At 37.1% G+C, this 72089-nt stretch overlaps 1 protein-coding gene across 1 annotated transcript; it reads right to left on the bottom strand.

Moving 5' to 3' along the window:
- Window positions 1-51612: 51612 nt before the first annotated feature.
- RFC3 (replication factor C subunit 3) lies at window positions 51613-70107 on the bottom strand. The gene is made up of 9 exons (XM_059378255.1): window positions 69915-70107; window positions 67210-67347; window positions 64112-64179; window positions 62128-62225; window positions 58630-58811; window positions 57367-57503; window positions 57162-57260; window positions 53376-53445; window positions 51613-51909 (listed from the first exon to the last, which is right to left on the bottom strand). The coding sequence occupies exons 1-9, from the start codon at window positions 69999-70001 to the stop codon at window positions 51718-51720; spliced, it is 1071 nt and encodes a 356-aa protein (XP_059234238.1). The 5' UTR covers window positions 70002-70107; the 3' UTR covers window positions 51613-51717.
- Between the last annotated feature and the right edge of the window lie 1982 nt (window positions 70108-72089).

Genomic DNA, 72089 nt, shown 5'->3' with positions numbered 1-72089 from the left:
AACTGGGGCAAAGAGGGGTAAAGCAAACCAGTCAGCAAGGAATTAAATAATGAGTACCAGAAAGAGTCCCTGGTCTCCTGACTCTGAGACCAATTTTTTTTTTTTCTGTTATGTCTTAAATGTTTATATTTTTCTGTTATTTTCATATATTTATTTTATGTTTATATTTTCAAGTATGATTTACAGTATAACATGATAAAGGATGATATAGTATTTCAACTGTATACTATTTGATAAAGCTTAGTACGATAATTTTTTTTTTAATTGACAGAGAGAGATCACAAGTAGGCAGAGAGACAGGCAGAGAGAGGGGGGGAGCAGAGAGCCCAATGCGGGGCTCGATCCTAGGACCCTGAGATCACGATCCAAGCCGAAGGCAGACGCCTAACCCACTGAGCCACCCAGGTGCCCCTACAGCTTAGTACTATAACATAGAGCAATAGTAAATCTCTGCCATTTCAAACTATTATACCTCAAGATAGGCTAATCAGCTTCATAGGAATTATTCACTATAGGCTTTAAGGCAGTTCTGTTCAATAGGGCACTCTGGTCCAGGAGCCCATCATTTTTCTAATACAGTCTGAGAGAAATAAAAAGTTGGCTCTCACTCCAAGAGTAGAAGAGTTTAGGAAATGACCTGGGTATGAGGTCAACCAACCATAAGAAATGTGATTTGAAAAGGAAGAACTCTTCATTCTTTGGACCTCTTTCCCTCCTTTTGTCCTCTAGTTTGCATCTGTCCATGGGGAGTAACAAAATCACCAGCAAATCAAAAGAACACATTGTATCAAGAGATAAGATGAACCTTTAAACGCCCACAAGGAGCTAAGATGTGCTTTACCCTTGGGGAAGAGACTGCATGGGCCATTTGAAAACTCTCTGAGATGGACTCTACACTCAGTATCAATAGATTTAATATCTGATAGCACCAGCCATGGTCGCCATGGTGAGCAAGGCTCTGACTATAATTATAAGGTTCAGCTGGATGTATTGCAGGGAGAAATTCTTTATGGACAAAACAGGCTTGGCACCCTTATAAAGCTCGTATCCAGCATATTTCTCCGTCACGGAGAATTCAAAAGATGGTGTCTTTGAAGATAAAGTAGAAACCAGAGTAACTGGGTCATTTCATTCTGGGGTTTTCAAAAACTATTCTAAATCAGGCGAGGTTCTAAATAGTTGCCAGTGTCTATAGCTATAATTCTGGACTGTGGCTGAGTATTTACTCGACCTCATTTTCCAATATAAAGAATTATCTGTTAGACAAGTAAAAATAGAATTTCCCCAAAGCAAGCACAGTTTGGTCAGGGCAGAACCCATTCAAGTGGAACCCCATAGCAGAGCATCTACAGAATGGGAGAGGTCAACGACAGACTTTCCCTAAGATGTTCTCATGTATTTTTCAAAAGAGTGCGCCAGAAGATTTGCTGGAATGTTATGTTTCTGAGTCACAAGTTGTTTAGAATGCTTTGATCATGCAGATTATTGTGCAGTTGCTCAAAAAAACTGTTTCAGGATAGGCAGTTGAGCTTTTTAACTGAACCATATATACTCTGAAAATTCAAAGATTATATAAAGCCTACAGATTGGTGGCAAGCCCCAGAAATAGAGCAAATGGTTGATGTGGTTTTTTAAATTAAACTTTCTATTTTTGAAATAACTGTAGCTTATTCTGCAATTGTAAGAAAAAAGAGAGAGTACTCTTGATCTAGTTCCCTCCAGTGGTAATATCTTGCCTACCTATAGTACAAATCACAACTGACATACTAACAGTCATATATGATCCTTCAACCTTGTTCATATTCTCCTAGTTTTATATGCACTCGTATGTGTGTGCATGTGAGAGTGTTTGTGTAGTCCCACAAAATTTTACATAGGTCTACAACTACAGTCAAGATACAAAACAATTCCATTACCACAAGGGTCCATCTTGTTATTCTTGATGTAAAGTTTTAATGACCTGTGAAGGAGAGGTGAGAACTACATATTATTTAAATTAAGTAGGAGGGGGTGCCTGGGTGGCTTAGTCGACGCTTGTTTTCTGCTTGGGTTATGATCTCAGCCTCCTGAGATCGAACCCTACACTGGACTCCGTGCTCAGCGCAGGAGTCTATGTGTACCTCTCCCTCCCTCCACGCCCCCAAGTGGCATGTGCTCTTTCTCTCTCAAATAAATAAATCCTTAAAAATCAATCAATCAATCAATCAAGAAAAATAGACTCACAAAAAGAATGCATTTTAACATGTACATTTATAAGTTCCTTTCAACTTCTCATATGTTCCTATTTCCCCCGGATTATTTAAAAATACAATTAATCTGAACTTGCATAGTTTTGATATTTTATATAGTCATTTTAAGATATATATTTAGTTGTTAATCAGTTATTTCCACTATAAAATATTTGACTCATCAATTATATGCCTGGGTATTCATCATAGAGAAACGAAAATTTATTTTCTCCCAAAAACCTCCAGATGCACATTCACAGCAGCTTTATTTTTAAGAGCCCAAAGCTAGAAAAACCCAAATGTCCTTCAGTGGGTGACTGGATAAACAAACTGTGGTACATCCATAAAATGGAACACTACTCAACAACAAGCGGGAACGAACACTGATATACACAACTTAAATGGATCAGCAGTATGCTGAGTGGAAAAAAAAATGATCCCATTTATAAAACAGTCCCAAAACAAGAAAAATTTTTTGATAGAAAATAGATCAGTGTTGCCAGAAGTTAGGACTGGGAAGAAGTTAATACTTAAAGAAATAACACAACAGAGGTTATAGGGACTCAACAGGTATGTATTCTGATTATGGTGGAGATGACACACATCTGCACATGTAATAAAATTTCAACTATATATCCTTCCCAAAGTGTTTATATGAATAAAATGGGTGAAATCTGAATTAGGGGTGAAGTTTAGTTCATGGTGCTTTACCCATGTCAATGATCTGATTTTAATAATGCTCTATGGTTATCTAAGATCTTGTCATTGGTGGAAGCTGCCAGCAGGATACACAGGAATTTTCTGTGCTAATTTGGCAACTTCTTGTGAGTCTAAAATTATTTAAAAATAAAAAATGCAAACAAAAAATTATCTTCCCAAATTTAAGAGTAGTAAATTAAGATTCAAACAGGCTAAATAAACTGCCATTATAAAGAAGCCCTCAAACTAGTAAAAGGCCAAACTGGAATTTAAACAGCAGGATTTCTGACTCATGTAATTGAAACTTAAATTGATTTTATATTTTTTAAAAGATTTTCTTTTTAAAAAATCTCTACATGCCATAGTGGGGCCTGAATTTAGGACCCTGAGATCAAGAGTTGTATGCTCCACTGACTGAGTCACCAAGCAACCCTAAATTGATTTTTAAATAAAATTAAAAATTCAGGGGCACCTGGGTGGCTCAGTGGGTTAAGCTGCTGATCTCAGGGTTCTGGGATCGAGTCCCGCATTGGGCTCTCTGCTCAGCAGGGAGCCTGATTCCTCCTCTCTCTCTGCCTGCCTCTTATGCCTACTTGTGATCTCTCTCTGTCAAATAAATAAATTAAAAAAAAATTCAGTTCCCCAGTTGCTCTAGCCATATTTCAGGGACTGAATATCCACCTGTAGCTAATGGCTACCATATTAGACAGAGTAGATAGAGAACCTGTCATTTCAGAAAGTTCTAATGAACAGTGTTGCCCAAAGTAATACACAGTGACTCACTAATTTGTCTTTCTTGACTTTTTCCTACCTCCCTCACACAATCAATCATATTATCTTAAAAGGTTCAGCACTCCATGTCTCAAATGGGCCCCTGACATCTGAAATGAGAAGAGCAGCACTGAGTTATTTTCAGCACAATTATGTGGAATCCAACTATAGAAGAACCCTGATGTCTTTTATATAAACATATCAAACTTTATGATTATACCATTAACACCATGTTATGTGTAATATGGTTAAGAAGTGCAGTAGGCAGGAGCACCTTGTCAGGGTGCCTCCTAAAATGTCTACATCCTAATCCTCAAAACCTGTGAATATTAAATTACATGGAAAAGGGTAAAGAATTAAAGTTGGCTGATCAGCTGACCTTGGGTGGGTAAATTACTCTGGATTATCCAGGTGAGCCCAGTGGAATTACAAGGTCCTTAGAAACAGAGGAAGGTGGGAGAAGAGTCAGTGTCAGAGTGATGGGGAGGGAGAAAGACTTGACAGGCTGTTGGTGGCTTGACAGGAAGATGGAAAGGAACCGCATACCCAAGTGCAGGCAGCCTCTAAAAGCTAGAAAAGACAAGAAAACCAGTTCTTCTATAGAGCATCCAAAGAGGAATGCAGCCCTGTAACACTTAGAATTTAAGATGCTCAGGGTGATGTTGGATTTATAACTTCCAGAACTGTAAGATGATTCACTTGTGTTTTTTTTTTTTTTAAGATTTTATTTATTTATTTGACTAGAGAGAGATCATAAGTAGGCAGAGAGGCAAGCAGAGAGAGAGGAGGAAGCAGGCTCCCTGCCTAGCAGAGAGCCAGATGCGGGGCTCGATCCCAGGACCCTGAGATCATGACCTGAGCTGAAGGCAGAGGCTTTAACCCACTGAGCCACCCAGGCACCCCTTGTGTTGTTCTTAAAGCCACTAAGTTTGTTATAATTTAGTACAACAGCAATAGGAAACTATACAGAAGTTTCCTGAAATTCAGTATATATATATATTTTTTTTTTGGTTGTGGAGAAGCAGATTTTAAAAGAATTAGTGGTACTCTGATTCTCAGAAGTTTTTGTATGAAGACACCAAGGCTTCAAATTGGCCCCTTGGCCTAGAACTGCACAAGAGGGAATGGAGGGTTTGTGGAGGAGGAGAGTAGACCTTGAGCTAAATCTCCATGCAGAGCTGTTAATGCAGCGTGGTTGTTTGCCTGAAAATGACACTGAAGTTCTCAGCCCTGAGGATAAAATTAGCTAATCTATTTTGCTTCATGAAAAGGACAAGGAAATGATATAATCTTTAAGAGCTGTGGAAGAGTATGCACACTGCTACTTAAAATAGCAATAAGACAATTGTTCTATTGTGTCAAATTACTGAGATTATACGTTAGCAGATAAGATCTTATTTTTCATTTTGGAATTTTTAAAAAATTCAATGTGCTTCTAAAGACAAAAAGGTCAATAAAATATTGAATGTTGGTATCAAAATAGAAAAGTGGATTTAATACATTTGAAATGGGAGGAAATTTGCTGGGACATGTGCTAAAATAATAAATTCTAGAATTTTCATGTGATGCACCAAAAAATTATGATTTAATAGGAGCTAAGAAACCACCTCAAAACTTTGCCCAAAACGTTCACACTTCTGTGCCTACCTGAAATTTCCACATTATTTGCTCATTTTGTTTGAGGCTTTAATGGCCAATGTTAAAGTGAAAAAAAAAAAAAAAAATATATATATATATATATATATATATATATATATACACACACACATATGTAGACAGTCATAGTCAGTGTTTTCAGGAAACCTATTCTTTGTTTTTTTAATTTTATTTTTTATTAACATATAATGTTAATAAACAGGTTAATAAATAATAGGTCTGTGAACCATCAGTCTTACACAATTCACAGTCCTCACCATAGCACATATCCTCCCCAATGTCCATCACCCCACCACCCCATCATTCCATCCCCCTCCCCTCCAGCAACCCTCAGGAAACCTATTCTTAATGTACCTTCCAAGAGCTCTGAATTTCCTGTGTCTACTCTCAGAGGCCCTAAGATCCAGTGCATGTCTCCTATTCAGAGCCAAGGATCTAGCTGCCTACCACACACCTCAAACTCAACATGTGTCAAATGCAGTTATTCAAATGCTTCTCCTCCCCAACCTGGCCTTCTCCCATTTTCCCCACCCTCCACTCAAGCTGGAGATCTCAGTTTTCCAGAGACGCTCTACCTTCCCTCCCACCTCTTCCAGCTCATCACCAAATCCTCACAGTTGCTCCTCCTCCATATATCTTTCTGGCCCACACACTCCCCTTCCATATCCAATTCTGGAGCCTCCATTCATCTCATTGGTTCACATCGAAACTCTAATCAGTATCTCCTAACCAATCCAGTCAATAAAAAGGACTTATTACCACAGGATTTATGGAAAGGATTTATAATCAATATTCCATTTTAAAATATTTTACATCCCTGTTACCTGAAAATTATTGAAAATCACAAGGGAAGGCATATCCCTTGTTATCAAGAAGTTCAAAATTAAAAGGGAAACAATAGTAATGTACAACAATCATAAAAATAACTACAGTTATCATTGACTGAGTATCTCCTATATTCTTGACATTATTCCAGATGCTTTCCATGTCTTGTCTCTAATAATCATAACAGCCCTATAAGGTAGGAATTATGCTCATTTTATAGATGAGAAAATGGAGGCTCAGCAATGTTACTAATTTGCCAGGATCTTGTAATCTTAAGTGGAGTATAAACTGGAGATTCCTTTTTTTTTTTTTTTTTTTTTACTATTTCATCTATGTATTTGAGAGAGAGAGCAAGCAAGAGAAAGAGAGAGAGAGAGAGAAAAGGGAAGAGGGAGAGGGAGAAACAGACTCTCCACCAAGCAGGGAGCCCAACACAGGGCAATCCCAGGACCCTAGGATCATGACCTGAGCCAAAGGCAAACACTTAACCAACTGAGCCACCCAGGTGCCCTAAATTTGAGATTCTTAAGGGCAGAGGCTTTAATTCAATTCTTTATTTTCTATTAATGCCAGATTAAAAGAATTTCAGAGAAAATAGCAGCTGGCTTTGTAAATAATCATAAAAGTCTAGGTCAAAGGAAAACCATATCCTTTAAAATGCTATTTATATTCCTTAAACAACTTCCATACCAAGGCCTCAGGTTTTTCCTATTTTGTTTGTGGACTTCTTTTCTCCCTGATATGCCTTTGTCCTATAATTTCTAGTTCCTCTTATAAAGAAAACATATGGAGTTAATGAGAATTACTCCATAGGAATGTTGGGAGACTTAATAAAAGAATGCTTGTAGATTGTCTACCACAATGCCTGACAAATAGTAGACACTCTGTAAGAAGTAGTCTATATAGCATAATGGCTAAGAGACTGAGCTCTGTAATCAGCCTCTTGCTACTACTTTACAAGCTGTGTGACCTTAGCTTAATTACTCAACATCTCTGAAACTTGCCTCCTCACAAGTAAAATGTGGCTAATGATATAATACTCATTCCATTGAGTTACAATGGAATCGAATTTGGATAACACATGTAAAGCACTCAGCCTAATTTAGTAAGGTCTCAATAAATACTAGCTTTCAGCTGTTATCTCACCCTCCTCCACCAGAAAAGCAGTTTCAACAAAAGTGTTACAGTGAAAAAAGAAATCAATGTCTGATTTTAATCCAATGCATTTATATACACACCAATCTGTTTTGCCAGAAGCTCATTGGCTCATCATCCACACAGAAAGATATCAAATCATGGGATTTAGGAACTCAGAGAGAATCTTATCTGAAATCCAGCTCAATCTGGCCAAGTTTAGAAACGAAATGGAGGTTCATAAAAGGAAAATTGACCTCTAAAGTTGGAAAGCTTGTTTAACGAAGATCCAACAGTATAATCTAGATCTCTAGGTTTATAATCTCATGCTCTTTCAACTACTAAGAAAAGCCACCTTTCTAAAAGTTGGTTTAGCACCACCTCATATATTAGAAATACTAAAATGAATTATATTGTTCCAAAGTGTTTGACTATATTAAGTAAAGTCTCTATAGCTAAGTTTAAAAATCAAGTAAAAGCAAATTTATATGCTCCTGAATATGTGTTCATATTGCTTAAAAAATAATATAAAATGTGGAGACTCTCACAAGTTAAAGTTTTCAATGTTAAATGAATTTTTTTAAATCACTCATTAATTCAGAAAGCAATTGACATTGATTTAGTTTCAAGAAAACCTTGGGAAAAGACAATGAGTATTTTAAAGCCTTAAATCACTCATGTTTTCTGCCCTCAGGAGGATTCCCATTTCCTGATGAGGTAGATCACAAAGGGGCTTCACTACACACAGTCTTCAACTCTATCACCTTAAAATTAATAGTTCTAAATGTAAAATAAATGTGAGTCACACAATTAATATCCTCATTCATTGGATAATCATTGACTGAGTACTTCCTTTGTTCCAGTAATGGTGGTAGGAGCTGGAGTAATAAGGGTAAGACAAGGTATAGTCCTCGTCCTCCAGAATTTTAGAAGATCATAGGAGAAGGAGACGAGAAATTAAGAAACTAAAATCCAGGATAATGGACATCAACAGCTAACATTAAGCATAACTGATATCAATAGCTAATATTTATTCAACACATATTAGGTACCAGGTATTATGCTAAGCACTTCCAACTTTTAGGCTGTTTCACAAAACCCTATGACATGGCTGCCATTATTAGCCTCATTTTCTAAGTCAGGAATCTGAAGCCAAGAACTTAGAAAACAGGAGTGGTAGGAGTCAAGTAGCAATTAGCTATATCTGAGCCCTGTCTGTTAAAATTGAGGACCACTGCCTAAATTCTAGGTGGAGAATATACTGTGCCAAAGATGAGGGGCTGAACCCACTCATGGTGGATAAGGGATCAGGATTCCTAGAAAACACATGTACAGTGAAATTTGACAGGGACTGTGCCAGTCAGGAAAGGATAAGAAAGACCTTCCAGGTGAACAAACCAATATAAGAGAAACCACTTTCCCACTAACCTAAAAAAGATCCTTAAAAACATGACATTCAAGTCCCTTCATGGCATGGCCTAGACCCATCTCTCAACACTACTCTTGGGCTCAACTACAATTTAACATTTTTTCAGTTGCTTCAAAGAACCAAGTTTACCTTCCCTGCTGGGCCCTAGGGCATGCCATTCCCCTGTGGAGATTAGAACTCTGCTCCTAGGTAATGCTTAGTCATGCTGCAGGTCTCAACATAGACACTATTTTCTCTGGGGAGTCTTCCAAGAGCTCTGTCCAGACTCTTCTCAAATTGTACTTAGGGTCCCTAGCATCCATGCCTATAGTCCCCTGCATTTCTGTCAGGACAGTATTAAGCAGACTGAGAAATCCACATTCAAACATTTACCTTCTCTATGATACTGAAAACTCCACTGGGCAAGGTCTGTTTTACTTATCACTGTAATCCCAGAACCTGGCACAATGCCAAGCACACAGTAGGCACTCAATAATTATTTGTAGAATAAGTTAAAAGATCTAAATTTGTAGAGTAACATCCCCATCTTGTGGCCTTTTGGAAGACTCTGATAAAGTCATGGTACCCTGCTGAATTTTCAATACCAAAAGCACAGGTAGGCATTGGCAATCCTTGCTCCATGCACCGAAGGAAATGAAAGTAAAAGTGTTAGACCACCTGTAAGGTCAATGTTCCCTACCTTTAGCTGACACCGGCAAAAGAAATATTTGGAAGGGAAGAAACCTGAAAGTACAGTCATATACAGCGGTGAAAGTACACTCAAATCAGACAAGCCACTTCCTTTATCTGCTTCCATTTTTGAAGTGAAAGATTTTATTCAGGTTTGCCTTTTGGAAGGACATTTTCCAAGCACATACTTCCTCATGGACTGAGTCATTCTCTGTTATTATTATTGACTCATCATAACTAGAATATAATTTTTCTACACATGGTGCAGAAGTGGGTGGTGGCACATAAATTAAAACAATGACCAAAATGGGATGTTTTGAAACTGTGTATTCATCCCCAAAATAATAATCTAAAATTCCAGAATCTTGGGTGATTTGGAGAAATAAGGCTTAAAGAAAGACTAGTTCTAATTAAAATGAATAAAAAAGTGAAAAGGACTTTGACTTCCTCCAAATAATTACCACTAGCATTTCCTGCAGGATTTCCTGCACACCGTAAACTGGATTAACATGGATTATTCTCCTTGCTTTCGTAAACATTCCAGTCTTGTAAATAGACACTGTCATTAATCCCATCTAAAAGAGGAGGAGAGCAAGCAAAGAGGGGGAAGGGACTGTAGAGTCCCTCATGAGTAGATGTGGACCTGAGATGCAGGAGAGCTCTTGCTTCTGTGGCTGTTCACAAACATGAAAGTTAAACCCCTCCTTTCTGTCAGTTTGTCACCATAAAACCTTCTTTTGAAGATGTGTTAAATTTATGACCTCACTTCCTTTCAGACACTCCATGGATTTTTTTCTCAGTCTTTTCATTTAGTAGAGATTTCTGGCATACAAGTAAGCCACCATGAAGTCAAAGTCATACTTGATTCGGTGCTGAAATACACAGGCTTCAGAATACTGAGATTTTCCAGCTTGTCAAAGGTCACTTAACCTCCTTCAAAGTTTCCTAATCTATAAAATGAGAGAAATCCCTATTTCACAAAGTTGTTTAGAGAGTTTACATTCTAAAAGGACTGGGACATGTTGGGTACTCAAACATTTTTTGGTTCTAATGTGATGGTTGTCCTTAGATTCCCCAATACCCTTGAAAATTGGCATTGGCCCCTCCCACACAAGAAGCCTGGATATAAGGAGCCGGTCACTCAGACACTGGATTCATAGAAGGAACTCTGTGACTATTTTCAAACATTCTTTAAGGCCCTAGCAAAATGCAGCAAAATATTTTCCTCAACTTGGTCTCCTAAGCATACCAAATCTGGCACATTTCTATGAGGCTACATTTGTTTAGCTCAACTTTAAAAGTTAAGTGACTCTTTAAGTCATCATCAAAGGTAGAAGAAGCAAATAAGCCCAAATGAAAACATTCTTCATGTATTTTTCATGCAGAATCAATCAACCCATGATGAGATTCATTCATTCAAAACTCAGCAAACATTTATTGAGTACCTACTATATTTGTTTTTAATAAAATATAATGCCAGGTTTTCAGAATATTTGAAGACTGGTAAAGTTCATATAAATTGCAAATATTTTTATTCTCTCTCCAATCATTCTCCAAGAAAGGAATTCAGAGAGAGACAAGCTTAATCTGTCAGTGAAAAAGCTCAGAAATGATGGAACTCTCCAAGGTGACAACCTTCCCTTGCTAATGAGGTCTCCTCCTCTCCCACAGCCTCCTCACTACATAGCTCTTGGTAACAGGCACCTCCCTGTTCTGAATCAGCAACTTACATAATATGTTTAGGATTAAGAATAAGTTTTCTTTACAACACACTCTGCCCATGGGCACAACCCAAGGACATGAAGTCAAACGAACAGATATTAGGCAAATATTCTCTTATCTCTTGCCATAGAGATAAAAGAAAACAATGTGGTTGAAAGAACAAATGAAGCCACCTGCTCTGAATTTTAACCAAAAAAATTAGGAACCTAAGGACTTTGAATACTGCTCTAAGCACTGAGAGCAGTTCAATGTCACTTGGTATAGGCAGATATGCCTTAAGAACCAATGTCTAATTCAACAAATCTCTTAACTTTCCCCTTCCTTACTAATCTATAAAATAGGCATGATGTTGGACTTTCACTGATCTGTGGGTCAGGGAAATGGACCGAGGCAAAAGTGCTGTATCAATTGAAGAAAACCACCCCAGTGTTCAATGAGTTTTACGGTATAGTTTTGACAATAAAAATCTTTTATGCCTTCTTTACTGTTTGGTGTCAGAAGACAGAAGAGGGAATAATGAGAGGTAGGAGTACAGGCAGAATAGTGCCCCAAAGATGTCCACATCCTAATCTCTGCAATCTGTAAATATGGCCCCTTATATGATAAAATGGACTTTAGAGGTATGACCAAATTAAGCATCTGGAGATGGAAGATTATTCAGGGTTATCCGGCTAGGGCCAGTGTAATAGCAAGTCTCCTTACAAGAGGGAGTAGGACAGTCAGAGTCAGGAACAGAAGATGGGATGGTAAACGCAAAAACGTGAAGTAACAAGGAAGAGACCCCAAGCCAAAGGGTGCTGGTGGCCTCTGGATGCTGGAAAAGGCACAGAAACAGATTCTTCCTTCAGCATCTCTAGCAGGACCCAGTCAGCGAAAGTGGTTTTCAACTTCAGACCTAGAACAGCAAGATAATATATGTGTGCTGTTTTAAGCCACTGTGTTCATGGTGAAAATGAGATGGATATAAGTGGAAAATGAATACAAGCAGGAAGCTATGTTCTCTAGTAAAAAGAGCAAAGGACTGCAGGTCATAAAGACTTTGGCTCTGGTTTGAAGTTTGGCACTACTAGCCATGGGACCTTAAATGAGTCACATTACCTCTCGGGACTTTATTCATACCCCACAGGGCTTACCTCTGGCTAAAGCTTTAGTCCCTTCTAGCCCTGGGAGTCTATGCTGGGCACGATGCTAAGTGTACGGAACCACTTCACATCTTTCTCATCCTCCAGACGGTATCCCAAAATTGAGTTTACATTCTCCCTGCCATGCCACCTCAAATGACTCTACAGCCAGATCACAAATCCGACATTAGCACTAAAGATACAGTGGCATACAAAATTTATGTCTAAATCCTGGAATGTATTTGCCTAGTACACAAGATTTTTTTAAACACATGGAGCTTGCCTTAGGTAGTTTTATTCTGGAGAAGGAGCTTCTTAGCTGAGCCAAACATATGGTCTGGCAGTTCCACTACGCCCACTGAGTGTTTATCTTCTCTGCTCCTGTGCAGTAATTTTAATAAAAACCCCGTACCAGCCCTCACCCCAGGTGGTGAGCCAGCCCCACCTGTCTCTTCCTGACAGACTGTTGAACATGGATGCCTTCCAGCAGCGAAAAGTTATTATTTTGCCTCCCCAACCTTTCTGCTTTTTCTCCAGGTAGCTGTTGCACAGAATCGTATATTTAGAAACATGATGTCAGCTATTTCTTATCTTGCCATCTTTGAGATGTCCTGTGTCTTGGAATTTCCAACAAAATAGGCCCCTCTTTCCAGCACTCCCCATTCTAAACACACAAAAGAAAATTAAAGAGATTAAAGGAATCCCATTATTTTATCTGTGTTTCATCTCCTTCAGAATAAAATAAGCCCACCCAGACATTTGGTGCTGGAAGTAAACTAAGGAGGATAGCCAGGTGTTGTTTTGCCCGTCACTGCCCCTGTCCAAAGGATTTTTTTTTTTTTTCTGAAACTGAACTGTTAATTGCTTTTAATCAGACATATCCTATGAGAACATTTTCACCAAAAATCAAAATAGAAATCAAAATATTCTGAGTATACGTTTAAGAATCAGATTCCAGTAACTTAGCAATTCTGAGAGTCCATGAGAGCACTTGCTGTATTTTGTCAACTTAACAAAGAATTGATCCTGCCCTTTGTGAAGCTAGCAAACATGAGGATAAGAAAGACTTAGATTTTTATATTTCTTTCTCTCAGACTTTATAAGGGGCAGGCTTTCTACACTGACTATCTTGAGGAATCTGGAGCCTCTGAAAGTTTGAATAATAATATGGGGGCCTTTTATAATGTGGCATTAAAAAGGTTATAAAAATTATTTAGGATATTAACATAGAAGACATATGCTAGGAGATTAACCATCATAGTGCAGAAAGGTCTGATTTTTGTGATACTCCTCCTAAAGGCCAGATGCTAAATCCTTTTCTCTCTCTCCGCTTTACTCTTAGAATCTAAAGCACTCACTTCACCTTCTCCTGCCCTGCAGGCCTGTTCCATCCAGGAGTGGAACTAGATGAAGATGAGAAGGACAAATAAATCCCACTGGAGACACAAAAGCAGAACTTTGCAGGCACAAGGCACAAGAGAAATTCAACAATATCCTTCTTTGTAGATAAACATTTATCTCCCTGAGAAGGGTTTAATTTTCTATTAGTGGAAACTATTCCACTTTTTCTATTTTTTACTTGTTATGTAAAAAAGTAGATGAGTAAAAAGAACAACAATAATACAAAATAAAAAATCTGCAGTGGTTTTCATGTAGCCCTTGATTTTTTTGTGGCTCACTGTCCCTAGATAGAAATCAAATGTTATCCATGAATCACTCTTGTAAAGGTCAAGGCTCTTGGTTGCAAGCAATGGAGACCATATATCACTAACATAATGAAGCAGTAAGGCATTTATTAAAAGAATATTGTGTTGCTGACTCAATCAACAGGAAGGCTAGAAAGCCTAGGCTGAGAAAATGGGCAGAGCCAGAGTACAGTGAACAGCAGGGAATCAGGAACATTCTGTCAGGATGCCACCACCAGTTACTACCACCACCAATAGCTCACTGTTGCCACCACCAGACACTTCAGTCCTTTCCTCTAGAATTTTGACACTAGCCACTGCCATTGCTGAGCTCCATGAAATCACCAAACTAGCACCAGGAAGTATTTTTCACTAGCTTTGTTTGTAATTTTTTATCACTATCCCAGGAATGCTGGAATGCTCCAGGCTAGGTTATGGAGTTAAAACCTAGCACCAGGAGGAGTGTCTGGCCCTTTTAACTTCTATAATGGGAGGTAAGACTTCCCTTCCACCAAGGTTCCCATCTGGGGGTATTTTCCATAAATACAAGCGTGTTTGGATGCTGGGTAGCCAAGCAATAGCAGATGTCCAGCATAGTCCACTACTCTTCTTACCTGATTTCTACATATAGTCCTCACTCAAAAATACTCCTGTTTCATAATGCCCCTCAAACAATCAAGACATTTTCAGCCTCTCCCAACAAAGGAAGGCAACCTTCAGCCTTGCTACTTACTGCCTCTAGATCAAAGTCTAAGATTACCGAGAAATCTTTTTTCCTCCATTTCTGTTGAATGCCTCCTTAATATTCTACAGCATATGACCTGAAATGTAAAGTTAGTCAACAAAATTTATTTAGAAACGGTATGGGAAAGAGGTAGGAAAGAAAAAGAAAATTAGTGAAAATATACAGGTCTACATATGACATGGCAAGGAAGGACACCATGGCCATGGGATGGAGTTGATAGTTAGAATTTCTCTATCGCACATTTTGCTTTCCCTTCATCTTCAGCCAGCACTGTAACTGCTATGGGGTCTTTAGCCACATGGATGACACAAATTTTTCCCAACTGGGGGATCTTAGTCCTGTGTATTAACCTAGAAGGGACTACTTTGAGTTTTCAATACTTATTTTGTTTGATAGAGTGATAATAGGATGCTGCCCAGGGAATAAATTACCTGTTAGTTACCTCATCTCCATCTCTTTTGAATAAATGAAACTATATTTCTTCTCAATAGTCAGAATCCATCACCCCAGTTACCACTATGGTCCTCCTTTTCCTCTGCTTTCCCAGAAGCTTGAGTGGTCTGAAATGGCCAATATTAATTTCCAGTTTGGTTGAAAATTACTGTGATACTCTTGGGAAGAAGTATTTCTCTTGGAGTACTAAAATGACTAAACTAACAGAACCAGAGTCACAGGACAGAAAGCAAGTTTTATAAGTGGGTCATTAGGTATGCTAGGTAGAGAATCCACCCCACTTCCAGTTCATTAATCTTGGACATGCACATTCTGGCTATGAGAGAAAGAACACCATGTTTCAGTTGTCAGTTTAGAACACATTCTGAATTCTCTAAGACAGTATCCAACTTCACTAGGCATTGGCACTAAAATGAGTATTGCATAGTTCATTGCACCATTCCATAAAGCTAACTGCTAACTGCGATAAAGATATAAATTTAGTGAATTCCATAGACATCAACCATGCCTTGTTTCCCATACTGTAGCTTAACTTCCACTTGGCCCTTCCTACCATATAGTCCTTACTTCATGAATCAGAAACTAATGAAGAATATAGGTCAGGATACCTATTCTGACTTATGTAATATGTATACTTATCTTTATGTATAATTATACACACACATATCTAATCCAAACTTAAAGGAGGAACTAGGTAAATAACCCAATGAACCCACAGTGAGGCAGATCTGAGTCAAAACTCTATTATCTGGATTTTTTAAACCCCCATTTTTCCTGGTAGGCATCAGTAGAATTTGGGGTCTCCAGAAATTAGCCTGAGTTAGAACCACTGTGACATCTTTGCTGGAATAATTGGGTATTTCCCTTTCTCCAGGATCTATTTACCATGGTAAATGGCTACAGGGCGTTTAAGGAACTACTGGTGCCTAAAGTGTATAGAGTACACATTCATGACTTTCTAGTATGTCCTTTCTGAGGGGTCCCAGACCCACCTTTGTTCAAGGGGCTCCAGGTCTGTGATGTGGCTCAGGGCTGGATATTGGGTCAGGAGCTACTACTCTATCATAAAAGCTCATTGGGCCTCTTTCACCACACCTATGGATGTTTTTGTTTTTTATTTAAATACATCAAGAAGGACGGTAGAGAGTTGTAATTAGGTAATCCAGGATCAATTAACCACCTCCAAAATCTACGTGGGTCACACTCTCCTAGTCAGCCATTATCTCAGCTGCCTTTCAAAGTAACCTCACCAGTGTCTCTCTGTCACTAAACACTATTACTTGGCCTAGGCATCTAGGTGCTTCCCATCTCCACTGAGTTTATGAGTCCATTTTCCTGCAGCACTTTCCAGTGCTATTGAGGCCTACAGAAAAGAACCCCTGAACTACTTCTCAAAGGTGCTCCCCTCATCCTTGTTGTTGAAGACCATTTCTTCTGAGACCTCTTGGAGGGCATTGCTATGGGAGTCACACTTGATTAATGCAATAAGGACTCCTGTCTTTGTAGTCACAGGCTACAATGCACTGAGTATTTCCTGACAAATCAAGTTTCTTTACTCCAGAGCTCTATGAAACCCAGTTTTCACTCAGCTAGCCAGGTCAACATCGAGAACTACTTACAGGTGCTTGGTCCAGCACATAGGATCCAGAATCTCTGGGGTCTGTGTCTGCATTGATAAATTGAGTCTGATCTGTAATTATGTTTTTCCTTGCTTGATACAGCTTCCCCAGAAGTCATTTACCTGCAGATTTTGCTGGCATGAATTAGAAAAGATATTTAATTATTTTCTTACATCACCTAGTCCTTCTACATTGCTTTTGTAATTTCCCAAGCACCCACTCCTTCATCACCCACATTCAAAACACACACTCTGGTTTCAAGTCCAGAGACATCACTAGGGTGAGTGAGTACAAGAGAATAAGTACTTCTTCCAGGTCAACTCCCTCAAGTGAAGATACTGTGAAATAAAGTGGCCTAACTCTCTGAAATTCAACAATGCTTCTAAAAATATTTTTGCATATTTTTACTGACTTTTCTGGTGTTCTGAATGGAGAGGACTACTCTGGACAGCAAAAGCACCATATTCCTGGAAAACTCTCCTACATTTGATGATGGTAATCATTCTCCTGTTTGGAAACCCTCCTCCTTCTCTGCTTCTATGTCATTACATTTTCCCATTTTTCTCTTTCTCCTTCAGTTTCTGACCATTCCTCACTACTGCAGGACTATCTTTTATCTTCTCTATCTCCTCTCTTCTTTTCTTACAGTTCTAACTACAATCAATTATTCATTTTTTTCATCCTGTGTTTTATCTCTATTCTGAACTCCACTCCCACATTTCCAGTTGCATAACAGATACCCCGAAGTTGCCTATGCAACATAATACTCCTAGGACCGAACTCCCCTTCTTCTTACAAAACAAGTTCACCATCATCTGAGTTAGGGTCTAGGAATCATTGAGCTGTTCTCCTTCATTCAAACATCCCATTTATGCCAGTTCCTTTCAAATATTTCCACAGTTTCTAGAATCCATACCATTTCCTTGGTTATATCATTTTCTGCTGAAAAATTTTCAAAGGGTTCCCAATGCCTTGAAGAAAAAAAACTATGTATATAAAAAAAGGTCAGGCTATCAGGCATCTACTCAGTCTTGTTTCAGCCCCATCACTCTCTAAGTAGATCTCCACTTTACCCCTTGACCTTCCACCATTCTTCCCAAGGTAATCTCAAGTGCCTACTATTTCTCATACTCACCCTTGGTGAATTCACTTCATTATCTCTGATCATGCTACCCCTCCATCTTGCCATTTTTAACCCTCCCCTCTCAGATGGATTAGGTGAAGAACCCAAGAACTGGAAGATAGATATAAAAAAACCAGAGGGAGAGGATGGGACAGTGATGTGATGTCTTTGAGAAGGTATCCTCTGCTGAGCCATCTCCTTTCCTGAAGAAGTTACAAGGATGAGGAGGGGTGAAAGTTACAAAAACCTCTGGAAACACATTTGAGAGATAAAGAGCAAAGGGAATCTGTGCCCTATGCCCAGGAGAACCCTGAAAATTGGCAAGATCCCAGTGCACCTAATCTCAGCATACATGCGAGAAAAGAGTAGACATAGTGGTGGGTTGGGAAATCCAGAACAAGAAACTTACATGAATCTTACATGGTCTCATAGAGGGCCTGGGTGCATACTCAGTGTCAAATAAGAGTTGAATGATTCTCACTACACAAAACAGCATTTCAGAGCAACAACTAATATGGAAGAGGTGACTCAGCACTGATAGCCCCTCAGTGGCTGAGAGCATTCATAAGTTTGGAAAGGAAGACAACGGAATTACCTACATGAAATAACCCAAGGCCAACAGGAATGAGCACATCTCAGCTGATGTCAAAGGGGTCAGGGCAAAGATCCACACCACATATGACCTTCTCAATGCCTGAATATCATAAAGCCACTCTGCCTGCTCTCTGCTCCTCTCTTTTTCCATGAACAGAGCCTTGGATTGTGGGGGGAGGGGTGCTAAATGGATAAAGATGTAATGTCTGCTACCTAGCAGAGTGAGGACTCTGAATATAAATTAGACTCACTTACAAAATGGTAAAAATGATCATTTTTGAGCCACCTGATTTTTTCTGAGATCCATACCTGTATATGTGTATTATATATATAAAATCCATACCTGTATTATATGTGTATTATATATATGTATGTATTATATATATAATATATATATTATATATGTATGTGTATATTCATTTTTTCTTTCATCCATAAATCATCAGTGTGTATCTTAGTCATTTGGGCTGCTACAGTGAAATATCACACACTAGATGGCTTATACACAATAGAAACTTATTTCCCACAGTTCTAAAGACTAGGAAGTCCAAGATCAAGGTGCCAAACAGAGGTGGTATCTAGTGAACTTACTTCCTGGTTCACAGATCACAGTTTTTTCACTGTTGTCTTCACATGCAAAAAGCAAGAGAGCTCTCTAAGGTGTCTTCTAGGGAATAAATAGATTCCTGAGGGCTCCATCCTCATGACCTAATCACCTCCCCACCTCCAAAGACTATCACACTGAAACTTAGGTTTCAACATATGAATGAGGGGGGCACAAATATTCAGTCCATAACAATGTGGTTATAAATACTATGACAAAAAACAATCTGTCAGTAAAAGGAGTTTGTGACTATAGAACATCATTCTAAATACTTCTAGATACAAAATCAAAATCAATTAACTGACAAAACAAACCAAAGTTCTCTGTAGGAAACACTATCCTGAAGGACTTCTAGGAAGTCATTTTCTAAACTTTCTTGGAAACTCAAGGAGTTTATTATAAATAATAGAATCTGACAGCATTGGAAGGCAATTTATAAATTCCATTCTATGATGAAATCATGCAGCTGGAAACTTGAGGAATGGACCAAATAAAATGACCTTAGAGGTAATTTCAAAACAGCAACCCTCATTATATTTCTGGATCCTAATTTTCCTACTTCCTATATCATTTCAGGACATTTAAACTGCTAGTTGCAAGAAGAGATCAGATCAAAATACTCAAATTTAAGACACAACTATAGAAAATGCATATCAAAATACATACACTGATATATATATATATATATATATATATATATATATATACATATATATAGAGAGAGAGAGAGAATGAATAGTAAAAATACAGGAATATACAATACATAAGTAGTTTTTTAACCTTTTATAGTTTGTCTCATTTTTTAAGTATATTGCTATGTGTGCATGTGTATATAGATATATGAATCAGTGGGAGATATACTGATTTATATAAAATCATCAGCAAAATAACTAACTGAGGTAGAAAACCAGTAGAAAATACAGGAACACATCTAACTATAAAAGATGGAAACTATAAATGGAAGAAAGTACATAGACATTGAAGCTACATCAAGAGAAGTCTTTAAGCTCTTCTTTCAAGAATAACTGTTAAATAGATTTCATTGGAATTATACTTTACAACATGTTAATTCTCTGTCCCTAAGGGATTCCATTTTGTATAGAACGTAAATAAACTGCCTGAGAAAATTTTGCTGAGATTGGATTTAATTACCAGACCTAATTCTTTAGTAATGGAAATTCAGCCAAACAACTCGGAGAAAATGCTGACTGAATAGAGACCCGAGTGACCCAGCTAACTGGAAGGGAACAACATTTTTGATTAATTGAAAGGACAAACACTTCATCTTAAAATATCTAAAGGTAAGACGTGTAGAACTAAATAAATCTACAACACTGTTTGATAGCATTTTTCCAATAACCCTGTGGTGTACCTTTTCATATGATAATATATGAAATAGCAAGAAGCATATTTTTGCAGGCACCTTTCTACACCCAAAGCTAAAATTTAATGTTTTTTTTAGAGTCTCCTGACTAGGCATTTCTACTACTCATAAAAACAATTTCTTACATTTTCGGGGTTAGTTTTATGGCAAAGGTCACCAATTATAATTGGCTATTGTACATTTTGTATGGCACAATTGGAGTTGGCAGAGTGTTCAGTGAAAAATCATTTTTGGATCTTCTGAGTCAAGTTGTGTGTGTCTTAAAAGATGAACGGCCTCTACAGCAATGAACTGCAATGATTCTACATGTTATTTCAAACATGAAAATGTCAAAATTCTTCCCCTTTCCAAGCCATCCTGCAATCGGCAACAATTAGTATGCTTGTCAAAAAAGAAATGACTTTATCGGTATTAATAATTCAAACATTAGAATTAAGTTTATTATCACTATTCTAACAAATCTTGAAATCAGCATGTAACCTTTAACTGGTATGTTTTTCTTGTATGTTAATATATTTTTAACTATTATATGATCTGTTCAGATATGTTTCTTAAGTAATAAGAGAGAAAAAAAAGTTTTGGCTACTTTAAGAAGTCACTGCAGGACTTGTATGAAAATGAGGTATCACTAACCAGGAGGAAGTTATTTAAAGGGACATAAAACGGTTGTTGCCAAAGTAACCTCCCCCTGATTGGAGGAAAATCATGACTACAGACAGAAGATCATGCTACAGACATAAACATAACACATCTGATTTTTCTCTTTTCTCTCCTTGTTTTAGCCTAGAGGGAAAGAACATGGAGTTTATCCTCAGAGAGGCCTAGAACACATATGGAGTCCAGTGTCACTCTAAGAAGCTGACGGATAAGAAGAAACACATGCGGAGACAGCAAGATGAGGGACAAGGAGTCTGGGAGTCACAACATGAATGTCTGTAGCAACAGGGAATGTGTATTTGGAGTGGGGACAATTAGGGAGAAATAAAATAACTAACTCAAATATCTGGAGTTATTTTTTTAAAATTCAAGTTATTTAAACTAAAAACAAAAGCAGTTCACCCATATCTTCACCCATCCCTCCCAGCCCCACTTCTGGAAAATACCAATCTGTTCTTTGAATCTTGGTTTGGTTTTAAAAACCTTTTTAGACTGCACATTTAAGAGAAAACATATGGTATTTGTCTTTCTCTTATTTCACTTAGCATAATGCCCTCGAGGTCCATCCATATTGTCACAATAGCTAGAGTTCCGTTTTTTAGGGCAAGATAATATTCCATTGTACCTAGGTACCATAATTTCTTGCTCTATAATGTAGAATATGTTTTTAAATATGATTGTGCAGTGACAGAGAACAAGATCTACCCACATATGAGCAAGTATCTGAAGGCAGTAACCTGCCCCAGCAATAAGCCATGGACTTCTCTCCTCCTCCTGCATATTATTATTCCCTTGATTTCCTTATGGGGGACTTTGATACTTTAGGTTTCTCCCCTGGGTCTTTTCCCTTTTTAAAAAATAGATGTAACACACCCAGATAAAAGTAAGTCTTATTCATCCATCATCATATAAAGGATGTTATTTGCCTGGCCTGTCTCTAGGAAATTTTATTATTTATTTCAAACTGAAAAAAAATATATATGTATACACACACATATATACATAATGTATATAAACATAATTTTAATTCATGTTCCTTAGATGGAAAAATTAGAATATGTAGAAAATAGAAATTACCAACAGTCCTGCTACCCTATCACTGCTAAAATTATGCTCTTTTTCCTCATGATTTTTCTGAGTACTTTTATAAAATTCTGATGTTTGTACAGTTGCTTTTTTTTTTAAGATTTTATTTTTATTTATTTGACAGACAGAGATCACAAGTAGGCAGAGAGGCAGGCAGAGAGACAGAGAGAGAGGAGGAAGCAGGCTCCCTGCTAAGCAGAGAGCCCGATATGAGGCTCAATCCCAGGACCCTGGGATCATACCTGAGCCAAAGGCAGAGGCTTTAACCCACTGAGCCACCCAGGCACCCCTGTACAGTTGTTTTTATAAACAGTTCTCTTCACTCATTAAAACAAAAATTTTATATTATTAAAAATACTTTAAAATATTCAATGATTTTATATCTCTCCATTATAATGTTATTTAGCTATTTTATCGTTTGGGGGCATTAGAGTGATTATCAACTGTTTCTATTGTAAATATGTTGAGTTAATCTGTTAATAAGCCAACTTTTTTTTTTTTTTCCCTCAAAATTATCATTTTGTTCCATGACCTCTCTTTTGGGCATTTAGGTCTTGCCTCAGGGAAAGGATAGAAGGGCAAGTGAAAAGAGTTCACACTCAGCTTCTGAGTTTGAAAGTAGACTTCTGAAACTTGCAACAAAGATGAAGCAAAAGGTTATTTTTGAGCCTCAAAAGCCTCACTTTCAAGTATCAAATAAAATCATGATGCTACTGGTGGCATTTGTACCATACACAATAAACTTGAAAGCATGTGAGATTGGCTAAAGCAGTTTAGGAGGGATAAAAATGTACAAGAGAAAAGTCCGAGATATGAGAGAAGAACCATGGAGTTAGATGGTGGGAATCTTTGAAAAGAGATCCTGCCCTCGGACCATCATCACCAGGGCCAAAACTCTTGGGAGAGGGTGAGGGGCAAGGAATGTCAGATAGGTTTGGGGCTCTGAGTGAAGAGGAGACCAGTGCCCCACTTTCTGACTGGAGACTAGGCAAGAGGCAAACCTTACATAGAGATCTATCTCAGCAAGATGACAGTAGGTAGAGATGATGCCTTGGGAATGTCTATAGGGAGGTGCCTGAGAAAGCTCCTCAGAGTTTCCTCTGGCCCCATTATGGAAAAGAATCGCTTTATTTTTGCCCGTGCCCCCTTGAGAGACATGGGGTTGTTAAAGTTCACACATTCATCATATCCCCCAGGTTGGGACATCTCAAGGGCTGAAGGGTGTACCAATGGAGTATAGCAACTAAAGACCAATGGGAACCCAGATGTGACCGTAGATGCGACAGTGGAAAAGTCACAGAGCCCAAGGATCAGTTAGAATAGAGCATTTCACCAGCTCTCAGCTTGGGCAGAGAGCAGCCCAGGTGCACTTTCTTCCTTATGTCTTGATGTATTGTAACTTCCTCACAACTGAAATGCAGAATCAGAAGAGGGGGGCCCTGAATTTACTGAGAAAGCCACAATTTGACTAAGTCTATCCTGAATTGCCTAAGATAAATACCAAGTAGAAAAAGGGACTCAACATTAATGTTAATTTCAGTTGGATAAAAATTATTACATTTTTGCATACCCAAATTCCCCACCTCTGTGTAATCAATGCCACACTTAACCATTCATTGTTTTGCAGCAGTAAGAACTTGAATGCCTTTTCATCTGGGTTTAGTCATGCACCTTTATATTCATTTATTCCTTCAATGAGCTTTTTTAGCATCCATTTTCCAGGCACTACATTAGACATTAAGGTTAGAGCAGGGAACAAAACAGATGTAGCTCCTCTCTGTTTTCCCTGAATTCCAGTTAGGAAGATTGGCAATAGAGAAGTTATTATAACAAAATAATGTGGACATTTTGACAAGGGAGGGGTCCTAACCTAACTTTCTAGGCAAAACATCAGTGACACAGAACCCCAAAGAATTAGTAGACATAAGACAGAGAAGAGTATCTTAGTACTCTTTGGAAGAAAACAGCTTACCAAAATGTCAGGAGTCAGAGAAGAATGCTATCGCCATAAATGGTATACCAAGCATGCACTTAGCATTTGAGGATGTATGTTGTGTGTTTTATAAACGGAGTTTCAGGGCCATGGTGCTATAGTTTAAAGAAAAAAGGTGAGACTAACAGCTAGAATTAGCAAAATAAATTGTGAGAAGAATACAGTATAAAATACAGAATACAAAAACAATAGAATAAATTCTGTATTTGATAGCCTACCACTTTTGTTTCCACTTAAATCAATAAATAGATACCTCATTTCTTTACGACTGGAAAAGAGACAGATAATGCTCTACCTCAATATTAATTTTGTCTTTTCTCTGATTTTTTTTGAAGATTTTATTTATTTATTTGACACAGAGAGAGAGAAAGAGAGATCACAAATAGACCAAGAGGCAGGCAGAGAGAAAGGGAGAAGCAGGCTCACAGCTGAGCAGAGAGCCCGATGTGGGGCTCAATCCCAGGACTCTGAGACCATGACCTGAGCTGAAAGCAGAGGCTTAACCCACTGAGACACCCAGGCACCCCTTTTCTCTGATTTTAAAAAAGGATTTTGCTCAGTACGGCCACATGCTCAGCTATTCTCCAATTTCAGATGTGACTAGGGAAATAAATTCTGGCCATCCAGATATAAGTAAAAGTATAGGAGGTACCTGCAGGAAATCTTAAGTTTCTTTCTCTCTGCGGCCATCCTAGAATGCAAGCATGATGTCTAGATCTCCAGCTGTCATCCTGAAACATGAGGACAAAATTTGTACTCTAGGGTTTGTAGAGTGAAGAATGAGAAGGGCCTTGGTTACCAATGGTTTTGTAAAATTACCAGACTAGCCTCCCAAATTGATTTTACATGAGAAATAAACTTCTCTCATGTTTAAGCCATGTTATTATTTATCAGAGATATCAAATATATAGCAAAGCCTAATCCTACTTTATGTATGTATTGTGGTAAGGAGTTGATTTAGGATAACTGAGAAACATTCTAAATCTATGCCAAAGGCCTAAAACAATAATCAGAAAACTGCAAAACCTTGAAGGAAATGTAGAAATCATTTGGTCTAACTGCTTCATTTTCTTAACTTCAACACATCACTCTTTGGATTGAGCCTGTTAGTCCTCTGCATTGGTAAGATAATGTCTAAATTTAAGTTTCCTGAAGAGTATGCTCTGGTCCTTTCTACTTGCCATCCTTACCTCCTAACATAGAAATAATGCTAGGAAAGTACAGGACAGGACAGGACAGGACAGGACAGGACAGGACAGGAAAGGGGAAAGGGGACGAAATTGTGCTTGGGAATTATCAGCTATTTTTAGTATCCTAATAATACATGCATGTCATAACCCCATGTGTTTATTATGTATTATTCTCTCTACCAAAAATAAGCTTCCTCTGATTTGCCATTTTGCTCCACAATTTCCTTCTCTTGAAAGCTGCCTACCTCCAAATTACCACACAGGCTGATCACTTCTTCCTTTGTGTTACATATTTTTGTATTTATATTTTGTATTATATATTTTTGTATTTATGCATTTTGTATATATTTTGTGTATATATACTTGTGTATATATTTTTATAATATTATACATAAGCATGTTAATAGTTACCATCTAATGAGATACTGTTTATTCTGTATCATTAGGGCCTAGCACAATAACATATAGTAAGTTGAATAACTTCCTAGTAAGTAAACTGAAAAACTATTTGTTAAATTGACTGGCATTTCAAATTAGAAAATTAAGAACTTTGAAAAACTAATCAAACTAGGCTGTAAGACCTAAGAGACCCAAGATTTATATCAGAAAAAGAGAAAGAGAAAAGAGAAAAGAGAAAAGATAACCCAAAACATCACTTTTATAACTAATAGAGGTCAAGTTGGAGGGTTTGACTTATATGTTGACACTAACATTGAACTCCAGAAACAGACTTACTGATCTAGTAAGGCAGCACTGGAACAGGAAGGGCTCCCATGTGTCCTAACAGAGGGAAATGCATGTTTACTTCTGAAAGGAGGAAAATGGGAGCTGAACTGAACATGCCCTACTAACTGAACTCAGAGGCTAAAGAATCTTGGCAGAGACAAAGGGATTAACAGGGTAGAGGGAAGCCCAGAGTTAGAACAAAGTGAGCTCCTTTCATAAGAAGAAAGCACCAGGAGTGGGGAAGAGGTGAACCTGGTCCACATCTCCCAGCTTTTCATTCTCTTAATTCTCTGGACTTAAGCATGAAGGCTTTGGTCAGCAAGAGGTTTGGATCTCTCGCTCAGGAGAACTTTGCCTCCGACCTTCATGAGACCACACTCTACACCAATCTCTGCTCTTTGGGGTTTTCTCCTGGGCCCAGTGGCAAAGCTGAAGCTCCTTAATATTTAAATATTTAAATGTTGTCCCCAGAAGAATCTGCAGTGGGTCAGGACAACACATTTAATATATCAACTTTGAAGGGCACCTGGATGGCTCAGTCAGTTAAGCGTCTGCCTTCAGCTCAGATCATGATCCCAATGTCCTGGATATGGCCCTGGGCCAGGATCCCTGCTTAGCGGGAGTCTACTTCTTCTCCGTTTTCCTCCGGCCTCCGCGTGTACTCTCTCTCTCTCAAATAAATAAAAATCTTAAAAAAAATTATATACATATATAACAACTTTGAGTCCACTCCACACTGATAATGTATTTCTTATTCTATTTTCTGTTCGAAATTATGTCCAGGCACGTTGTCCAATGTAGCACAGACTGAATACTACCTTGAAGATACTTCAATAATAAAATGCCTTTAAAGAGATGCTTCATATTTGAACACGATTTCCCTTCTATTATTAAAGTCCCAGGATTAAATTCCTTTACAAGTTGAAGACATTAAAACCCAAAAGAACTAAAGTCTAAAATCGAATTCTCTTGTCCTGTGTGTTAAAGTTCCAAGTGCAAAGTTCAGCTGCAAAACAAAACTCATCCCTCAATTCCTTATTCTACACAGGCTCAGCAAGAGATTTTCTGCCTTAGGAGAGAGAGTGGGGTCCCTTCAGCAACTACAGCAGTCTTTCCCTGGAATGGGTCTGGAGCTTCAAAAGCCTAAGAAGTTATAGTAATTCAAGGCCTGGTTTCTCAGAAGCCTCACTTCTAAAGATCCAAAGAGTTAACAGGCCACACAGAATTATCACAGGCTTTTCCAGATCTGCCTAATACAGAAAGCCATTCTCCTGCCATTAAATCAGTTAGCGCAGGGAAAATTACATTCCCAGAGCCAGGGCTGCCAAGACCCCAGGAGTAATCCGATGGTATCTGAGAGGAAAGGAAAATATTCTTGGCCTCATTCTCAGCAGGAAGTCTATCATTCCAGACCAACTGTCTGGATTCCATGACCTGTTTATTTAAGCCAAACCACGAAAATTCTTCCGACAAGAAGTTATTTGAGACTACACATTTAGCATTTTCATTTACATTTCTTCACATTTACATTTTGTGAAGAAAATAGATCCATCTCTGATTCCTGCCTCCTCACACAGAGTCATGTGAGGCATTTCCCTCTCCTCAAAAACAACTGCAGGGGTGAGGGGGACCAGCACTTCTGCGAGGCTCACTTCAGGTGCTTTCTTACACACCCAGCATATCCAGTACTTCTTAATCTCTTTCCCAATGAGTCTTGGGCCCCTAACAATACCCTGAGGACAGGCTCTGTCTGGTGACACAACCATACTCATCTCCTGGGAGTAGGTATTTTGGGACTGCTTGCCTGAGAACTGCCCCCTAGCGAAGAGTTCTTCATTCCCAATTTGTTTTAGTTGAAGAATCATCCTCAACAGATTCCTGCACTAGGAGATTTTGATGCTTCTGAAGCTCATGTGCTGAAGAAAAGCAGTTTTAAATGTCCCAGGATCTGAGTAGCTTCCCCCCCGCCCCCCAGCTATGTCTTTTTCTGAAACGCTAGGACATAGCACTGGTATTTAATTTCCCTTTGGTGGTTCTTGACAGCTTGCAGGAATCCTATTTGAGCTCCTTAACAACTTAATCTCATTCTCAAAGGGGCCCTTTCCTTCTCTAATCCACGTAGGAGCTAATGCTGCTTGCTGGGACAAAGTGCCTCTCTCTGTTTATACTTGATCTTTACTTTCTGGCCAGATGGTTATTTTTATAACTACCCTGCATTAATAATAATAATAATAATAATAGTAATAATGACAAAATCAGTAAGTTCTGGGTTTATTGTTCAAATTTTGTCTGCTTTATTCTCAACAAGATGGATAATCCCTGCCTCCCTGGAACGATTCTTCCAACACACAATTAGCCAAAGCCTGGACTTGCTCTCTTATCACACCTTATCACATCTAGATTTCTTCATGTCTTTCCTCTACTTTCCTTTAGGATCCTCACTTCATAAATTTATTGGCTAAAGTCATTAAGTTCCCTCCCAAAAGTACTTTTCAGATGAGACAGAATCATAGCATATGGACAAATAGGCACCGCCATTGCACTGAGTAATGTATAAAATTATTGAATCATTATACTATACACCTGAAACTAATATAACACTGTTATGTTGATTATACTTGAATTAAAAACTAATTAAAAATTAATTTTAAAAAATTTTAAAAACACTTTGTATTTCATATGGATTTTCTCTCTTAATTCTGCCCAGACTTTCTGTAACCACTTGGGGTAGCTGTCCCAATCTCTAAGAAGTGGTTCTTCAATTGCTCTGACTGAGGGCCTGTGGCTTTCAGAAATCATCTCTCAGTGACGTGGCCTTTCTTGGAGGAATCACTCAAGCTTGCTTTGGATCCCAGTCACCAACTTCTGATATGGTAACAACAAAAATATCTTTCCTTCCTAAGGGCAGTTAGAAACTAGGTACCTTTCCCCCTGCTTGCGTATTTGTCATTCAGGATAACTTTTTCCCCTTTCCTCTTTCTTGAATGAATAAATAAAAAAATCTCTTCCTCCAGTTTAATCAGCCTATATTCCTTTATTTTCTTAATCTTTATGAGCTTCTAGATTTGATAGTAAAACTGAAGTACTCTTTTCAAACCATTTTGGTTTCTCCTTGTTTTCCCAAGCAAATGGGACTATTAGAGGCAAACAATTCCAAACATAGACCATTTTTTGTATCCTTCTAAGACTCTGCATTTATAATAACGTCATTTAGTTGATTTTCTGTCTTAAGGGGATGGCATTTTCTTTCTAATAAGGGCTTACATCTCTTACCTGTTCATTAAATCTTTTATTTTTTTAAAGATTTTATTTATTTATTTGACAGAGAGAGGCAGCGATAGAGGGAACACAAGCAGGAGTGGGAGAGGGAGAAGCAGGCTTCCTGCTGAGCAGGGACCCTAATACGGCTAGATCCCAGGACCGTGGGATCATGACCTGAGCCAAAGGCAGATGCTTTACAACTGAGCCACTGAGTCACCCTATTCATTAAATCTAACATGAGTTTATGGTGAAGCCACAGTTAGAGTCTCAGATATTAAGTCAGCATTGGAACTTCTATCAATAAAGAGCCAATCTGAGATTCTATGATGGGATAATGAGTCACAAAAATGGGCAGAAATGCCGCATGAAGTCAAGGTCAATCCCTCCACAGTGACCTCCTTGATCCTGAAAGAGAAGAGAACCTGGAATCCCAGTTTGGTTACCTAACTAGGCTTGGCACTAAATGTATAAAGCTAAGGCCTCTCTAGTGTTCTATGATACATGCAGAATTCAGCTGTCCTTTAGTGTAAAAGTAGCAAATGTTCTTGTGTCAACCAATGTCCAAAATGCATGTAAAACTCTTCTCTACAATGGAATCTTTGCCTCAGCTGAAGAAAAGTTAGCCTGAACAGTAAGCTACAGCAGTCTCTACCTGCAGCCCCCAACACAGCTAATGGACTGTGTTTTATTTTCTCACATAAGCTGCATAAGTCAGAAGTTGCAGTCACCTGCCAAGCTCAAAATACCTCCTGACAGCTAGAGCTTCTTTCCCAGGCTACAGAAGTTCAAAGCCACGTGCAAAAGTGTAAAAACATGTTTGGCCTAAAATAAGACTCTATAAGCCAGGGACAAATATCTTTTTCTGAAAACTTCTCCCTCGATGTGTCCTCTTTTATTTCTCAAGGTCCCTGGTGAATAAACCAAATCTCTGAGAGTCGTTCCTCAATAAAGAGCACCCTTATCCTACACCCAGTTTAGAACAAGCTGAGAAATACAACCAAACAGAAAATAGGAGGCCAAAATATCACTTGTTACTGATAGAGAATAGCCTTCAGGCCATGGTTTGTTTGGTGGGGCAGTGCTGGACTTGGATAGGCCTCTCCATATGAAGAAAGCCTGACAAGTTAAGATTTACAACTTGGAACACACAAGCTCATTCCCAACAGGGATAAAACTGGAGCTAAGTCAAGTAGGTTCATTTACTCTTCTCAGTGCTAAAACTCAAAACACTTCTTCTCTCTAGGAGCTGGATAAATAAAGGATGAAGAGAAGCCTGGAGTTACATCAAGGGAGCCCACTTCCCAGGAAGGAAGCATCAGGAATGGGGAAGAATTATTCCCAGCTAACAACTTACAAACACAGTTAAAATCCTTGCTTATTTGTTTTTATACTGACGGTAACTTTTCTCAAGATGTTTGTGCAATTTTGGTAGTATAATATTCTCATATTTAGTTTTCAGTTCCATCTTGTACTGCAACTTAATAAATCCTATTCATGGATTTTTAGTGTTTCACAATATCAACATTATTTCATTTTCATAAAATTTGATACCAGAAAAGTCCATTTTAGAATTTAGTCCTCAACTCTATAGTATTCACAGTGAGGTCTGTTATTTAAATGTCTGGAAATTGATTTCCCATAAAACTGTAAGCCAGATTACTCCCTGCCAAATAATTTCCCAAATTCCAACATTAATAGGACTAAGTATACCAGAACATAGATATGTATAATGATATAAGAATAACTTTACCTAAAAAATTCACTGTTTAGGTGTGTTGTGTTACTAACTACAGAATCCAATCTTTTCAAGGCAGGAGGGAGGTGGCCTACGAAAATTAGGAGTAAAATTTCTCCTAAATGACATAAACAAAGTAGATCCTTATAACAATTCAAAATAATTTTTACCTAACACCTATGTAAAAACAACAGACACCTCAATGATGTGCTCAACTTATCAACAAAGCATTATATTACCTATGGTTCAAATCTTAAGAGTGTATCTAGTTCATGGTGTTACTTTCTTATTCCATGAAGGGTTTTGGCTTGTTTTCACACATCAAAAAATTAGGTAATGGATAGATATAAGATGTACATTTTTTTTTAAGATTTTATTTATTTATTTGACAGACAGAGATCACAAGTAGGCAGAGAGGCAGGAAGGGAAGCAGGCTCCCTGCTGAGCAGAGAGCCTGATGCAGGGCTCGATCCCAGGACCCTGAGACCATGACCTGAGCCAAAGGCAGAGGCTTAACCCACTGAGCCACTCAGGCGCCCCTAAGTTGTACATTCATGCAACGGAATTTATTTTGTGTGTGGAGGTGGGAAGATTTCAAAATTAACATCAACTGTTGCGGAAGCATTTATCTTATCCCATACCTAGCCATAGTTCCTACCACGGTTTGTTTCATAAGGATGTAATAAGTACAATCCCTCAAAGTAGACATGTTTTATTATACATAGAAATACTCTTCGTATCTGCAAAGAAATATGCTTGCTCAATTTTCTTGAATTATATAGCCCTCTTTCACTTCTCATTTTGCCACTTTTAGTAAGAGAGTTGACTGTAAAAAATAGCTCATTTTCCTCACTTCCACAAGTAAAAATAAACAAACAAAAAACCTGCAAAAGTGCACAGCTAAAACTCCACTTCAGGGACAAAAAAGAGTGTGGTAAAAAGAACCAAGATACCCTTCAACAGATGAATGGATAAAGAAGATATGGTCCATATATACAATGGAGTATTATGCCTCCATCAGAAAGGATGAATACCCAACTTTTGTATCAACATGGATGGGACTGGAGGAGATTATGCTGAATGAAATAAGTTAAGCAGAGAAAGTCAATTACTATATGGTTTCACTTACTTGTGGAGCATAAGAAGTAACATGGAGGACATCGGGAGGTGGAGAAGAAGTGAGTGGGGGAAATCGGAGGGGGAGACAAACCATGGGAGACTGTGGACTCTGAGAGACACACTGAGGGTTTTGGGGAGGATGGAGGGTGAGGTGAGCCTCGTGATGGGTATTGTGAAGGGCACATATTGCATGGAGCACTGAGTATGGGGCACAAACAATGAATTTTGGAACACTGAAAAAAAAATAAAATCAAGTTCCCTTCAATAAATAAATAAATAAATAAATAAATAAATGGCCTTTAAAAAAATTTAAAAAAAAAAAGAAATCCTTTAGGTAGATAGCTATGTACACTCTCAAATATTATTGTAGTGGTTAAAAATGTCTGATCAAATATTATTTCACCTCTCCTTTTTGCTGTTATTCTACTTTTTCTAGATAAAAATTAAAATTAATAAGCAAGCCAAAAACCAAAAAACAAAAAAACCTGTGCCAAAATAGAGAATGCATACTCTAAAAACTACCCTACCATTCCTTAGCTCTGATGAATTAGAGGAAGGAATGCTCATCTTCTGATTTTCTAAAAAAAATTTGAGAAATTCATTCTTTATAGGATATCTCTAGATTTTAAAATATTGATAATAAAGTATTTTAAAGCAATGTGTAAGCCAACACTATGTAAGCCAAGTAAAATTCTTTATAAGCCATGTGTTTAGAGTCCAACGTCTACATGAACAGTAATTAATACTCCTAACCCAGTAGCTAAACTGACTGTTAAAACATAAACCTCATCATGTCATCCCTCTGAAACCCTCCACTGGCTTCCTTTCTCAAAAGAAAGGGAAAAAAAGGGAGGGGAGGGGAAGAGAGGAAAGGAGGGAAGGGGAGGGGAGAAAGGGGAAAGGAAGAGAAGGAAGGAAGGAAAGGGTGGAAGGAAGGAAGAAAAAAAAGAGAAAATTTCCTTATTGTTTATAAGACTCTACATCATTGATGTGCCAGAGAGGACATATCTGATCACAAGATGTATTAAACTTTAAGGAATTTTTGAAAGCTAGTTGATCTCGTGTTGGTAGCTTAAAATTGGCCATGGCAGGGATATTTATACCCGAGAAAATGATAAACAGTGCAAATCAGGGCTTTTTATTCATTTTCCCCCCAAGGAGCTAGCTGTTAAACATTTAGCAGCACACCAGTGTCCAATGTGACTTATCCTACTCCATGCCAAACCAATGCACCATTGACATCTCCTACCACTTTCCCATTTACCTAATCCACTCCATGGGCACATTTCTTCCTGCCTCAGGTCTTGCATATACTGTTATCTGCTTAGAATTCTCCTATCCCTGATTAGTTCCCTTATTAAAGAGGTCTTTCCATGATCATCCTACATAAAACAACAAACAAATTCCCCATATTCATAGCACATATTCAACACACACTATTTTACCTATCATTTATCATTCATCTCTTTGTGGTATAATGTAAATTTCACAAGGGGACATGGTATCTATTTTGTTGTGCTATATCCCCAGTACCTTAAAAAAAAAAATGCCATGGGCACATATAAGGTGCTCAGTAAATATTTTTCTGAACTAATGAATAGATAGAAGTTGCCACTTAGTGGTCTGAATCTAAACATTTATATGTATCTCTTTCTTGCATAGAAATTAGTTGCTAGATCACTTAGGCTGCTGAATATGAAAAGTTATATATATATATATATTATATATATATATATATATATATTTTTAAACACATAACTATGTTTTGCTTTCTAGAAATCTGTTGTGCCATCAGAGTGAGCCTAACCATGAGTGCACACAGTCTGTCTGTTACCCTCAATTTAGTGGCAGGTACAATTACAGACACCAAATGGTGCAAGTACAGAAGGATGAAAATAACATATATCAGAGAAAATGACCAGAACTTGACAACTGGCTGTTTTAAAATAAAGGGAAAGGTCAATTTACTCCACAGTTTTACAACAGGTGAAGTCCTGACACAAGCAAGAAGCTAAAAGGAGCAGTTGGTTTAACAGAAAAGTTGGTGAATTATTTTTATCATAAGCTAAAGTTAGTGAAGATTGTATCAGAAAACACATCAAATGTCTGGACATGGAAATCATTAGCATATACATCATTTATAAACCCCAAACTGAGCTGTCTTAGGGAACATAAGACAAAGATACTAAACTGGTGATTGAAAAAGAAAATTAGAACCAAGGGAAATTCCAACACTTGTAGAACTTGGAAAACAATCAGAAAAGATGACTCTGAGAAAAGGAATACTGGAAATAATCTAGTTGAGAGCTGGGAAGATCAAAAGCTCAGTATAGGACATGCTCAAATTGAGATGTCTTTGCAGTATTTGTGAATAAGGATCAGATAGGTGTTTAGATGTAGAAGTCTGAAATTCAGAAAAAGTCTGAGCCTATATAAATGAAATCATTGACTAAGAAGTGGTGTTTGAAGCCCTAAGCTTGGATAAGGTCACTCAAGGAAGTTTTATGAGCAGAAGAGTAAAAGATAAAGCCATATTCTACATGTGATAGTTCAATAAGAATAGCCTGTTAAGTGAGCAGCCAAAGAATTACGTAAAAAATACAAAACAGCATTTATCGCAGGGAAACCATGAAAAAAAGAGGAATTCAATGAGTAACAAATATTGCTGACATCAAATAAAAAGAGTACATTGGATATGGAGCAGAAATTCACTGGAGAGAGGAACACACATACCTGTTTTTAAACTAGATGGGTTTTTGAAATTATGAGAGGGGAAAAAACAGGTTGAAATGGGTTGAAAAATGAGAAAATTGTGGCAATGGGAACAGAAAACATTTGTTTAGAAGTTTGTAAAGAGTAGTAAAAAAGGCTGAAAGATGGGGCATACAGGCATTGTTTAAATTTTTTTTTTTTAATAAGGAGAGACGTGACTATATTCACAAAAAGTGGGGAGGAATTTCTGCTTTTGGTTTGGCTGATTGCTCTTATCAGACCAAACTTCCAGTAGAGAACAATGATAAACTTTGAACAAAATATAAAAAGTAGTTGCTGGCTTAAGTGGGTAGAAGAAGAATAAATGAAACAAGATGGGATTGGGAGGGAGACAAACCATAAGTGACTCTTAATCTCACAAAACAAACTGAGGGTTGCCGGGGGGAGGGGGTTTGGGAGAAGGGGGTGGGATTATGGACATTGGGGAGGGTATGTGATTTGGTGAGTGCTGTGAAGTGTGTAAACCTGGTGATTCACAGACCTGTACCCCTGGGGATAAAAATATATGTTTATAAAAAATAAAAAATTAAAAAAAAAAAAAGTAGTTGCTGGGCAGAGAAGAAAAACAGCAGAAATTGGAAGGGAGTCAACAACTGAGATGTGGTTGTAAAGCACTGAGGGAATTTCCTATTTTTTAGGGCTTTTACTAAGAGCAGGCTCTTTAATGGATACCTAAAACCTCATGGAAATCCTAGTTTTACTGGATTGAAGAACGAGAAGACTAGGGTAATGACAACTGCTAGAAAGTTAATAGAGACAATCTCAGAAAAGAGAGAACAAGACAGCCTAAGCTCCAATTTTGGACATACATTATGGCTAAGGCCTAAATCATTTAGAACCTCTGGTACAATTCACAGTTACTCACTATACCAAGAAGTAGGAAAACAGGACTTACGATCAAGAGAAAAGACAACCCACACAGTCCAGCCTCTTAAGGATCCATCTAGACTGTGAAACTCACAGAACTCAATGCAGTGAATATAACCAGGCTCTCGGATATAAAGGAAAATAAGCTTATAATGAATAAAAAGGAAAATACTAGCAATAAAAGAGATATTGTTAATAAGAACAAAACAGAAATTCTGGAACTAAAATATACAGTATCCAAAATGTACTAGATGGTTGTAATTGGAGAATGAAGATGACAAAGGAGCTGGAGAACTCGAAGACATTCTATAGAAATTATCCAATCTGAAAAATAAAAAGACAAAAATGTTTTTAAAAATGAAGACACAAGGGCTTGTGAGACAACTGGAACAAGTCAAATATATGTGTAATTGGATTCCTGGTAGGAGAGGTGTAAGAAAATGAATTGGAAAAAACTTTCATAAAATAATGCCTGATAATAACCCCCAATTTGGTGCAAAATATAAATTTTACAGATTTAAGATCAATGAACATCGAGTAAGAGGATTACAAAGGAAAAAAAAAAAACATCAGGCATCCCACAGTTAGATAATGACATCCAAAGTTAAACTACCTGACTAAGGGCGCCTGGGTGGCTCAGTTGGTTGGGCGACTACCTTCGGCTCAGGTCATGATCCTAGATTCCCAGGATCGAGTCCCACATGGGGCTCCCTGCTCTGCTTCTCCCTCTGACTCTCCCTCCTCTCATGCTCGCTCTCTCTCTCTCTCTCTCAAATAAATAAATAAATAAAATCTTTTAAAAATAAAATAAAATACCTAACTAAAAACATTATGCTAAGTAATATAAGCCAGTCACAAAAAGAGAAATACTGTCTGACACTACTTACATGAAGTACCTAAAGTAGTTAAATTCATTAAGACAGTAAGTAGAATGGTGGTTACAAGGGGCTAAGAAGGGGGAATGAGGAGTTTTTTATAGGTATAGAGTTCCTGTTTTCCTAGATGAAAAAAGTTCTGGAGATGGATGGTGGTGATGGCTGCAACAATGTGGACTGTACTTAACACCACTAAACTGTATGGTTAAAAATGGTTAAGATGGAAAATGTTATGTTTATTTACCACAGTTAAAAATAATAGAACAATTTTAAAAGGAAAAATCTTAAAAGGGGAAAAGAAAACTGAAATTACACATATGAGGACAAGGACATGTATGACCAAGGACTTGTCAAAAATAATGAAGGTCAAAAGGTACTTCCTTTAAACTTCCAGTTATAAAATGAGGAAGTGCTAGGGATTTAATATCAGCATGGTGAATATAGTTAACAATGATTATATACTTGGAAATTGCTAAGAGAATAGATCTTAAATATTCTCACTGCAAAAAAAAATGCAGATGATGGATGTGTTAACTAATCTTACTGCGGTAAACAGCAATATATATGTGTATCAAGTCATCATATTATGCACTTACAGTGTTATATGTCAGTTATATCTCAATAAACCTGGGGAGATAATCAAAGAAAATGTAAGGATGGAAGCACTGTCAGAGTAAAATTTGAAGATGCTACGTTGTTGGCTTTAAAGATGAAGGAAAAAGGAATGAGCCAAATAATTCAAACAACTTCTAAAACCTGGAAAGGCAAGGAACTGATTCTCCCCTCAAACCTCCAGAAGGAACATAGCCCTGCAGACACATTGATTTTACCCCAGTCAAACCTATTTTAGACTTCTGATCTCTGAAACTAAATGATAAGCTACTAAAATCATCACCATCATCAAATAGCAGAGCAATAATTTTAAAGTGATAAAAAAAAAAAAATCTCTTCAACCTAGACTCTCCCATCTAGTGAAAATGTCCTTCAAAAAAATCAAGACAAAAATAAACACTAAGAGACTCTGCCATTAGACCTACACTATAAAAAATGCGACAGAAAATTATTCTGGCTCAATGAAAAGTAAAACAGACTGAATCCTGGATATTAGGGGAAAAAAAAGTTTCAGAAAAGGTAAATAGTAAATGTTAAAGCCTATTTTTCCTCTTATCACCATATTGTTTTGGGGGGGTAGGGGGTACAGGGAGGGGCTGGTGGAAAGGGAGAGAGAGAATCTTAAGCAGTCTCTTAGATGTTCAACTGAGCCAGTGAGGCACCATACTCTTAACTTCTTTTAAAGTACTTGGGATTTGGGGTGCCTGGGTGGCTCAGTGGGTTAAAGCCTTTGCCTTCAGCTCGGGTCATGATCTCAGGGTCCTAGGATCGAACCATGCATCGGGTTCTCTGCTCAGCAAGGAGCCTGCTTCCTCCTCTCTCTCTGTCTGCCTCTCTGCCTACTTGTGATCTGTCTCTACCAAACAAACAAATAAAATCTTTAAAAAAAAAAATAAAGTACTTGGAGCTATTTTTGTTTAAATCAAAAATGATATTTACTATTAGTTTTACAAAGTTGTAGATACAACATGACAATTATAAATCATAGATCACTTTGGAGAAAACTGACATCTTGATATATGGAGTCTTCAAATCCAAGACAAATGTCTCCGCTTATATCATGTTCTTTAATTTTCTAACATTTTAAGGATGGTTTATTAAATTTATTTCACATTATTTTGGAGGTTCTCTGATGTATATAAATTGAATCAATTATTTAAACTTTATTTTCCAATAGTTTACTGTTACTAAATTTTAATAAACTGATTTCTGTACATTTTATCTTAGGATCTTACTAAATTCACTCGTTAAAGGAATTGTTATTTAGAATTTTTCTAGGAAAACAATCATTTCGTCTAATACAAAGAATATTCTTCCATCCTTTTGTTTGCTTATTATGTCTGTTATATGTTTTTCTTCCCTTATTAAACTAGCTTGTTAATGATACACATGCTAACAGGCTTGGGAGGAAATACTCTTAAGTCGGTAGCTTGCTTTGAAATGCAGAAAAACCTAAGAGGACTAAAAGATGGAGGGAAGAATAGATATATGATAAAGCAAATAGTTAAATTATACTGTACAATATTTTATGAATGCTCACTGTCAATTTTTTCAATTTTCTGTATGTTGGAAACTTTAATAATAAAATATTAGGAAAATCAAAATCAAAGCAAGGATCTACTTTTGAGAGGACTGAAAATACAAGAGGGAGAAAGGACAGATGTCAGGTTTTTAGAGGCAGGCTAAAATTGAGGAAGATTAGGCTTAAAAGGAGACGAGCAGCTTCTCTTTATATCCGAAAATAAAAATACATGTAGAGTATACAGGATGCATACAGATGAACATATAACAATATAGAATGCATACACATTTGGGGGTGTTAGCTGGCTGATAAGGAGATAAGTTTTGAAAGAGACACTGTGGAGACCTAATTAGAGAACTGGGCACTACTGAAGGCCTATTTCTTGGTTGGTGGCTTTGAATTTATTAGAGTGGAGCCTGTACTCAGCAGCCTGGATCATCTCCTCACTTGTAAAATGGGATAACAACGCCGAGCTCTGAGACTGTTAGGAAAGCTAAATGAGGGGATGCCTGTGAAGAGCCTAGTACAGCACCTCACACAAAGGTACTTCGTGTTATCCCGGGAAGGCTGTGTGGAGTTCTCTATGTGCCTACTAGTAGTCTTTATTTCGCACAGCTGCTTTTCAGAAAGTTGTTGAAGTTTCCTATGTTGCTGAATTAGAGAGACTGTAACTTCAGTAGGCAATCAGCTAATCAAGAGCTGCAATAGGCACAGGAGGTACCAAGCCACTGAGGTGCCGTACAGTGTTTATAACCAGGCTTAGGCTGCAATTTAGACACGAGCGAAGGTTTACGGGGACCACTATTTCTGCAAAGCTACTGAGAAGAAAGTAATTTATTCTAGGTCTTGCACATCCCCAATCAAATTGATATAGAGCATCTTGTGATAATGTTCGAAATTTCCATAGGAATTATAAACAGAAAAGAAACCGGGGCAAATAGCAAGTGAAATCTAGTTCATCAATTTGAAAACTATGAAATGATTATGTTTTTCTTGAGAACTAGGTACAAGGAAAATTGCTGCCCAGAGTTGATTTTTTACTTTTTAAGAACTGTGTTTCACAATTTGGAGTGCTATAATTTGGAAATAACACTTAAATTCCTATTACTCAGCTCTGATATATCTAGATATAAAACAGAACTTTGTAAAAACCACAGCAAGACTTTTTGTTGTATGTATACTGCACAACTTCAAACCTTAGGAACAAAATTTTAATTTCTATTATAAAAACATAAAATGAAAAGAGAGTGATATCAGCCATCACTGCAGTTTAAGACCTCCCTACTTTTGTCATCCACCCACAACAAAACTTCGGCAGCCATGGGCAGAAGTGCCTTTGAGAAAAATGTGGGGTTCAACCACATATGGAAAGGGAATCTAGAGGAGTCACACACCTGTGCATGGAGTAACAGACAGTCCTTCGTCCCAGTTGTTGACCCTGCAGTGGTCTATAAACTGGCTCCAGGCCCTCTCCAATCAATGAGTCCCTTGAAGAACACTGGAAAACAGTAACTTAAGACAATCACTTAGAGGGGAGAGAACCTTGAACTTTTGTGGAAGTCCAGGTTTCCAAGAAATTCTAGCCCTCCACTGGAGGAAAAAAACATGAGTTTTAATGCTTTATAGTGGTAACAGTAACAGCTTGACTTTATCCAACTCACCCACTCCCCACAACATCACAACTTTGGACCAGGACACCTTCTTTAACCACATTTGTCCCATGAGGGAAAGAAAGAGCGTGTGAGTGAATACCTGGCTTCACCAGCTGTACCTGATGCTGCCAAAGAAACCCCTTTCTCTATTGTCCCATGAGAGTACAGAATCATGAGCTACATGACTGGGGGCAGGGTGAGACAAAGAGAGTTGCAAATACAACTATTAGAGGATAATAAGGGATTCAGATCCTACCTGCATCACAGATTCCATCAAAAATCTGCCTGTAAGCTGCTGGGAACACCTCACTTGTGGGTCACCCCAACTGGTCCATAGAAACTCCCAGCACTCTGCGTACCTCACATACAAACCTCCCTATCCTGTGGCCACCTATTTGTGCTCCCAGCTAGAGTGAACTTTGGAAGAGGGTAGTGAACATGCACTTAGGTTGGCCAAATCTGCAGGCCAGGGAGAGACCATAAATTCGAGCTTTAGCACCACCTTTGGGAAACAAAAGGGAAACTGTCAGCACTTGGCCTGCTTCATTGTAAGATGAAGAAAAGGCTTAAAGCTTAAGAACTCAGCCATTCAAGGGGGCAAGAAGTAACACTTGGACCCAAAAGAGATCTGTGATAACTTCAGAATCTGTATCACGGCTGATGAAAGGTCTCTCTCCCAAAAGCAGTTAGAGAAGCCCAGAGGAGAAGACTGCTACTTCAGAAATGAAGAAAGTAATGCAAAACTTCAAAAAACTTGAAAAATCAAGGTAACATGATTCCACCAAAGGATCATAATCACCTCTGGTAACAAAATCTAAAGACAAATAGATCTGTGATTTACCCAATAAAGAAATATACAATCTACCACTCTACCTATCTACTGGATCTACCAATCTACCAATCATTATTGAAATGAAAAATCTGAACAGACCAATTACTAGTAAGGAGATTTAACTGGTAATTAAAAACCATTAACAATTAAAAGTTTAGGACCAGAAGGCTTCACTGTTGAATTCCATCAAACATTCAAAGAATGAATACCAATATTTCTCAAACTCTTCCAAAAAATTAAAGATGAGGAAACTCTTCCAAATTCATCTTATGAGGTGAGCATTACTCTGATTTCAAAACCAGACAAAGATACCACAAGAAAGAAAAACTGTAGGCCAATATCCCTAATGGCATAGATATAAAAATCCTCAATAAATTATTAGCAAAACAAATTTAAAGTGCATTAAAAGGCTCATACATCATAATTGAGTAGTATTTATTCCAGGGATATAAGGATGGTAGAAAATCTGCATATCAGTCAATATGACAAATCACATTACTAAAATAATAAAAATCATATGATCATCTCAATATTCAGAAAAAACATTTGACAAAATTCAACATCCATTTATGATTAAAAACCCTCAACAAAGTGGGTAAAGAGGGGAAGTACTTCAACATAAGGGCCATATACGACAAACCCAGAGCTAATGTCACACTCAACAGGAAAAAGCTAAAAACCTTTCCTCTAAGACCAGGAACAAGACAAGGATGCCTACTCTTGCCACTTCTACTCAAGATAATATTGGAAGTCCTAGTCAGAGCAATCAGGCAGGAAAAAGGCAAAGAGCATCCAAACCAGAAAAAACAAAACTGTAACTGTCTACAGATAACCTGATATTATATATATAAAACGCCAACGATTCCAGCAAAAAAAGTGTTAAAACTAATTCAGGAAAGCTGTAGGATACAAAATCAATACACAAAAATCTGCTGCATTTCTATACACTAATAACAAACTACCAGAAAGAGAAATAAAGAAAATAACCTCTTTATAATTATATCAAAAAGAATAAAATAACCAGGAATAACCAAGAGGCCAAAGACCTATATATTGAAAACTACATTAATGAAAGAAATTGAAGAAGATACAAATACAAAAGATAATCCATGCTTATGAATTTGAAGAATACTGTTAAAATGCCCATACTACCCAAAGAAATCTAAAGATTCAATGCAACAGGTATCAAAATCCCAGTGGCATTTTCACAGAAATAAACAGTCCTAAAATTTATATGAAACCACAAAATAACCCAATAGCTAAAGAAAACTTGAGAATGAAGAACAAAGCTAAAAGCACTGTGCTCCCTGGTTTCAAACTCTATTACAAAGTTATAGTAAATAAAACAATATGGTATTGGCATAAAAACAGACACATAGATCAATGGAACAGAATAGAGAGCCCAGAAATAATCCCATGTGTATATGGTCAATTAATTTATGACAAAAGAGCCAAAACTATATATAATGGAGAAAGGACAGTCTCTTCAGTAAATGGTGTTGTGAAAACTAGACAGACACATGCAAAAATAATGAAATTCAAACACACACAAAAATTAACTCAAAATGGATTAAAGATTTGAACTTAAGACCAGAAACCATAAATTAACTTCTAGAAGAAAATACAGGTAGTAACCTCCTTGACAAAGATCTTGAGTCTGACACCAAAAGCAAAAAGAACAAAAGCAAGTAAGTGGATCAACATCAAACTAAAAAGCTTCTGTAGAACCATGGAAATCATCAATACAATGAAAAGGCAACCTACTGAATGGGAGAAAATATTTGCAGACCATATATCTGATAATATCCAATATCCAAAATACATACCCAAATACCCAAAAGAAAGCACTCCTACAACTCAAGGGCAAAAAAGGAAAACAATCTAAATAAAAAATAAGCAGATCTGAATAGACATTTTTCTAAAGAGGACATAGAGATAGCTAACAGGCACATGAAAAGATGCTCAACATTACTTACAGGAAAATGGCAATCAAACCACAATGAGCTATCACCTCACATCTGTTAGAATAGCTATTATAAAAAAAAAAAAAACAAGAAATAACAGTTTTGGTGAGGATATGGAGAAAGGAAACCCTTGCACACTATTGGCAGGAATATAAATTGTAAATTGGTACAGCCACCATGGAAAACAGTATGGAGATTCCTCAAAAAATTAAAAGAACTACCATATGATCCAGCAATCTCACTTGAGTATATATCAAAAGGAAACGAAATGGGATATCGAAGAGACATAGGCACTCCCATGTTCACTGTGGCATTATTCAGAATAGCCAAGACATGAAAGTAACCTTGAGTATATATCGAAAGGAAATGAAATGGGAAATCGAAGAGACATATGCACTCCCATGTTCACTGTGGCATTATTCAGAATAGTCAAGACATGAAAGTAACCTAAGTGTCCCTCAACAGATGAATGGATAAAGATGTGATATGTGTTTGTGTGTATGTATGTATGTGTGTGTGTGTATATATATATATATATATATATATAAATTATATATATATTTATTAATGGAATTATTATTAAGCCATGAGAAAGAAGTAAATACTGGCATTGTGACAAGACAGCTGGGCCTTGAGGGCATTATGCAAGTGAAAAAGACAAAGACACATATTGTATGACATCACTAGTATGGAGTTTTAAAAAGCCAAACTCAAATTGAAGAAGACACAAAAAGATGGAAAAGCACCATGTTCACGGATTGGAAAAATAAACATTGTTAAAATGTCTATACTGCCTAGAGCAATCTATACTTTCAATGCCATCCCATTCAAAATTCCACCAGCATTTTTTTTTAAGATTTTATTTATTTATTTGACAGGGAGAGATCACAAGTAGGCAGAGAGGCAGGCAGAGAGAGAGGAGGAAGCAGGCTCCCTGCCAAGCAGAGAGCCCAATGCGGGGCTCAATCCCAGGACCCTGGGACCCACTGAGCTACCCAGGCGCCCCTCCACCAGCATTTTTCAAAGTGCTGGAACAAAAAATCCTAAAATTTGTATGGAACCAAAAGAGACCCCAAATTGCTAGGGAAATGTTGAAAAAGAAAAACAGAACTGGGGGCATCATATTACCTGATTTCAAGTTTTACTACAAAGCTGTGATCACCAAGACAGCATGGTACTGACATAAAAACAGACACTTTGACCAGTGGAACAGAGTAGAGAGCCCAGATATGGACCCTCAACTTTATGGTCAAATACTCTTTCACAAAGCAGGAAAAAATATACAGTGGAAAAAAGACAGTCTCTTCAATAAATGGTGCTGGCAGAATTGGACAGCTATGTGTAGAAGAATGAGACTCGACCATTCTCTTACACCATACATAAAGATAAACTCAAAATGGATAAAAGACCTCAACGTGAGGCAGGAATCTATCAAAATCCTAGAGAACATAGGCAGTAACCTCTTCGACACTAGCCACAGCATTCTTTCAAGACATGTCTCCAAAGACAGAGGAAACAAAAGCAAAAATGAACTGTTGGGACTTCATCAAGATCAAAAGCTTCTGCACAGCAAAGGAAACAGTCAACAAAACGAAGAGGCAGCCCATGGAATGGGAGAAGATATTTGCAAATGACAATACAGACAAAGGGCTGATATCCAGGATCTATAAACTCTTCAAACTCAACACACACAAAATAGATAATCATGTCAAAAAATGGGCAGAAGACATGAACAGACACTTCTCCAAAGAGACATACAAACGGCTGGCTATCAGACACATGAGAAAAGGTTCATCATCATTAGCCATCAGGGAGATTCAAATCAAAACCACGTTGAGATACTTACCACTTTACATCAGTTAGAATGGCCAAAATTAACAAGACAACATAAACACCGTAAACGTGTGCTGGAGATGTGGAGAAAGGGGAACCCTCTTACACTGTTGGTGGGAATGCAAGTTGGCACAGTCACTTTGGAAAGCAGTGTGGAGATTCCTTAGGAAATTAAGAATAGAGGTACCCTATGACCCTACAATTGCACTACCGGGTACTTACCCCAAAGATACAGATGTAGTGAACAGAAGGGCCATCTGTACCCCAAAGTTCATAGCAGCAATGGCCACAGTCACTAAACTGTGGAAAGAGCCAAAATGCCCTTCAACAGATGAATGGATAAGAAAGATGTGGTCCATATATCCTATGGAGTATTATGCCTCCATCAGAAAGGATGAATACCCAACTTTTGTATCAACATGGACGGGGCTAAAGGAGATTATGCTGAGTGAAATAAGTCAAGCAGAAAGAGTGAATTATCATATGGTTTCACTTACTTGTGGAACATAAGGAATAACACAGGACATTGGATGAAGCAGAGGAGAACTGAGTTGGGAGAAATCAGAGGGGGAGACTAACCATGAGAGACTGTGGACTCTGACAAACAAACTGAGGGTTTTGGAGAGTTTGAAGGGTTTTGGAGGGTGAAGGGTTGGGAAGTCCTGGGGTGGTATTAAGGAGGGCACGTATTGCATGGAGTACTGGGTATGGAGCTGTTATAAACAATGAATTTGGAACACTGAAAAAATAAAATTAAACGAAAAATAAAAACAAAAAGCCAAACTCAGAAATAGATGGTAAAATTATGGTTATTGGGCCTAAGAAGTGGGGAAATGAGAAGATATTGGTTAAAGAGTATGAACTTCAGATTTTAAAACGAGTAAGTTATGGGGATCTAATGTGCAGGATGGTGATTATAATGAGTAATACTTTATTATATATTTGAAAGTTGCTGAGATCTTAATGTTCTCACCATTAAAGGAAATGGTAATTTCATGATGTGACAGAGGTGTTAGCTAAAGCTTTGGTGATAACCATTTGGCAATTATGTGTATCATATCAACACATTTTATAATATACAACTGACACAATGTTATATCTCAACACCCTGGAGGAAAAAGTACATATATCATAGAGTTTTAAAGAACTGTGTTAGATTCACACACAGAAATCAGGGCTTTCAGTTAAAATCCTTAATTCAAGGCTTTCACTACCAATTACAAAAAAGTAACTGATACTAGACTTGCCCTCCCATTGTAAACAACTAGAAAACCAGACAAAATATATATAGCAACTCTATAGTGGACATTGGATAGCACGCAGTGCAAGACTGATGCGTGAGAGAAAAGAAACCAGTGACGGAAACTCTAAAATCACCCATGAGTTTTGCCTAGAGGCATTTTCCTGCAGGTAGGAAGGGTAAATGCAGGCAGACAACTATAATGACAATGAGCTGGAGAAAAGAGCAGAATTCAGAGGCTGTGGTGGCTGAATATGCACAGCAGAGATCTGGAAAGAAGAGAGTTATACAGAAAAAGCATACAAAAATCTGCATAAGGATTTTCTTGCATCTTTGGCTGATTACTAAGCCACATATGCATTAGGCATGACTCCACAAAGCTAGACCAAAAAAAAAAAAAAAAAAAACTACTGGGAAAAGATCTGTTGGAAACTAAAAGCTAAAAAATTACCAGAGCTCACGCAGAGCTGGATGACATTTGATTTCTGGTGATTCAGGTTATAGACATCTTAATGATCTCCAGGGCATTTAGTAGAACACCGAAAATCATGCCTCAGTTGTAAAGCTCAATTACGGATAAAAACTACTCCAAGAAATGGTGAAAAAGAAGCAGCCAAAGGGATTAAGCTACCAATCAAATAACCGCTGCTAAAACAAAGTTCAAAACTGTTTAGGGGAGCCCGGGTGGCTCAGTCAGTTGAGTGTCAGGCTCTTGGTTTTGGCTCAAGTCATGATCTCAGGGTCATAAGACCCACCACCTCTGCCACGCTCTGCAAAGGACTGTCTCTCCCTTTCCCTCCATCCCATCCCCCATGCTCACTTATACACTCTAGTAATTAAAAAAAAAAAAAACAAAAAAACTCTTTAGGGGTGCCTGGGTACCACAGTTAAGTGTCTGCCTTCAACTGAGGTCATAATCCCATGGTCCTGGGATAGAGCCCTATGTGGGTCTCTCCGCTCAGTAAGGAGTCTGCTTCTCCCTTTGCCCCACCTCCCACTACTGCTCTCTCTCACTCTCTCTCAAATAAATAAAATCTTTAAAAAAAAAAAACAAAAACAAAACAAAAAACCTCTTTAAAGACAACTGATTTCAGACATTCAAAAATGTAACATTACAATCATCATCCAATAAAAATTCATGGCAGGATACCTGGTCTATGAGCAGAAAAAATTATCAGTCAACAGAAACAGATCTAGAAATGACTGATATGATGGAAATATCAAAGATTTCAAAAGGGTTATTATTAATATATTTAAGAAATTTAAAAAAAATCATGGACAGAATGAGAAATGTAAAATATAACAAAGAACCAAATGAACCTTAACTTCCAGAGTGGAAAAACTGATTATTTAAAATGACAATTTCACTGCATGGTCTTAAAAGCAAGTTTAACTCTGCAAAAGATCAGTGAACTTGAAGGCAACAGATCCTATCCAAACTGAAGAACAGTGAGAAATGGCAATAACAACAAATATGAAGCAGTAAATACGAAGCAATATAAACAGGAAAATACTAAGAAAAAATAGTGTCAAGACACATCTTAACAGTGTATTTGAAAGAGAGAGAGAGAGGGTGCCTAGGTGGCTCAGTGGGTTAAGCCTCTGCCTTCGGCTCAGGTTAGGATCTCAGGGTCCTGGGATCGAGTCCCACTTCGGGCTCTCTGCTTGGCAGGGAGTCTGCTTCCTCCTCTCTCTATCTCTCTCTGCCTGCCTCTCTGCCTACCTGTGATCTCTGTCAAATAAACAAATAAAATCTTAAAAAAAAAAAAAAGAAAGAAAAAGAAAAAGAAAGAGAACAAGTAGGAGAAGACCAGAGGGAGAGACAAGCGGATTCTGCACTGAGCACTGAGCCCCATGCAGGGCTCAATTCCTTGACCCTGAGATTATGACCTGAGCCAAAATCAAGAATCAGATGCTTGACTGACTGGGCTAACCCAGGGGCCCTAACACATCTTAATCAACTTCTCAGGATAAATAACAGAAGGTAGTAGAAGAAATATTTAAAGTGCTGTGGGGAAAAAAAAATAAAAGTAACATCAACCAAGATTTCTATAAATGAAGATAAAAGATACATTCCAGGTAAACAAAACCGAGAATTCACTGCTAGCAGACCTTAGCTACAAATATGTCCACCAAGCAAACTCTCAGCAAATGCAAGCTGGAGAAGCTATCTTAATATTAGATACAGTAGATTTAGTGCAATAAGCATTATCAGAAATAAAGAGGCACGTTTCGTAATGACAAAGGTGTCAATGCATCAGCAAGGCATAATAATCCTTAATATATTTGCACCTAATAGCTTCAAAATGCATGAGGTAAAACACAAAAGAACAGAATTAGACAAATCCATAATTATGGCTAGAGATTCCAATATTCCTTTCAGTAAATGACAGAAAATTAAAAAGAATAAAGACCTGAAAATGTATCTGGAAAATCTTAATTATTTGCAAATTAACACATATCCAAGTAATGATTCAATCACAGGAAAAATATCACAAGGTGAAATTAAAAAATAATTTAAATTAATGGAAATGAAAACACAAGATACCAAAGTTTATAGAGGAAACTAGATCAGTATGCAGGGTTAAATTTTTAATTTTAAATGATATTAGAAAAAAATGGTCTAAAATCATTCATCTAAATTCCCATGTTAAGATTCTGGAAAAATAAGAGCAAACTGAATCAAAGTAGGAGGATGGGACTAATAAAGACAAAAAGGTAATAAAGCTCAGTGGGTTAAGCCGCTGCCTTCGGCTCAGGTCATGATCTCAGGGTCCAGGGATAGAGTCCGGCATCTGGCTCTCTGCTCGGCAGGGAGCCTGCTTCCTCCTCTCTCTCTCTCTGCCTGCCTCTCTGCCTACTTGTGATCTCTCTCGCTGTCAAATAAATAAATAAATAAATCTTAAAAAAAAATAAAATAAAATATAAACAGTACAAAAAATCAATGAAACCAATTTTATAGGACCAACTACAACTCTCATATTTTGTTGGTAGGAATGTAAAATGGTACAAACTCATTGGGAAGCCTGTTTGGCAACTTCTTAAAAGTTAAACTTACACCTATCTTAAGTACAGTCATTCTACTCCTACATATTTACTCAAGACAATGAAAACAGTAAGTCCATAAGAAGACTTACACAACAATATTCAGAGGAAGTCTGTTGATAACAACCAAAACCTGGACACCCAAAGGTCCATCAGTAAGTAAATAGGCTTAAAACATATACAAACATTACTCATTACTGGCCAATAAAAATTGAAATTAGTGTAACATTAAGTTTCAACAATATAGAGGAATCTCATTTTTATTTCTGAGACAGTGAAGCCTGACAAAAAGACGATACAGTATTTGACTCTACATACAGGCAGAACTAACCTATAATGACAGCGAATAGATCAGTGGTCACTTAGGCCAGGGTAGGGGTGGACTGCCTGTAAAGGAATGTGTAAGAAACTTTAAGGTGATGAAATCTATATCCTGATTAGGATTGTGGCTACTCTGAATGTTTGTCAAAAATCATAGACTTTAAATGGGTATGTTTTATTATATAAATTATACTTCATTTCTCTAAACCTCAGCTTCTTTATTTTTATAGAACAAAGATAACATCTACCTCCTAGAAATGTAAGGTTATAATACTACATAAATTTCCAGTGCAATGCCTAGCATATGTGGGCATTGCATTCTCCATTAATTCTCCCCCTAAACACTTCCTTTATAAGGAGCCCTCAAGTTTGCCAAGCAATTATGGCAGCCACTGTTAGAAAGTTGTTCTTTACCTCCAACTGTCGCTCTTTAATCTACGCCCACTGATCCTAAGTATACATTCTCTAGAGCAGTGGCTCTCAAACTTAAACTTACATCAGAATTCCCTAAAGAGGTGGTACAACACAAAGATTGCTGAGGCCCATTCCCATAGTTGCTGATTCAGTAGATGTGGAATGAAAATTGAGAATTTGTGTTTCTTAGTTCCCAGGTGATGCTGGTGCTGGTCCAGAGATTCTACTCTGAGAAGCACTGCTTTAGAGACAGGCAAATTAAAAGACCACTCATACTTCCAAGTGCATTATTCTAAACATTAAAAGAAAGTCACTGTATTTTTACTTTTCTTTTAAAACATTCTTAGCTCTCCCACATCTCACTTTCCCAGTTCTTTTGTTACAATGTCCATATATCCTTCCTGGCATATAAGCCCCTCAATGACTGTGACTGCCAACTGGGGCCTAACTTGTACAACCAGCAACAGAAAGGCAATCATCACCTCTCTTGACCTAGTTTCCCACAAGCCTAAAATTGTATTAGGCTTTTCTGTATGTGTGCAGCTGTATCTGTCAATTAAACACTTCTTGATTTTTTTATCACTCACTACTAAAAGAACAGGTCTCCCTGTTACCCTTACAGAGGTAATTTAGCTTATATAAATTCAAAATCTTTTATTTCACCTTGTTGGTTTAGCTTATTTTAGAGTCATGCTTCTGTTGCCCCAAATTAAAGAAAACTGTTCAGAGCCTGATATGCAAATATGTCAAGTAAACTCTTTGTCCCATGAACCAAATTTCTAATGAAAAAAAATGTTCCAAAGAATAGATCAATGACAGAAAAATACACTTGCTCAGAGTAATTTCTATACTAATATACCTTTGCTGTGAACCACAAGAAACATGTTCTTCAGGAACCTCAAGCATTTATTAAAAACATGCATACTTCTTAGTACCCAACCTAATAGCAAATCTGAATCACTGAAATAAAAGATTTCTGTAGTTTCAACAGAAATGGCTCCAACAATATTCTTCATATTCATTCTATTATATTTCAAAAATCAACCCTTATATTTCCTGCAGAAATACAGGTCTTGATTGAGGGAAAATATGATTACAGGTAATGACCTGCCAAGCGAAGAGTTACGTGCCTGTGGCCAAAAATGGTCCCTTGGAGGATAGAAAATAATCTCTGCTTTTGCATGTGGTAAATTTCCTCCAACAGATGAAGGAATGAATGGCAAATGAGAGGCCCACCACTGCATACTTGGACAGCAAATTTTCAAAGTACATTAAAATGATGTTTCTGGACTCTAAAGGTTCAAGTTGTATCCTTTCAATATATTTCTTTAGTATAAAGGAGCAATTATTTAACTTGAGTATAATGTTAATTCACAGGGAGATTATTACCAAAAACAAACAAACAAAAAAAACAAAAAACACAAATAAGACATGATTAAGTAAAGTAAGTTTATTTTACCTGCAGCTCTTCCAATATAAACTGAATGTAAATGCTGATACTGAGAAATATTAGGAAGAATTAAGGATAGATGTCAAGATGTCAAAACATCATGCCTTCCAATCCATCCTCCATGAACTTCTTATAAAGTGCCATAAATTTGGCCACAAATGCTTCCAAGTGATAAATGGCTTTGCTACCCAGCTGTAGACGATGTTCATAGTAAGCAGCCATCTGGGCCACTTCCCCTTTCAGTTGTCCATCACAATTATGTAAAAGTTCTGAGAGAAGACCCTGAAAAAAGATAACTAGTAATTAAAAAGTAACCATTAAAAAAAATAAAGGTGAATAAGTTTTCCAAAATCTTTAATTCTTTTATATGGCAGTCTTAATCCAAAAACAAAAAATTGTATACCCTTCTATAAAGTAGAAATGTGGCAGTTCTCAATCATATTCCAAATGCCAAACTGAGGGTGCAGAGATATAAATACAAAGATGCTTACTGCAGCATTACTAGATGTAATAATAATCTGTAGAAACCTCCAGTCCCACCAACAGGGTCATATTCAAAAACCTATGCTATAATGACATTCCATTCATCCACTAGGATAAAACAAACCCATACTGTCATGAAATATCGTCCATGCTATACTGTCGAATAAAAAACAGTGCAGAACACAATGAAGTTTTTGTGCAACTACACACACACATAGCCATACATATGGTCTCATTTCTGTGACTAGAATACAGGTCTGTTGAAAGTGCTTACCCTTATGGAAACGGAAGGGTGGGCCTTCATTTTCTCTTTTAAATTTAGTAAATTTGAATTGTTTCATGTAGGTATTGCCACGTAATTTTAATAAATACAAACAAAAACCCTGCATTCTCTAACATCCAAGTCAATCAACACAGCTGGCTAGGTAGCTAAAAGACCAAACCTAAGGCTGTGCTTCACAATATCCTACATAGACCAGACTCTGCCAACTTCTTTAATGTCATTCCCCATGTGCACTAAACATCGTCACCTGAAATACAGCTCTTAAAAAACATGGTTTTAACTGTGAGGTTCGACTTACAAAAGGATTTTTTTCAGTAAGTGCAATACTATAAATGTATTTTCCTTATGATTTCCTTAGTAAGTTTTCTTTTCTCTAGCATACTTTATTGTAATACAGTATATAATATATACATATAATGTGTTAATCAAATGTTTATGTTATCATAAGGCCTCTGGTGAACAGTAGACTATTAGCAGTTAAATTTGGGTGTAGTTAAAAATTCTATGCGGATTTCAACTATGCTGGGGATCAGGGCATTAATCCCCCCAGAAGGTTGAAGGGTCACCTGTACTTGTTCCCATTTATTTACATGGTTCTCTTCTTTTAATCCTCCAAATCTCAGTTTAAACATGTCTTTCTCATAGAAGCTGTTGCTGACTTTCCACAGCCCAACTTCCATTACTATCATTTCACCTTGTTACTTCCTTTTAGCACTTAAAAAATTCTGAAATTCTTTTGCTTCTTGTTTCCCATTTCACACCACTAAAATACAAATTGTCTAAAAGCAGGCCCTCCCTAGTCTTCTTTAACACTCCATTAATGGTGTCTGACATAAGAAGAGGCTCAATAAATATCTGTTGAATTAATGAGCTGGATAGAAAGAGATGACAATGTGTCTCAGTACTGCAAAAGTCCTGTGATCACATTCCCCAAATCCAAATTTTATGATTATAAATGGTTGAAGATCTGAAATCAGATTACCTTCATTATTATTTCAGGAGGAATACAATGAGTTAGAAGCTCATAAAGTCTTCCACGAACTTCAAGGAGCCTATATAAAACAAATTAATTAATATTTTATAATGAAAATAAAACATAATTTTTTCAAGTACCTACTCACTGTTTTACTTTATGAGTTAAACAAACAACCCAATACAAATTAGCATACACATTTAAGCTTTTCCTAATTTCAGTTCATTTTTCTAAAAATGTTCAGAATTCTTTAAAAGTCAGACATTTATATTCAGACATCTAGAAAATGGTCATGAAAAGATAAATCACTAATTATACAAGTAAGAAAAGAGAATATAAGCGTGATATGTAATATATGTTACTATCTCAACTGCTAAGTTAAAAAGCAGTGTGGCAGGGAAACAAAACTGTCCTGTCACAGGGCAGTGCAAGAGGTCACAGGTTAAGTACCGAATCAGGTTGCCTAAGTGAATATGAACATTCCAACCTCTGAGATCTTAATTCTAGGCCCTTCTTATAGTAGTTTCAGGAGAGAAAAGGGTAAAGAGGGAAATATACATATGACATTTTAAAACAGGAAGAAAAAAGTGACAAGTAAAATTGTAAATATACATAAAACAATTATCTTTATCCCCCTATATATACTTAGTACCCTAAAGGGAAAAAACTGTTTTGAATCTTTACTAAAATAATATCACAGATGTTCCATATTTCAGATCAGAGAAGTGATTCATCTAAGACTTCTTAAAAGTGGAGGCTCAAATCCTTTTCCAGGGACTCTAAGAGTAGGAAGCTGTGCCACAATAAAAGTAAATAAAGTGAAAAAAGAAACTAGCATCTTCTGAGCCCCTGCTATGTGCAAGACACTGTACCAATTTAATTTAGTCCTCACACTAGCTCTGAGTGGGGGCATTATCTCCATTTTTTTTTTTTTGATGAAAAAACTAAGGCTCAGATAGTTTAAGTAACCTCACAAAGATGACTATAGCAGAACCATAATTTTAGAACAGATCTGCCTTATTCCCAAATCCATACCCTTCCAATGTCTGTCAAAGCATTTACTAAACCCATTACTCTGTAAGAGGCTCACCACAGTATGCTAGTTAGACCTCACAACACCACTCTTTTACTGAACTTAAGTTCAGAGAGGTTAAGCATCCATTAAAACTCATGTAGTTGAGGTAGAATTTTAATTTCAAGTCTGACTCCAAAGCCGTTGATCGTTCTTGGCCATGGTAGTAGATCTCAAAAAAAAAAAAAAAAAAAGCAGCTCTAATTATTAAAAAGAAACAGACACAAATGATAGATGGTATGAAATTATTTTAATAATTATGCATATAGTTTATTTCTGAAGAGTTAAATCAGGATATATTTCCCTCTACAAATGTGTTATAACTATGCTGTGCTCATCTCATGTTATGCTACATGCATCTCAGCTTAGTCTTTCATTTCTAGTATGACTTAACTTCTTAAAAATGGATGTACTCTACATTTTCTTTGTATCATTGTTTCTTGGGGATCGCAAGTGATTAAGAGTGCAAATTCTTCTGTCAGAGAAACATGGTATTATACAACTCTGATTCTTGACGGAGGATCTGTGAATAAGCAACCATCTCCCAAAACAGCAGTTTTCTTACCTACAAAATAATGATATAATACTTTTCTTCATAGGATTGCTCCGTAACTTAAATGATACCACAATGTGTAAGAACCAACATACTAATTGCTTGCTAAATATTAGTGGCTATCTAAATTAGAAAATTATGACTCTTCTAAAACAGATCAGACAAGAATCAAGACTAAGGGGTCAAAAATAATAAAGTAATTTGGTAATGTGTAAGCCAACAATCAGAATGACACCAGCCCTCCCAATATTTCTGGTCAACCTGGATGCTTTCTGGAACTGAAATTTCTTTTTATGTAACACAATGGAATCAGTTCCCACAACCCGTTAGTTTACACAAGAAATAATAGCACCTCTTCTTAAACAAATTTATTTGAGAGCCTCCCAAACTTGCATGGAAAATTGGAAGAAGAGGTAGCAGCATCTAGAAGAATTAGCAAAGTGATAATCAACTAAAGTATTAAAAACACGGCTAGCAATTGTCAAATATTACATCATGTATGGAGCTCTCTTAAAATTAGGAAAGTTCTACAACTACCCCACCAAGTTTTCTTCTTTAAAATCAAAAAACAAGAAAGTCATCTTCAATGTGAAAATATTTTACAAAAGTAAAAGGCTCCTAAAACAGGCTTTGTTTAAATTTTATCTCTTTAAAGCTGAGATTACGTCATAGCTTATCAACATTTTACAAAATGGAATGCACACTTTTTTCTAAAGTTAAGGTTTCTTTTCTGAAGAGATTACTTACAATGTTTGGCACTTCTTAAAAACTATTAAATTCTTCAATTAAAATAATTGAATTATAGGCATTATAGGCATTCTAGCAAACCCCAATGAAATACTAAGTATCCATTATGTGTGACTATCCACCTCCACTCATCTACATAAGGAGCCAAAGAGTTCATGTTATAATCCTTCTGCAGCATATTAGAATTAGAATTCATCGGCTATATCACCCAAGAGGAGAAACATGGTATATTTTTCTCACAATTATTTTCATATGAATGAAAAAGCTTAAACTTGCGTGGCTGAACTCAGTCCAGTCTGTTTCCTAAAGCAATCAACTACCTTCTCTTAATTCCAAAGACGGTTTTCAGTTCTGATAGTAAGTAAGAGTAGAAGACTGCACAACAAGGGACCTTAAAAATCTCCAGGCTTCCCAAAGATAGTGGGCCTTAGAACTGTCACTCTTGATTTGGAGAAGAGCAGACTGCCCTTCTCAATCAAAGCTATCATAAACCAAACAACAGCTGAAGTATTTTCAGTATGGCCCACTAAAGTAAATGTAAAACTGTTCAGCAAGTGTGACACAAAAAAACACTTCCTAAATACTGGTGGTATATACATAGTATTATTCTTAACAGAGCTTATCACCATACATGAGCACAGTTTTCCAGTTCTCAAACCATTATCACGCAATCTTGCTCTTCACAACCAATGCCCAAGTATTCCTAGCAGGGTAATAACAACAGTATTTTCATTACACAAGTGAAAAAGTTCAAACTCTAAGATGAAGTTACCTGAAGAATCTTAGCTAAAAATCAGTAAAAGTCTGATTCATAAGCTGTTGTCTTTTTGGCATGTGATCCATCAATTACAAAGTTATATATACTATTCTTTTCAATATCAGAAAACTAAGCGCATTATGTTACATACTAATATTAAGTCATCTGAGATTCTGAAAGGAAAACTAAAACTTCCAAGATTTCTTTCATGTATAAATTCCATATATACCTGTCAATAGCTTAATAAAAGCCATGATACTACATACCAGCTATTCTGAACCACTAAACATTTAAAATTAAATCATATTTTTTCTTTGAAAGTTTAGTATTCAGATACAAGATTTACAGTAATTCTAAATGGCGTATTGGTAGTATAAACCAGCTAATCCAAAACTCACATCGTCTGGAGTATTTCTACGATGAAACTTTTGTGTTTTTTTTTAAGATTTTATTTATTTATTTGACAGAGAGAGAGATCACAAGTAGGCAGACAGGCACGTAGAGAAAGGAAGGAAGCAGGCCCCCCACCGAACAGAGAGCCCAACACAGGGCTCGATCCCAGGACCCCGAGATCATGACCCAAGCCAAAGGCAGAGGCTCAACCCACTGAGACACCCAGGCACCCGCCATGATGAAACTTTTACGGTCATCTTTGATACTATTTACCTTTGTGGAGTCTGCTGACTGACAATAGCATTGGCAGTCTCCCTGAGATACACCTCCCAATCTGTTTCAGGGATTTCTTGATCTGCACTAAAAGGATATCTAAAAAAAAATTAAATTAAATTAAATTTAAAAATTACACAATAAAGTAAATGGACTGTGCTTCTGTCCCAAAGTGTTTCCTCTGGTAATTGCCCCTTTCACTTACTGTTGCACTCTGCAGGCTTCACACATAAGTAGGGCTTTACGGAGATTCCTGCAGGACTTCTCTGCAAGTCTATGAGCCAGTTGTGAAGGAAGATTCAAACCTTCCTTCTTGCACACAGTAGATAATACATGACAAATCTACAAACAAAACATTATTAAGAAAATTGGACAATCTGTCAAACAGCACATGGACAGAATTCTGTTGATAACATCTTCATAAACCTCTTTATTTATTTATTTAGTCACTCCCTATCCTAACTCACACGTTCCTTTAAGCAGAAAGCCAGGGGTCTGATCTAGCTATCAGGAAGGGGCAGCAACGGACTCTGCAACCAGAGAAAGACCTGGTTGAAATTCCAAGCCTGCCAGCCACCTTGGGGGAGCTGTAAGGAAGACACACAGAGCCTCAGGTCTTTTACAAGGACACCACTCACAGGGCTGCCAAGTAGAGCTGCACAGGCTGAATTCTGCATGACTCAGAGGTATTACTTGCATGCACTAAGATGACAATGGTGCCCAGAGGAGTGGTGTAGCCTGGTAGCCTTGCCTTTTTAACTTTGGTAAATTTTAAGTACATCAAGCTAATTTTAACTATATAAAAATGTTTGTAAGTGATAATGAAGGTACTTTGCCAGTTTGCACCTAACACAGTGTCAGTCACCTTTTATCCCTACTTCGCATAAAATCACCCAAATTCTATTAGTAGCAAGAAAGCTGCTTATTTGTGAGAAATTTCATTTTTATTTATAAGTATTAAGAACAATAAAGGAAAAAAAAACACATATTATGTTGTTTCAGACTAATTTTGGTCCCCTATCTAGGAACAAGGTATTCTCACATTAATCTCCTTGCAAAATCTATATCCTCCAACCTCAAGTCTTTTCCAAAGCCAATTAAATCAGCTTGAAGTAGAAGACACTAAGCAACTAGTCCTTGCCTAGTTTAGTAAAATTCATAATACCGACTTGTTTAAAGTAAAAAAAAAAAAAAAAAGACTTAAAGAGAAGAACTTCCTAAATACTGATGGCATATATACAGTATTATTCTCAATAGAGCTTACCATCATACTCTCTATATAATGATATCTGGCATTTACTACTATATATATTGGTTTATATATCTACTAACAATTAGCATCCAGGTCACAGATGTTCTTGAATTACTAATACACTTCACTAAGTTTTTATAAAACAAACATGACAGGGATATACATATAGTACTCAAAGAATCCAAAATAATTTCTGAAAAGTTTCACTTGACTTACATCTTCGATGCTGGGAGCAGGCACACGAACCGCCAGGCACCTACTGCGAATAGGTGGTATCACTTTAGACGTAGAATTGCAACACAAGATCAATCTGCAAGTGGACATATACTTTTCCATGGTCCTACGCAAGGCATGCTGAGCGTCTTTGGTGAGTTTGTCAACCTCTGTCAATAATACCACTAGTCGAGGAAAAACAAAACAAACTTTAACTTGAGTATCTCTTTATCCTTCTCTTCATTATTTAGAGTGAAATCCTAAATAGTAAGTTTGATATACTACTCTTTCCTTGGGTAAGGACATATAAAAGTCTCAGGTATGGTGGGAATAATTTATTCTATTTTTATTTAAAAAATTCCAATTGGGGTACCAGGGTGGCTCAGTGTTAAGCGTCTGCCTTCGACTCAAGTTCTGATCCCAGGATCCTGGGATTGAGCCCCACATCAGGCTCCCTGTTCGGTGGGAAGCCTGCTTTCTCCCTCTCCCAATCCCCCTGCTTATGTCCCCTCTCTTGCTGTGTCTCTCTCTGTCAAATAAATAAAATCTTAAAAAAAAAATCCTTTTAATCCAATAAAACAAACCTAAGAAACACTAGGCTAAATGAAGTTAAAGATGTTACTTTTTTGTAGAATTCACTGCAGCATTTATTATATTTATATGAACTAAAAATCACCAAGACAGGGAGATACTGTGCTGCATTTCCACCATTTTGTGGAACAATTTAAATCTTATCATTCCTAGAAATGTACTTTGGAAAATACTGATGAAAGAGACATAGTAAATAAGGAATAAAGACATCTGGTCACATACACAGTAAGATTCCACCTGGCCATAATAAAGGACCAGCTTTAAGTTGTTGTAGGTAAGAACTGAGTCCAACTATTGTATTTTCCTTTTTCTTTTTTTAAAAGATTTTATTTATTTATTTGAGAGAGAGAGAGAGCATATGTACAAGCATATGTGCATATGTTCTCAGGGAGAGTGGCAGAGAGAGAAGCAGACTCCCCACTGAGCAGCGGGCCCAACACAGGGCTCTATCCCAGTACCCCAGGATCCTGACCTGAGCAGAAGGCAGATGCTTAAGCAACTGAGCCATGCAGGTACTCCTGAATTTTCATCATACTCTGCTATTTCTAGATGATGGTAGTGGTAGCAGTATACATCTGACTCCCGCCCATAAAAACAGAGATTCCAAGACCAAAGACTCATCAGTAACATTTATATCAAAACAAAGTGACAGGTTTTACCTAAAAATCCTGAATATGAGCAAGTGAGAACAAGGAACTATGTGTGGGAGGGTGCAGTAGGGATGTACTAGGTTTTTACAGCCTAGGGTACAGAACCCCAAATCACCCACAAGAGCACACTGTGAAATAAACAGCACCTATGGGGTTCAATTTATGGGTCAGAGCAAAGGAATCTGGATGCAACAAGGTTTGACAGAGCAGTAAACTGAAAATAATAAAATGAAGCTCCCTTCCAATTTCTCCTTCAAAATGAGGAGAAATTCTGGAGATAAAAATCCAAATGGAACAGAACAGGGAAAAGAGAAATAGAGACTGATCCCAAAATCTACCAAAGATAGCACTACAAACCAAATGATATAAAAATAAGTCCTTGGTAGGCAGAAAATAGCAGCATATTTAAAAAATTAACACATCATGACCAAGTGAGATTTACTCTAGAAATACAAAGCAGTTTCACTAGAAGACCCAATATAATCTACAATACCAATACAGCTAAGAAGAAAAATCTTAAAACCTCATTCAAGGATGCAGAAGCAAGCATTTGAAAAAATTTAACACACATTTATGTTAGAAACCCTCAAAATATGACCTGATGCTTACTTTCTTATGATCAAATAGATACAACTCGGGCCAAAATCCAGCAACTAAATGACTAAATGGGGAAACTCTAAGGCTCTCCTTCCAGAGTCATGACAAGGACATCCACTATCTTTAGTACTAGTGAACACTGTATTGGAGGTGCCGGCACACATAATTAGGTTAGAGAAAGTGTTTAAAGCCATACAAACTGGAAACAAGGGGAAAATTCATCTCTAGTACTCACAGATTGATATAAATACACACACACACACACACACATATCTGAAAATTCAAAAGAAACAATGGAAGAGCTATTACAAACAATAAAAGAATGTAATAACATAGTAACGTATAAAATTAAGACACAAACATCAATAGCTATCACATATGTACAAAAAACCTAGAAAGTATATACGAAGACTCCAATTATAGTGGCAAAAAAACGAACAGACAAGGGGCACCTGGGTGACTCAGGGAGTTAAGCGGCTAATTCTTGATTTCAGCTCAGATCATGATCTGAGGGTCTTGGGACTGAGCCCTGAGAACAGGCTCCACACTGAGGCTCCAAGCTCAGTGGGGAGTCTGCTTGGAGATTCTCTCCCTCTGCCCTTCCCCACACTCACCCTTTTTCTCTCTCAAATAAAAAAAGAAATCAAAAAAATACATACATGTAAAATTATTCTGAAATATAGTGAACTAAGGAGGAAAGGTAAGAAATAGGCTGATATATTCACAGACAATTCACAAAACAGTAAAAGAAGCAATGAATAAAAGAAAAAATTATCACACTAACTAAAGAAAAAATAAACACAAACTATTTTCTCCACTCAAACTGACAAAGATTAAAAATCATTAACCACAGTGGTGATAATGTCAGGAAATAATGGGCACTCCCAAATACTTCTGGTGGTAGGGTAAGTCTATCTTTCAGATGAAGAATTTGACAAAATATATCAAAACCATTAAATGCTGGCATTTTTATCATCACAAAATCTTCTATGAGAATGTACACATATACATGCATATGAATAATACGGGAAGGTAATGACAAAAATGTCAATGATAATAATCTCTGGACAATAAATTATAATTATAAAATTATACTCTCCTAAATATTTGATAATTGAACATATAACTTTGATCCTAGGAACAGTTATTTTTAAATGTTATTTCTTGGGGCGCCTGGGTGGCTCAGTGGGTTAAAGCCTCTGCCTTCGGCTCAGGTCATGATCCCAGGGTCCTGGGATGGAGGCCCGCATGGGCTCTCTGCTCAGCGGGGAGCCTGCTTCCTCCTCTCTCTCTGCCTACCTCTCTGCCTACTTGTAATCTCTGTCTGTCAAATAAAATAAATAAAATCTTAATAAATAAATAAATAAATAAATAAATAAATAAATAAATGTTATTTCTTGCTTTAAGTATTTTTTTCATTATTAATCTAGTTCTAAAATAACAAATTCAATTCTATTAGGCTACACACTTTCATGAGCAGAGATCATGCCTCTCTTATTCACTTTTATATCCAAAAATAACAAAGCATAATGTTTGCCATAGAACAGAAGGTAAATAATGTATTTGCTAAATACATGGAATTTATGTTTCCCACTACATTTTCTCTTACATTCACTGTGTACAATTTCTTGTCTGCCTTAAAAGAAATCTGTTTATCACATACCTTTAAAATCTCTTTGAGAGTTTGTTTCAAGTTGCTGTGATTGTGCCACTGTTTTCAACATCTCCTGAATTACTACCCGGTCACTATTTCCAGCATCACTATAGAAAACAAAAATAATTGTAAATATAGACGTAACTATTTGAAAATATTATGCTCTTATTCTTAATCTGTTATTGTAAGAAAAACATTGAAGAGAGTTTATTTAAATTTTAATCAAAACTACTCATACATGGGCGCCTGAGTGGCTCAGTGGGTTAAGCCTCTGCCTTCGGCTCAGGTCATGATCTCAGGGTCCTGGGATCCAGCCCCGAGTCAGGCTCTCTGCTCAGCAGGAAGCCTGCTTCCCTTCTTCTCTCTCTGCCTCTCTGCCTACTTGTGAAATGAATAAATAAAATCTTTATTTTATTGTCAAATGAATAAATAAAATCTTAAAAAAAATAAAATAAAATACAACATATTCTAATATTCAATTAGTATTTGGTAAGTGACACTGAAAACACTAAACATGTTCTTTTATCAAGTTTACTGTAACTTAAAAAAAGCAATAACTAATCCTTAAGTTTCTTAATTACCTGCAGTGACTCAAATGTAAAAATAACTCTGAAAAGGAATATTAATCTCCATTCCTCTTCATCCCCCCAATAATAAAATACAAACCTAGACAAGTCTGTTCCCAACACTAGCATGGAGCTGATTTAGGGTCTTAGCAAGAGGATGGGATAAGCAAATGGAATTTAAGATAGTCAGAACTCTGTAAGCTACTGACGAATTATAAGCATTATCTGTCATTTATACTCACATTATTGCTTTGGCACTTAAGTCACGCAACTGACAAACCAACATAAGTCACCTAGTTAATTTAGGCTGTCGATTTCAAACCCCTGAAAAACAATCCGCTCCATCTCTAATTGACTGCTCTCCCTACGGAGGAACTCACAATGAGAAACAGAGCAAAACAATCAGCTTTAGTTTACTTTCCCAAACAGCCATCAAATCTTTCTCAATTCACTATTAGATCACTACACCTGGAATGTCTCTTTCATGATTACTCCTTAGTCAAGAATCCAAAACATTTCTCTTCTGTCTATGGAATTAACACTTTCTCCTAATTTTCAGATAAGACCCTTTCCAACCAAATCTTAGTTCTCTTAATTTTCTTGGACATACATAAGGAAAATAATAACACCTATCTGTTAGGGTTGTTTTAATGACTAAATACAATAATCCATGTAAAGCTTCTCACACAGTGCCTGCTACTGAATACACATTAACTTATAACTATATTCTTTCTGATCCATTCAGTTTTGAAATGGATGTTCATCCTCATATCTGTTTCATTGCCCAAAAACATTGCCTTTGCCTGAAGATGTCCTTGATTCTGTACTCCTTAAAGAGCATTATCAGGCACCGGACAACCCTGAAGCTTTACCCAACTTTGTTCCCAACACATTCACTTCTCCAGTATTAAGCAGTACTTTATGAGCTTTCAATGTACCTTCCAACAGGATCCTAATCTTAATTACTCATGATAGATAGTATAGACATTGGTTGTTAGACTATTATAACACACTCTAGTCAAGAAAATGAAACAAAGGAGTGGCAAAAAATAAATATAATCCAAATTCACATTCTGAAATATTTACTCACATTACAAACTTTTTAGACATACTTTACTTTGCTCATCAGTTCTGAATTAGTCAATATAACAAAAATTTAGTGACTATGAAATGTACTCTTATAGAACAGAGTATATTTAATTATTAAAATTTAATAGAACTTAACTCTGTAGAGCAAGAAAATTTAATTATTAAAATTATTTAACTCAGGAATCAAAGACAAAGGGAGAAGCAGAAAGCTTCTAGGCTCCCTATTTCACACTGAGCAGCATAACCTCTGTGTATATACTGTGCTTCCATATATGATTGTATTTCAAGAATGGATTCTACTCTAAAAAAAAAGCTTAATTTCTATATAGTAACTTTACCTGGGATTAACTTCAAGGTGATAATTGCTCGCAATAGTGCTAATTTCAATTTTCTTTTTAGATGGAGTCTGCAGACAAAGAAAATAGATGTTTTTAATGTTTATTTACTGGCCATTTCTCCTCTTTTCTGTATTTCATTGTTTTTTAAAAATAAACAATTTATGTTTTATTTTAAAAAAACTTTAGATAACCACCACTGATATTTTAACTTCATTCTTTTCTCCATGTGCAAAGAAACACATTTCTAAATAAACTGGATCACATCACACATCCTGTTCTATGATTATTTTTTTCCCTCTACCTCCAGATATCTACAAACCATTCCGTTATGAGCAGATCATCACTGTCAACAGTCTGCATATGTCTGTTCAGACTTTACCATAACACACATATGTATATTTATATATAAATACTTTTTATATTTTATACATTTTTATATATTTCTATAGTGTCAGTGTTTTCTTGTAAAAAAGAGTTATAAAAAAAAAAGAAGCAATCATATATATTTGTTTTTACTTTTCTTAGTTAACACCTAGGCAATTACCCTCTGACACTGATATAGAGTAGTTGCGTATCAGCCTGTAACTTGGATGTCCCAGGGACAGTAGTCCTGATGGGTGTTTGTTTCTTGCTTTTTGACATCTCAAACAATCCCACAATTAATATCTTTCTACATATATCTAATGTACTGACTTCATTTCTATGTAACAGATTCCAAATAAAGGATTTGCTGGATTGAAGGGGATATGTTTTCTAATGTTTTATGTATATGTGTGTATGTATAACCACATTAAGAAAAATTTTAAAAAAACTAACAAATGCCAGTTTTCCATTGGCAACAAATACTCTTCCCCAACATTCCCCGCCTGCAGGTTTTATATAACATCCTCAGTTTCTGCCACTTTCCTAATAGACTCACTTGTTTCTCTTCAACTATCACAAATGTCAAACATCTTTACATACGCTTATTGGTTGCTTATATTTCTCTCTTGAGACTTTCATTCGGTTTTCTACTAGGTCATTTGTCTTTCCATTGTTAATTTGTAAAATCTTTTATCTAACATGTTCCTTTCAAATATTTTTTGACAATTTTTCATTTTTCATTCTTCTGATTTTATGTTATCTTCTGTCATACAAACTTGTAAATTTCACATATATATATATAAATATATATGCACGTATTTTTTTTCTATCACGTCCATGTTTTTATTAACAGGTATTAAAAAAAAAGGCATCCTGGCCATAGGCTGTTCATTTAAGTAATTATTTCATTTTAACATTTAAGACTTTAATTCATATGAAATTCATTTTCACATTTTCACAAATTATGAATCATAGGGATTCAACTTTATTTTCTTCAGGGTAGATAACGAGTTATGCTGGCACATCTTGCTGACTCATACTTTTAACACTGATTTGAAGCAGCCACCATATTTTGGGCCTCTCTAATAAGTTCTACTGATTGAATTCTCTATTCCCAAGCCAATACAATATTGTTTTGATTACAGTAGCCTTACAATAGGATTTAAGATCTCATAATACAAGTCCCACTTCACAAATCTTTTTTGTACTTTAGCTAGCCTCAGAAATATATTCTTCCTTATGTATTTTAAGATCATTTCCTACAACTAAAAAAACATGTTGGTTTTTAACTATAATTTACTATAATTTCATTGAAAGTTATACTGTAATGTGGATAGAAAAGATTTTAAAGTATTAAGCCTCTGAGCACTTGCTGCAACTTTCCACTTGATCAGCTCTTGTTTTTTGTCCTTTTATAAAATATTAGTTTTCTTCCCACAAATCTCACACTCTTCCTATTAAATTTGTCCCTGCGCACTTTTTAAGAATACCGTCCAGTGTGTACCACCAGCACCTCAAACTCAATGTGTCTAAATACAAGTTCATAAACAGTAGCCTAAAATCCATTTATCTTCCCAAAGATTTTATTAATAGTACTACTTATCATCCAGTCACTCAACATACTTTTTTTTTCAGTGCCTAATATGTACAAGATGCTACACCAGGGCCTGAACCAGACATGTTCCCTACATAACTTCAAAACAAACAATATCTTGTCAAAATAAAAAAAGAAAAACTGTAATCAAGGCCAAACAAAGTAAGTACTCTAAAAAATATAAACTATGGATAGTAGAAGGAAAAATTAATTCTAAAGGGACTGGGGGCATGAGAGGAGGTATTCCAACTAAATCTTAAACATTGTCTATAAGAAGAGTATAAAAATGCACTGTATGGTATGAGGCTGGAAAGCTCAGCCAAGGGCAAAGGGCAACATCACAGAAATTCTCTGAATATCCCAGAGCTTCATGCCTCCTTTTCTAAACACTCAGCTGCCCAATCTCTTATCAAGTTGCCTGATTCCGTATTCAAATTTTTTTTCAAAATCACTTCCTTTCCAAACCCACTACTGCTCTCAGAACAATGAATTCTAGAGACTTGAGTTCCAGTTCCAGCTGAGGTACTGATTCACTAGATAATCCAAAAGGAATCCCACCACCTACATTTTACCCAAAATCTCCTGTTACTCATATTTTCTCTTTAACATAACTGACTCTGGGAGCGCCTGGGTGGCTCAGTGGGTTAAAGCCTCTGCTTTCGGCTCAGGTCATGATCCCAGTGTTCTGGGATCGAGCCCCTCATTGGGCTCTCTGCTCAGCAGGGAGCTTGCTTTCCTTCCTCTCTCTCTGCCTGCCTCTCTGCCTACTTGTGAACTCTGTCTGTCAAATAAATTTAAAAAAATAAAATAAATTAAATAAATTAAAAAAAACATAACTGACTCTGATCTGGTTTTAATAATTATGTCTATACATCAGTAGTTCTCAATCCTGTGTACCTGGGTTATCTGTAAAATTCTTTTTTTTTTTAAGATTTTATTTATTTATTGGCTCCCCGCTGAGCAGAGAGCCAGATGTGGGGCTCGATTCCAAGACCCTGGGACCATGACCTGAGCCACCCAGGCACCCCTATCTGTAAAATTCTTAAACACACATGGGCAACAATGGCTGGGGCCACAGGAATATGTATGCTGAGGACTGAAAAATCCGTGTTATTTAGAGGTCTCAAAGTAAAATGCTTACTGTGATGGTCTGATGTTCAATTCTTAATTTTTCCACTCCAACACCATAAAGTTCACGTAGAATACACATAATTCTTGTCTTTTTTCCAGCCCCTGACGGTCCGTACACTAAGAGATGAGGAAAATCACCACACTGCACCTGGAAAAAAGGGAGGCATTTTCCCTGGTCAAACGACTACTCTAGATAGAATTAAACTACTTTTTAGGTATCAAATATTTTGTGTCTCCACCTCTGAGGTGGAGATATTTAAAAATATATATGTATGAGTATATATGTACTGAGACTTTTGAAAATTAACTGAAATGTTGATTAGTCCCCTGGCATTAATTTTATATAATTAAATACTAAGCATAGTACATGCAAGATAACACACCATGTGCTAGAAAGCAAAAACTTCCAAACCAAGTCTGTTAAAATCTCCTAGAGAATTTTTAAAATAAAAGATTAAATACCACACTCTATCCATGAGATTATAATTCAGTAACTCTGAGACAGATGCCTGTCTTAGTTTGGGCTTCCACAGTCCCTCTGATAAGAACGAAGTGTATCTGGTTTATTTGAGAGGGAAAGGAAAACTTTGTAGGGAAAAGGGAAGCAAAGAAAGGTCAGGAAGGCAGCCAATGAGTGTATTATCTCCTTAAATACCACTCTGGGCATCGGGTTGAATTCTGCTGGGGATACTCTTAAAGCCAGTGTGAAAAAAACACCACAGTGTTAACCCATCCAAGAGGTGGGGAAGCTGGAGCATGATATTCTACTTCTCATCAGTCTTTTGATGAAGCTTGCTTGGGAAAGTGGTTGGGATTAAGGGAGGGCAATTAATTCCCAGGCATTTCAAGTCTGCTTAGGGATGTCAGCAAAAATTTTTTAAAAAGCCTTCAGGACACACAGATCCAGGAAGCTGGAAGTTGGTCTGTGTGCACTCACAAGTTAAGAGCAATAAGATGGAGTAGGGCATTGACAGTACTGCAACGGACTACAAGACCGTGTGCATTTAAACAGCTTCCCAGGTGACTTTGATGATCAGTCAGGCCTGAGAATGAGTGCTATGAAGGGTATAAAAATGATGAAAATACAAACCATAACTTCAAGGGCATAAAATCTTGTGGAGCAAAAGCTTCTATGTAAGCATTATAGAAAAAATAAAATAAGTACCTTAACAGAAGGGACTATTGCAATAAATTTTAATACTCTGTAAACTGATCTATCTCTCTAGCACTGAAAAGTTTCAAGGAAAGGAACTATTCTTCCCAAACAGTGTATGGAAAATAGCAGGTGCTTCACAAGTACTGTTGCCTCTGCTTTTTAAACTCAATCTAGCCAAAATAAAGACTTCAGTTTCAGTAAGTTGCAGATTCAACAGTATAATGGGTGAACATTTTTTAAAGGCAAATCTATTACACACAAGACCACTATATTAAATTTTTCTCCAAAATATTTACTCCAAATTCTGTACAACAAAAAGATGGTCATAGACTAGAAAATGTATCCTATGACTAAGAAAATCAAAATGAAAGCTACTTGAGAAAACACAATTTGTCTAAATATGAAGTATATAGCTGTAATAGATTTTAAATTAGTATAGAATACCATTTAAAAAAAAAAAAAAGCCCTTCAATCTCACATTATCATTTTTCTAATGACTTTCATATAAGGATGGATTTTTTTTAATTATTATTATTTCTCATTTTTGAAAAATAGTTAACTCTAAAAGAAGGTGGGTATTGAAGAAACAGATCTGAGCAAAACACTTCCATTAGCATACGGTACTATTAGATTCTTAAAAGGACGAGATAAATAGCTTCCACAGCTACCAGATTTTTCTCAAGACCCTTCTTCCTTCTACATTTCCTGAAAGATTCAGTAGAATACACATAATTCTTGTCTTTTTTCCAGCCCCTGATGGTCCATACACTAAGAGATGAGGAAAATCACCACACTGCACCTGGAAAAAAAGGGAGGCATTTTCCCTGTTTCGGAAAACATTGCTATTAGACACTTATACCAACTACAACAAGAAAATACACATCAGGTTGGAGAAAAAACCAAAAAAATGTTCCATAAGGAATTAAACGCAAGGACGACCTAATACAACCTATTTTCGAATTAGAAATTACCTCCGAAATTAGTAAATACCTTCCTTTTTGTAAATAAGGGCAATGACACCAAGACATTGTAAGTAAACCTGTTAAAAAGTAAAGTCAGATGATGTCCCTTCTCTACCCAAAACCTTCCAATGGTTCCCTATCTCACCCTACGAGGATTTACAGGATCTGCACCGCCCGGGTCCCGCTGCACACCCCGCCCGATTTCCTACTGCGCTCCCCGCTCCCCCAACCCCGGCCTATTATTATCCAGCTACAGTGGCGTTCTTGAGGTTCCCAGAACCGGCCGGGCACACTCCTGCCTCAAGGAGTTTGCACTTGCTGTTCTTCACCCGCTCCACTATTCCCTCCGATTTCTCTATTGGAGGTTTTCTCACTTACGGTCTGTCAGACCTTAGTTCTCAGAGGACAGTTCTCAGGGGGGCCTTCCATGTTTACAAGCACTGCCCCCGCCCTCCACACTCTCTCCCCCGTCCCTGTTTCATTTTTCACAGCACCTTCCGAAGACGGTGGACGATGCACCTCTCCCTAGGGGAGCGAAACTCCCGAGCTGGGGCCTACCTTCTCCCCGCTCTCCCCGCCCCCCTCCCGCAGACCTACCAGGTTGCGCAGCTGGGCCGCCTGCTCCTTGTGATAGTCCAGCCGTCCCAAGGAGCAGGGCCGGTATTTGTCCACCCAGAGGCTCATGACAGCTGGAACTCCCGGGGTCAGACGCTTGAAAGTCCCGCGCGCGGGCGGTCTCTCGGTCCGGAAGCGGAGATGTGTTCGTTCTCCCGCGAATTCCAAATCTCGTGACGTCACTACCGGTCCTGTCGCATACGCGACTTAAGGTCTACTACGGAAGCTGGATGGGGACAATATTAGCCGCAGTGTTGGCACCCCCCCCCCCCAATCATTGATGTTCATTGTTTATGTAATCATTTTTGTTGCTCTCACTTTCAATGATAGCCCAGGGAGTACTACACAAAATTGGAAATTTGGCTCTGATATTCCCGACTTCAAATGCAAGTACCTCAAAGAAGCCACGTTCCTTGATTAATTTCTTTCGTTAATTCGCTCATTCACTCATTCGTTCTGCAGAAACCTGCAAAATATCTACTGTGCTGAGCGCAGCGCTGTCCTTGGCACTAGAATATATACGACTTGGGGCATTTCTCACTGGACAGGCTCTCAATAAAGCTTTTTAAATAAACTACTAAAAATAAAATCTAATCTTCACTATCTTTCCTTACTTCCATTCTTCAAGAGTCTTACTGTGTTGAAAGCAAGAGAAGCAAAGGTTCATGAAAAACTACAAAAATGTGGCCCATAGGAGAGACAATATGAGGTTAGTATGCTATCCTAAGTCCAAAATGTTAAGCACCCTTCTGATTAAAATAAGAATAATATGAAGTCCTTGGGAAAATATTCTGCCTTTATAAAACTTGAATTGTGCCCCTCAAACTGCACCTCTTAGACGCACTTTTCTAGTTGTACATAAAATTAATTCGTTATTTAAGTTATGGTCTTATTTTACATACTGTTCAGAAAACTGTCATTGGATCTCAAGTAATTACAGGACAGTCATTGATTTCAAAATGTGTTTTATAACCTATCAGAGTACCCCTTTAAATCTTTTATTAAACCAGAATTTATTGTGCTCTTTGAGTCATCATATCTACTGAGTTATTCCTATGGGCAAGATATTACTGAACAGAATCAGCAGCACCAAGAACTCTAAGATATAGTTCTTATTCTCAAGAAACTTTCTGAAACAAGCCTGGGGTACTTCTATCTCAGGACCTTTGCACTTCCATTACCTCTTCCTGGACCACTTCTGTCCATGTGTCAGTAGAGCTGGGTCCCTCACTTCTTTCAGTGTGTTTGCTCATAGTTTTCTCTTCAATGAGGCTTCCCTGGCCCTATTTAATACTACAAAACCTTCCACATTCCCTATGCTATTCCCCTGTTGAATTGGGATAGAGGGAGAGAAAATATTTGAAATGAGAAGGTAAAGGAAATCAAAAGCAAAGGTACTGAATAGTCATCTATGTGGGTAATGGAACCTGAAAAAAATAATGATGGAAATAATTCTTCAGAGGAATAAAGTGAACCAGTAAAACCAATAAAAAGAAAGTGATCCACTAAAAGATCAATGAATTGACAGTGACCCTGAGTATGACAGACAACTTCTACTACTATGAAAGGTAGTAGAGTATGGAGTCTGAAGACATGCAGACATGTGTTTCAAAGTTGCCAGAGGTTCTAAAGAAGGAAAAATGGTGTGGAGGGGACAACAAAACATAAGAAAGACCCTAGCGCCCCTAGGGTTGTTGGGTTCCACAAATGAAAATATAAGAAGCCTAGTTAAATTTGAATTTCAGGTAACTTTTAGGATTACCTACAGTAATATTTAGGATGTTACTAAATATTACTAAATTTAGTAATAAATATACTAAATTAGTATATTACTAAATATTACTGTAAGCATTGCATGAGCATATTTATACAAAAAATATTCAATGTTTATTTGAAATTACAGTCTAATTGGGTGTATTTTATTTTATCTAGCAATTATCTAGCCTGTATTTTATCTAGCAATCTTACTTCAGACTCTTGAATATATGGGAAGTGAGAGATGTCTCCAAAGGAAAATAGGATCCTCAGGAGAGAGTCAGAAAATGAAAGAAGTGTTCAGAGAAGTGGTTATGCATATTAAGCAGTGGCCAACTAATAGCTCCAATCACTAGATGACTCAGCTTCTTAGCCCTAAAATGGGGTTGATGAAACCTGCTT

Source organism: Mustela nigripes, chromosome 15 (assembly GCF_022355385.1).
Source record: "Mustela nigripes isolate SB6536 chromosome 15, MUSNIG.SB6536, whole genome shotgun sequence".
Taxonomy (NCBI): domain Eukaryota; kingdom Metazoa; phylum Chordata; class Mammalia; order Carnivora; family Mustelidae; genus Mustela; species Mustela nigripes.
Note: the sequence above shows the minus strand (reverse complement) of the source record. Positions and strands in the feature narration are given on the sequence as shown.

Bases quoted from the DNA above. Each gene is read 5' to 3' on its own strand.
- RFC3 (XM_059378255.1), bottom strand. From the start codon at position 70,001: ATGAGCCTCTGGGTGGACAAATACCGGCCCTGCTCCTTGGGACGGCTG. The intron at 64,180-67,209 runs GTAAGCATTTTA...CTTTGTCTGCAG, and splicing joins TTGAACATCAGACCATCACA to ACTCCATCTAAAAAGAAAAT. The intron at 58,812-62,127 runs GTATGTGATAAA...TTCCTCGACTAG, and splicing joins CTCTCAAAGAGATTTTAAAG to TGGTATTATTGACAGAGGTT.